The 62,890-nt window shown below is 44.3% G+C and overlaps 1 protein-coding gene across 7 annotated transcripts; it reads right to left on the bottom strand.

Moving 5' to 3' along the window:
• Window positions 1-23,642: 23,642 nt before the first annotated feature.
• On the bottom strand, window positions 23,643-59,619 carry Steep1 (STING1 ER exit protein 1). 7 transcript variants are annotated; one of them, XM_052738166.1, is made up of 8 exons: window positions 59,601-59,619; window positions 59,367-59,511; window positions 55,004-55,121; window positions 46,109-46,150; window positions 43,743-43,881; window positions 42,881-42,970; window positions 42,175-42,267; window positions 23,643-24,419 (listed from the first exon to the last, which is right to left on the bottom strand). In XM_052738166.1, the coding sequence occupies exons 3-8, from the start codon at window positions 55,096-55,098 to the stop codon at window positions 24,336-24,338; spliced, it is 543 nt and encodes a 180-aa protein (XP_052594126.1). In that variant the 5' UTR covers window positions 55,099-55,121; window positions 59,367-59,511; window positions 59,601-59,619; the 3' UTR covers window positions 23,643-24,335. The 7 variants fall into 7 exon arrangements, 6 of the variants coding, with proteins under 6 accessions (XP_052594126.1, XP_052594106.1, XP_052594115.1 ...); XR_008218203.1 differs by lacking the exons at window positions 23,643-24,419; window positions 59,367-59,511; window positions 59,601-59,619 and adding exons at window positions 30,029-30,745; window positions 32,870-33,139; window positions 55,346-55,704; XM_052738149.1 differs by lacking the exons at window positions 23,643-24,419; window positions 59,367-59,511; window positions 59,601-59,619 and adding exons at window positions 30,029-30,745; window positions 33,049-33,139; window positions 55,346-55,704.
• Between the last annotated feature and the right edge of the window lie 3,271 nt (window positions 59,620-62,890).

The raw sequence follows: 62,890 nt of genomic DNA on the forward strand, positions 1-62,890 counted from the left end.
GGTTGCTCAGATAAGTGTTCAATGAAATTCAGTGAGGGGAAGAAAGATTGTGGCCAGGGGTCAAGGGAAACTCCACCGTGGAGGCAAGATTTGAGACGGGTCCTGGTAACTGGCTTGAATTTTTGGCACAGGAGCGTGAAGACACTGAGGAACTCAAGGCATGACAGGGGATATGGTGCAGAGGCAGGATGGCACAAAGGGCTGGGAGTCGCAAGTGCCACTGGACACAGTTTCTAATTGTGCAAGAGGCTCTGCCCTGTGCCTATGACCATTCCTGGCACATAGTGGACTCTCAGTATGTGTTTCTGTAATTAAGGAAAAGGGGAGGAAGGGAGGAAGGGGAGGACAGTGGGAAGGAGGGGAAAGAATGAATTTGGCTAATTGAAATCAAAGCTTCCTACAAATGATGAGGGTTGGGACAAGCAGACCAGCAGAAACTAGAGTACAGCTGCTCGAAGTAAAAATAACCCCTCTCCCATGAGATTAGATATTCTAAAAGAGGAGACCAGAGACATGCCTGGTTGGTTCATCCCTACATCTTTAGCATAAAGAACACTAGCCAGCACCAAAGAGAGAGAGGAGAGAGAGAGAGAGAGAGAGAGAGAGAGAGAGAGAGAGAGAGAGAGAGAGGAAAGTAGAGGGGGGGCTAGTTGGTAAAAGGATTTAATGGAAGGGGGACAAGAGAGGGTAATGGGGGTGAGTATGATTGAAATACATTATGCAGATATATGAAAATGTCATAATGAAATCTATTATTATGTATAATTCATATATGCTAATAAAAACATTTAAAAAAGAACAGTAGCCATCACACAGAGAAGGTTCTAGAAAAAAAATCTGATGGAGTAAGTGAATGTGGCAATGGTGGAAAAGGCAAAGAGTGTAGAGTCTGAGGGCCCCAAGTTTAAGTCCTGGTTGTTATGTATTGCCTGGGTCTTCTCAGGCAAGCTGCTTAATGTCTCTAAGCCTCATTTTCCTTTCCAAAATAATACTATCCATCTCAAAATCATCCCGAAGATGCATGGACATAACACGTAACTCTTGAAGACAGTGGACGGCAGTTTTAGTTGGTTTTCTATTCCTGTGTTAAAGACCACGATCAAAAGCAACCTGGAGAAGAAAGGGTTTATTTGGCTTACACATGCTTATCACAGTCCATCACTGTGGGAAGCCAAGGCAGGAACTCAAGCAGGGCAGGAAACTGGAGCCAGAAACCGAAACAGAAATGAAGGCAGAAACTATGGAGACATGTTGCTTACTGACTTGCTTTTCATGGCTCTCTCAGCTTTCTTTTTCATACAGCCCAGGACCAGGACCTGCCCAGGAGTGGGACTGCCCACAGTGGGCTGAGCCCTCCCACATCAATCAAGAAAATGCCCCCATGAACTTGCCCACAGGCCAGTTTGGTGAGGGCATTTTCTCAACGGAGATTCCATTTTTTCCAGATGACTCTATCTTGTGTAAGTTGACAAAACAAACAAAAAACAAAAACAAACAAACAAAAAACCCATCAAGCACAACAGCCATTGTGATCAAACCTTTTTGACCAGACCAGATTCCGGTGGGGTACTTTTTATACAGCAGGCAGCCAGATGACATTTGTTGTCTGACAGGTAGGTGGGGACCTTGAACCTTTACCCCCTGTAGGCAGTGAGAGCTTGGCATTCGAAGGAGAGAGTTGGGTGTTAAGACATGGGTTGAAGTAGAGGGGCAGGGGTGCCAGGGATGAGGCTGATGCAACACTCAGGGGATTTGCTCCAGGCTGGGATGGTGGCCGTAAGGTTAGCAAGAAAGGGATGGCTGGAAAGAGGGAATCAATAGCACAGGGTTTTATGTTTGTTTGTTTGTTTGTTTTGTTTTGTTTTGTTTTGTTTTTAAAGACAGGACTGAAAATTAGGAAAAGGAGCTAGGATGCTGCCAACACCTGCTAAGTGTGATTTCCCGCCAGAGTCAGGTGTGGAGTGCCAGCACCAACACCCCTGTTACAGACTAAAAGAAACCTAGAACATTCGAGGGGGGCCCTGGTCAGTAAAGTCAGAGTGGCCAATCCTCAGACTTTGCAAGATTGTCAGCAATGATACTGGTTGAACAATTTCAGAATTTGCATTCATTTCCTCTCCCTTTCTTCAAAGTGTCAGGAAAGCACTGTCCACAAGGGGGCAGATGATGTCTAGCCAAGTCCAGTTTCAGCAGCAATTGTTTAGAAGGCAATCTTCCTTCAGATACTCTAGCTATCCGAACAAGCACAAAAATGGACATTGAGAACATTCCTTCTCTCTGCCCTATTAAAAGGAACGTCAGTCACAGAGGCATTTGAATTGAGACGTGGCGATGACCTGAGCCCTGGGAAAACCCTGGCTGGAGTATGAGACAGAGGATTATTGATGTCCCTAGCACATGGTTGCCCTGTTGCCTGCATCTCTCTAGCAAGGCTAGAAGGGGTAAAGTGATGTCCAGTGAATCTGAGGGCGGTGCAAGCCAAGCTCCTACAAACAGATCCATCAGGCTGGTGCCCCTCGCAACTGGAACCCAGGTTAGGGTGTTGTGGAAATCCAGAAGAAATGGAAGCTTTCTTAATGGGCTGAATGGACAGTAAAGAAAAGGCAAGCCTATGAGAGTTAAGAGCACAGCTCTGGGATCAGAGAGACCTGGGTTCTGATCCCGGTTCACCATCTGAGTTCCGTTGCCTGGGGCAAGCTGCTTAACCTCCTGAGCCACCGTTTCTCATTGGCAAAATGGGGAGGGAAACACCAGTAGCCATCCCAGAGGGTGGCTGTAAATTTTTAATGAGACCATGCCTGCCACACAGTCAGCACTTAGGAAATGCTGATAGGGAATTTTTGTTCTTATTGGCAGTTATAATAAGCAAGGTGGTTCTGTTGAATAGACTGGATGTAAAACACTTGGAAGGTACAAATGGCAGATGAGTAGAGGCTACCCAGAGCTGGGGAAAGTGGGGGAACAGAGGTTGGGAAAGCAGAGAAGGAAGTGCATTCTAGGCAGAGGGAAAGTGGGGATGCTGAAGGGCTGGTAAGTGACGACTGGGCTGGCGCTGGTGAATATACACTGCCAAGGACAGAATCTAGTTAGTATCGTGGGGCTGAGCGGATGTCTGGCCAGCCAAGCCCAGCACAGGACCAGCCAGGTTTTGCCAGGAGATTGCTTTGTTCCTGGCAAAACACTAAGAAGCCAATGAAGTGACTGGAAAGAAAGAGTGGCTTGGGTGACTAGTGGAGCGGTCTCCTCTCTAGCCTCAGTATTTTTTTAGTCATTCACTCGTTGGTTGTTTGGTTGATGTTGTGTGTGTGGGTGTTTTGTCTGCATGTGTTTGTGCGCCACATGCATGCAGTGCCCATGAAGGCCAGAAGAGGGCGTCAAATCCCCTGGAACTGAAGTTCACTTACTAGTGACCATGTGGGTACTGGAACTTGAACCTGGATCCTCCCATACAGTGGTCAGTGCTCTTAACCACTGAGCCGTCTCTCTAGCCCCAGCATCAGCATTTTAGAAGAGCAGAGCAAATCCATGAGAGCAAGCTAAGAAAGGGATGTCCTATCTAACACTTCCTATTGAAGGTATAGTCACTGGAGGAAAAAGAAATATGAAATAAGGCAGTCTGGAAGTGTCTTTGGTCTGCACCTTAAGCATATACAGTTATCCCATAGTTTCCATGTGATTTTGATTCCAGGACCTCTTCCTGACCCAGGATGCTAAAAACTGATAGATGCTCAAGTCCCCCGTGTTAGGCTAAGTGGTAGAACACTTGTGTATCGTGTATGGTGCCAGGCACACAAGAATAGGCACAGTATTTGCATGTAATATACACACATTCTCCAGATATACTATAAATAATCTCTGGGTTTCTTACTACATTTCAAATTTTATTTTGTGTATGAAAGTCTAAGACACCTTGGGGGAGTCAGTTCTCTGCTACTATGTGGGTCCATGGGATTAGATTCAGGTCAACAGACTTGGCAGTAAGCAGCTCAGAGCCATCTTCCAGGCCCTTATTTCTGTACTCTTATAGTGACTATGTGATTGCTGGTCTACATGGGGTGGGGGCAGCCAGAAGACATTTTAGCTGAAGCTCAGGCCAGATTCTTAGCCAAGACCCCAAAGGGCCCTCCCAGGAATCATGATCTGAGCTAGATTTCTTATGGCATCTAATACAATGTATATGCTATGTAGATGATGATTAAACTATATCATTTAAAGAAAACGACAAGAAAAAAATCTGCTGGTTTAGTAAAGATGTAATTAGGGGGTGGGCATTGAGACAGGGTCTCATACCTTAGGCTGATCTCAAACTCACTACCAGCTCACATTGACCTTGAACTACAAGCAATCCTTCTGCCCAACACCCCAAGTGTTGGGGTCATAGATGTGAGCCACCATGCCCAGTTCACATGAAACTTAAAAAAAAAAAACAACTATTTTCAGTCTACTGTGGCTGAATTTAGAAGCCCCAGCTATAGAGGGCTGATTTGCATCTAGAATTCCAAGAATATGGTCCAGTGGGACCCAGAGGCCTGCCCACGAACATCGCAGCTACAAAATTGCTCATCCCCCAGGCCTGTGAATATGTCCCTATAACTTCCTCTTCCCCAGGAATAACAGACTGGAAGGAAATTCTTTTTGTGTAGCTCACTGACTGATGAGTGAGTGATCGAGTGATATTTTTGTGTGTATGTGGTATGTGTGTGTGCGTGCGTGTGTGTGTGTGTGTGTGTGTGTGTGTGTGTGTGTGTGTGTGTGTCCCCACATGTGTATGCAGGTGTACTCACTTGTGCATGCACCTGTGGAGGCCAGAAGTCAACATCAGGACTCATCCTTTACCACCCTCCACCATTGTTTTTGAGACAGGCTCTCCCACTGAACCTGGAGCCCCCACCATTTGGCTGGCCAGCAAGCCCCTGGGATCTGCCCATGTCGATCTCACTCAAGACTCGGATTCCAGACACATGCCACTGTGTCCCGGCTGTTCTGTGGGTGCTGGGGATCCAAACTCAGGCCCACATGCTTGTACAGCAAACACTTTACCCACTGAGACCATCTCCTCATCCCTGGAATTTTTTGTTGTTGTTGTTGGTGGTGGTTTGGTTTTCAATTTTTATTTATTTATTTATTTTATGTGTAGGGGTGGTTTGCGTATGTGTATGTATATATACCATGGGCATGCCTGGTGCCCATGGAGGTCAGAAGAGGGCATCTGATCCTCTGATCCTCGGAATCTGGAGTTCCAGATGTTTGTGAGTCATCATATGGGTGCTCAGAACTGAACCCTGGTCCTCTGAGAGAGTAACAAGTGATCTTAACCACTGAGTCATTTCTCCAACCTCTTGTTTTGTTTTTTGAGACAGGGTCTCACTCTATGGCAGGCTAGCCTAGAACTCACTATATCAACTAGGCCGGCCTTGAACTTGGGCAATCCTCCGGTCACTGTCTCTTGAGTGCTTGGACCGTCGTGCCCAACTGGAAGGTGATTGTCTCCATTACCTGGGTCGAGGGCCTGCTCTAAGGTGTTCATTTCCATTTGTAAGTTTACCTTTCCCTGTTGGAAGATCCTGTTAGAGCCCTGACTTGGATCTCACAAAGCTGGGCCCTTCCCTCTCTGCCCAAATGGGTTCTCCTGGGTAACTCTTGGTTACAGGCCTTAGTGGGAAGCCTTAGCCTAACAGCACCAACCAAGAGATAATAGTAAAAAGCACTTTCATATTTAGCTTTGGGACATCATAAGTGATTTTTTTGGCACTGCATTTCCTTTCCTAAGTAAGGTTGGCTTAGGATAATATTAAAATTCGTTTTATGGGAGGCAATGGAAGAGAGTGAGTAAATAAATGCCTTTCCAGCCCGGTGGTTATGGGCTTGTAACCACAGCTGATTTCCATTCCAGTCACCACCTCTTACTGTTTGTCTTTCTGGGGCTCAGTTTCTTCTGTGCAAAACACAGGCAGCACACTCCACCTCGTGTTTTCATAGCCCACATGAAATCTAAGGCCTTTGATGTTCTTAGTCCAGTGCTGTGTCCAGGAGCACCGCAGAGAGTAGACTTCAGCCACGAATCGAAAATCTTCAGCATGTAATCAAGAAGAAAGCAGACAGCACACAAGTGCAAGTCACGCCGTTTGGTACCCTGCAGCCCACGAGAGGCTGGCTGACCTCTCGACTGTCTTCTCAGGGCTGTGCTAACTCCCCAGCAGGTTTAGGCAAGAGCAAGCAGGTGGGGTTGGCCTGAGACCAGCTGCCCAGAGCCTGTTGGGAAACACTTCTCTATGCCAAGGGCAGGGCCAGGGACAATATGTATTTACAAGGTGAATGGTATTACCTGTGATGAAGCAAAGACGGCTCTTACCTCAAAGCAAATAAGAGGCCAGGAACGCAGGTTCTGCTTATTGCAAATACAAGTGAGGTGACAGCTTTACGAAGGTTTTATGGTAGCAGAAGAAAAGTCACAATTTTCCAGGGCATTGGTGGAAACCCCAGGTTGGTGGCTACAGTAATACAAAGTAATCTCTGCTGTAGGCCTCATGTTATCTGAAGGTATTCTTAGCCTTTGGTTGACGAAAGCCGGCCTGTCAGTACATTCCCAAAGTTTTCACGTGATAGTCACGTGTATTTTAAGTCAGCCAGGCAAGCAGGCAGAGAATGGCTCTGAAGGAAGCTACGATAGCCCATGATAATTTGGCTCTGGATCTGCAACAACCCAACTCCACAATCAGCAAGTTCTAATGAATCAATCAGGCTTGTAGAATCTTTAACCGGAGGGTGGTTTTCTTCTGGGAAATCCATTTCACACCTTTGAGCAGGGCAGGGTGGGGTTAGTGAGGGGCAGGGCAAGAAATCCAAGCCTGGAGCCTCTAGCCCGACAGAGGACTCACCGGAGAAGGGTGCTTGCTATTAAACTTAACAACCTGGTGGATACCCAGGACCCACATGGTGGAAGAGGAGAGCCGGTTCCTCAAAGTTGTCCTCCAGCTTATACATACATGCTGTGGTACATGTGCACTCACACATACACATTCACACTCGCATACACACATACAAAATAAAAATAAAAAAATGTAAAAGAGGAAAGAAGCCCGAGCTTTGCTTTCTGCAGTTCTCACGTGCCTGGGCATTCTTGGCTAGAGGACAAAGCCTTTCCGTCGTTTCCTTCCTAAGGCTTTGGGAAAACAAAACCACTTGGAAATAGCTGTCTTGACTAAAACCTGCGCTCTGGCCCAAGCCAGGAAGAGAAATTGTCCATCAGTCTGTCTTGTTTCCTCTATTGTCAACAACTCCAGCACCTTAACCATGCCTTCGGGGAAGCTGAGGCACAACTCCCACAAGTTCAAGGTCAGCTTGGACCACACAGTGAGTTCCAAACAAGCCTGGGATAGAGTGAAAGAAAGAAGAGAGGGAGGGAGGGAGGAAAGGAAAGGGAAAAAAGAAACAACAACAATAAAACACCCAAATTCCTACATATTTACGTAAGCATCTCCCCCTCATTTTCATTTATCCTTTTGTGTGTGAAGCGGGGGATCATTTGTCCGTGCATGGGTAATATGCGTGTGCCCACAGCGCCAAAGTCCCAAAGCATAAACGGCTTGCAGCACAAGGTAGTCCCTGTTCCTCCCAAGCTGGTACCCTACCTCCCCACAGGCCATCTGTGTTATCACCACCTTCTGGCAGCCCCCTTCAGAGGTCATCCATGCATATACAAACAGGTAGCATTTTAGTCCTGATGAAAGCACTCTTACTCATGTTTATATTCCAGGCACCTAGCAGAGTGTCAAACATAAGTGTGCCTTTGAAACAGTGGGCTGATTGAATGTCTGTTCCCCGGTTTGCCTCCCTCATCCTAGTCAGAAAAATGACTGAACAGTCTCAGAGAAACCTCCACAAACTTATGAAAATGTTACATGTTTGGGCTCATGGCTCTGGTCAGGATTTCCCAAGACTGAAATTCCCAAAACAAAATAAAGCCACTAGGCCCTTGCTTAATAAAAACAAGTCATTCCCTTTCAGGATAGTACTCAGGGTACCCAGATGCACGTGTTTTCTTCCCTACACTGTACAAAGTGTAAAGGCAAAGCTCAGCTCTGGCTCAGCCGTGGTTGGGTGATGGTTCCCAAAGGGGAGGGATGGAGAGATTTTGGTGTTGCTCTTACCCACAGGAACTCCCAAAACACATTTGGAAAATAAAGCACAGGAGTTTAACCAGTGTCGTATTCCAGGACTCCTCAGTCCCTCCCAGGGCTAGCTTTCCTAGACAGTAGTGCCTCATGTTCTCTCTGTCCTGCCTCACTCCTCCAGCCCTCTCCCTTTCTCATCCCTCCCACTACCTTCGAGAAAGAAAGGGCTGGATTCCTGCATGTGATCCTTAGTAAAGAGTCCCAGGAAGAAAGGAGACCAGGAGGGAGCTGCCCCTCTGCTTGCCCTATTGTTATGACCAGGCTTGTCAACTCAAGGAGGCAGCAGAGCAGAATGGTAAAGAAAACAGAGTCCAGAGCCTCGCTGAGCTGGAATTCTGATTCTACCACGTACAAAATGTGTGAGGTTGAGCGTGCTGCTTTGGTTCTTTCTGCTTCCATTTCTTCCATGGTAAGGTGTGCATGACAGCTGCACCCACTTTAAAGAAACATATCAGAATGCAGTGAGTCAATAGATTGTGAAGCATTTGAAACAGTGCCTGGCATGTAGGGAACACAATGGAAGTGCTATTTTTAAAAATATAGGAGTTTTATTAATTCTTTGAGACTCCTCCCCTAACTCCTATGCTTTCCAACAGCCTCCCAGATCCATCTCCCATCTCCCTATTCCCTTTTATTTTCTTTCTTTCTTTCTTTCTTTTTTTCTTTCTTTCTTTCTTTCTTTCTTTCTTTCTTTCTTTCTTTCTTTCTTTCTTTCTTTCTTTCCTTCCTTCCTTCCTTCCTTCCTTCCTTCTTTCTTTCTCTCTCTCCCTTTCTTTCTTTCTTTTTTGAAATGATTTCTCTTTGTAACAGCCCCGGCTGTCCTGGAACTAGTTTTGTAGGCCAGGCTGGCCTCGAACTCACAGAAATCTGCCTTCCTCTGCCCCCGAGTGCTGAGATCAAAAGTGTGAGCCACCATGCCTAGCCCCCCTCCCCACTTAACAACCCAATAAGTCCAATTTGTACTGCCCATATACTCATGATGCCAGGAAATACTATTTATTTATTTATTGAGGCAGATTCTCTCTATGTAGCCCTGGTTGGCCTGGAACTAGCTCCGTAGACCAGGCTGACTGCAAACTCACAGAGATCTGCCTGTCTCTGCCTCCCAAGTGCAGAGTTTAAGGGCATGTGCCACCATGCCCTGCTATTAATTTTTAGTACAATATTTGTATTAATTATTTGAGAAGTTCATGTATGTATATAACGAATTTTGGTCATAGTCAGCTACTAACTCCTGGATCCACCCCTACTGCCCCACCCCTCCTCCCACATTTTTTTTTATAGCATGCTGAGTTCAATTTGTATTGCCCATATATGAATGGGTGTGGATTTTTTTGTTGTTGTTGCTTCTTTTTAGATGCAGTCTCATATAATCCAGCTTCAAACTTACTATATATATATAGCTGAGGATGACCCTGAACTTCTGCTCCTTCGGGTTCCACCACCTGAGTGCTGGAACAACAGGGCACCGCTCCTGGTTTATATGGTGCTAGATATCAAATACAAGGCTTTGTGCGCAGTAGACAAGCACTCCACCTGCTGAAGTACATTCCCAGCCCCTCATATGGCACATGTCTCATACAGAGAGGAAAGCACTAAAGCCCAGCCTATACAGAGGCTAAAATTCCTGTCTAAAGGCAGGTGTAGCTCAAGGACACAGCATTTGCTTTGAATGTGTGAGGCCCTGGGTCCCACGCCGAGCACGAGAAAAACACAAACATCGCAGGTGTTTCCTACCTCACTTCTCCCCACCAGTGCTGGTATTGAGATGAGGCATAGGGGGAGCCCCCAAACTTATTGGTAATTAATATGAATAAAAAAATAAAATCTCATGATACAAATTTCTGCAAATCAAAAACGTTTAAGTTAAATAAAAAAAGAACCATGCATAAACTCAGGAGCCTGAGGCAAGAGAATTATGTGTTGGAAGCTATCCTGGGCTATGTACTGAGTTCAAGACCAGTCTGGACTACACAGTGAGACTCTGTCTCAAACGAAAGTATTGCTGAGGCTATGAGTGGTGGTGTACCCCCTTAAAAGCACTTGAGAGGGAGGGTAGGTAGATCTCTGAGTTTGAGACCAGCTTGGTCTATATAGCAAGTTTCAGGGTAGCCAGAGCTAAATAGTGAGAATTAATTTTTTTTTAAATCCACTTTTTTTTAAAAAAAGGGCTCAGTGGTAAAACACTTGTGTAAGCATGCCTGTGTCCCCAGGTTCCATTTTTAGCACCATAGAACAAAACAAAATGATGAAGTTCATACATTTTCCTGGGGCTTCTCTTACAGCCTGATTATGCCTCTAGGGGGCTGAGAAGAATCCTTGGAGAGCTTCTCTAGCATTGCCTTCTGGGAAGAGTTGCTCTGGCTGCTGAGCTGAGCTAAGAAGCCCTCAGCTTCCCCAAAGATGTATGTGCTGCTATGGCAGCAGGCCTAAGGAGACATGAGGCGGGAGAAGCCACAGGGCTGCCCAGCAAGACATCAATCTGGTATCCATCAGAAGAACTCTTTCTGCCAGAATGGGACTCTGCAACCAGGATCCCAGAGGTGCCCTGTGCTCTTCGAATTTGGGGCTGCATTGCCACCCTGACCCCTCCTAGGCCTCTTTTTCTGCATTAGCCTGACACAAACAGTATGCCTTCCAAGTGACACACACAGTCCCAGGACTTCCACAATCAGCTCACCTAGGTTAGATGGTAAAGGTGAGTCTGTGGGAGAAACCAGAGACTCTCAACTAGAAAGACTCCAGAGCCTCAAGAGGGGGTCTTGACAGTCCTCCATGTCCCTTAGAGGTTCACCCAAGCATCCTGACGACCCTGATCACACTCAACTGCATCCCCTTGAATGCACTGCTCAATCAGAGCTGGATCCAGGTGTACAAAATAGCAGGAGTTCAGAGGTCATGTCATCCTGGGGCTCAGATCTTGCTTACACATGCTTTACAGTGGTTCTGAAGAAATCGGGGGGTGGGGGCATCCCTAACAACCAGGATACACATGTAGACTCAGCAAACGTTTGTTGAGTGCCTGCTATGAACAAAGTCCTTTGCCATGTACTGAGGCAGTGGGGAGAGAACTCAGGATGAATCAAGTGTATCTGGTGCCCTTCTGAACTTCGTCTTCTGACAGCAAAGCACTCTATCTATTCCTCCACCCTCTCGATATATGTATAAGATGGCCCATTTAGTCAAAATATGACAACTTGAGTTCAGTTCCCAGATCCCACAGTGTAAGAAGAGAATTGACTCCTGAAAGTTGTCCTCTGTCCTCCACATACCCACAGTGGCACTAGTGAGCCTGCACTCATGCTATGCACACATCATATGTGTGTGTGTGCGCGTGTGATTATATATATATATATATATATATATATATATATATATATATATATATACACACACACACACACACACAAAGGCATTGGGATTAAACATTAATAATTACTTTGGGAAAGGTTATGAGACGTCCCTTATACTATTTCAAGTCTTGCAATGTTGTATCAATCTGAACATATATCTGTATGTATGTACACACACACGTGAGACACCAGATTCATTTCTTTGACATTCACTGAGTGTATACTATGAACTGGGTAGTGCTGGGGATTCATACAAGAGAAGAGAGAGAAACCTTTACCCTTATGGATCTTATAGCCCAATGAGAGAGGTATAGAAATTGGAAGGCAATTACGGTCTAATCCACGGGGATGACAACAGGAGTCTGCAGACAAAGCCTGGGGAACAAGGAAGGGAGAATGATTGATTAATCAGCATATGGGAGAGTTCTTAGGAGCCTAGACCCCCTGCTGCTGCAGCACATGGCTGCTGTGTGAGTGAAAGGCGCCCCCTAGAGTTGTACGCGACAATTTATGCCTTGCTCCCAGGCTGGAGGATGAGCGAAACTTGGCAGGCACGGGAGAACCAAAGGTGGTCCAAACTGGCTGGACTACAAAGGCCAAGTGGTAACTCCACACGGAGTGTGGAAGTTGGAAACACATTATTTTGCAGAGATAAAAGACAAGACTGGACAAGAACTGCATCAGTGAAACTAAATATAGGGAGAAATCATAATGAGAAGCAAGATATCTGCCTGATTTTAAAGTAACTCCCACAAATTGCTTATTATGAGGAAAATGTAGATAAACAGTAGAGAAATTGTGCACCAATTTTTAAAAAAAATCCTATTTTTATTTTAAGTTATGTATATATTTGTGTATCATCTGTATATGAGTTTGTGCATGTGAGTGTTGGTGCCCACAGAGGCTAAAGGTGTCAGATCCCCTGGAGCTGCAGTGACATATAGTTGTGAGCCACCCAAGGTGAGTGCTGAGAACTGAACCGGCCCTTCTACAAGAGTAGCACACTTCTTAAACTGCTGGGCTTTCTCTAAAGCCCCTATTACTCTTAACTGGTGGTCAAAACTGACATCATTAGCTAGGCACGGTGGGTCATACCTTCAGTTGAACACTTTGGCGTCTGAGTAGAGGTTTGCCTTGAGTTCAAGGCCAGCCTCAGCTATGTAGTGAGTTCCAGGTCAGCCTGAGCTACAGAGTGTGATCTGGTCTCAGAAACAAGCAAAAAAGAAAGGAAGGAAGGAAGGGAGGGAGAGAGGGAGGGAGGGAGGGAGGGAGGGAGGGAGGGAGGGAGGGAGGAAGGGAGGGGAAAACAAGAAAAGAAACATTGACATCACTGATGAAACAGAAGAACACATAAATGGGAGCAGAGATACATTGCTGCAATGTAGTCAGAGAGAGCCACAAGCTCAAAATGTTAATGGGAAAGACAACTATAGTCTTCAAGAGGAAGTCTCCTTTTGTTATAAAAGACCAAAAGTATGCATGCTATCAATATGTTCCACATTCAAGAAACTTAACTAAATTCAGTGTGATCCCAGCATGGCACCTGTAACTGGAGGAAAAGTGTCCTAAAGGACACTTGTGTCAACTCAAGAAACTGCGATAAGTACAGTAGATTAAAATATTGTAAGAGTTACACTTATGAAACTGATATTTACATAAGATTGGCTATGTAAAATGAAGTCTCTTTGCTGTTGTTTGTTTGTTTGCTTGCTTGCTTGCTTGCTTTGGGTTTTCGAGACAGGGTTTCCCTTTGTAACAGCCCTGGCTGTCCTGGAACTCACTCTGTAGACCAGGCTGGTCTCGAACTCAGAGATCCACCTGCCTCTGCCTCCCCAGTGCTGGAATGGGTGTGTGTGTGCCACCATCTCCTGGCATTGGATATCTCTATTCTTAAGAAACACACATAGAGCTGGGTGGTGGTGGCGGCGGCGGCGCACGTCTTTAATCCCAGCACTCGGGAGGCAGAGCCAGGAAGATCTCTGTGAGTTCGAGGCCAGCCTGGTCTACAGAGTGACATCCAGGACAGGCACCAAAACAACACAGAGAAACCCTATCTTGGGAAAAAAGGAAGAAAGAAAGAAAGAAAGAAAGAAAGAAAGAAAGAAAGAAAGAAAGAAAGAAAGAAAGAAAGGAAGGAAGGAAGGAAGGAAGGAAGGAAGGAAGGAAGGAAGGAAGGAAGGAAGGAAGGAAGGAAGGAAGGAAGGAAGGAAGAGAAAAAGAAACACATAGGAGAAGCGGCTCGGTGGTTAAGAGCATGTACTACTTTTCCAGAGGATCCAAGTTTGATTCCCTCTAATTCCAGCTCCAAGGCATCTGACACTCCCCTGCTGGCTTCTGTGAGCACCTGCATTCACATTCACAGACACACACACACACACACACACACACACACACACACACACACAATCTTTAAAATAATAAAAATAAATACTTTTAAAAAGAAACAAATATGGAAGAATAGGGGTAAAAGGACCATAGTGTATACCACTTACTCTCAAATGGCTCCAAAAATTGTATGTGTGTAGGATACATATAAAATGCATATACAGTGTGTATGTATTGCATATATGTGCCCATACACATACCATAAATGTAACACACACTCGTCAAATGTATAGACATGCTTATGTAAGTGTATATATGTGTGAGTTTATTTATATTTCTATTACCATGTCTGCAAAGTGTGAACAGAATGTGTAAACTCAAATGACAAACACAATGGGATTAAATGTTAATAGAAAGTGACTATGGAAAAGACCATGAGGGTTACCTTAGACTATTTTAAGTCTTGCAATGTTTTAGAAATTTGAATTTGTTCCTAAATAAAGGATTTTCAAAACATGGCCAGACATAGGCTCTAAAGGGTTTGGGCATGGAGGGAATGGACGGGGTGAAAAGGAAAATAAGTGGGGCCTGATGGCAGAGTGGGCAGATCTCTATGAGTTTGAGGCCAGCTTGGTCTACAGAGTGAGCTCCAGGCTGGCCAGGGCTGCACAGGGAGACCTTGTCTTAAAAGGGGGAAAAATGAAACAGAGAAGAGAAATGAAAACAGTGAGGAGATCCTGGAGATTCACACACCACGGTCAGAGCCTGAACTTTTGTCCATTCTGTGGTTGAAGGGAAGAGCTGCCCCGGAGGATGAGCAAAGTACCACTGCCTGAGCAAAGGCTGCAGAGTGATAATTTTCTGAATACCTGCTGTGTTTCAGGACAATCACACTGGAGAGGTAAAGATAAAGAAGGCACAATGGCCTGGGAGGTCTTGGAGCATGCAAGCAGTGGTGGCGCACGCCTTTAGTCCTAGCACTCAGGAGGCAGAGGCAGGTGGATCTCTGTGAGTTCGAGGCCAGCCTGGTCTACAGGTAGAATTCCAGGACAGCCAAGGCTACACAGAGAAACCCTGTCTCCAAAAACAAAAACAAAACAAAAAATTATTTAGAAACACGATCTTGCCAAGTTGCCCAGGCAGGCCTCAAACTCATGATCCTCATGCCTTAGCCTCCTGAATGCTGAGATTGCAAATGTGTGCCACCACAACCAGCTCTCTATACAGTGACTTTACAGCATCACTTTAACCACTGTTATCCATAATCATAAAGACAATGAGAATCAAGGTTCCAGACACTAACATGCAGAGACATGACTTCTGTAGACCCTCCATCTCAGGCCTCCACTCTTCCAAACGTCCTGAAAGCACTGGCAAAGGCATGTGCTAGAAGATTGGGTGAATGCTTGAATGTGTGTGCTGGGCAGGTCTTGGCAGGCAGCGAAGGAAGGGCTTCTAATTTCTGTTGAGGTTTGAGCCTTCCATTTCTGAGCGTTATTGACCCCTTAACATCTGTATCCTCACCCTGGTCACTTCCCATCCTGTGTATTACATAGAGGGCAGCGCCACCCCCTCAGCTGCACAGGATGTTCTCAGACTAATGCCAAGGGCAAATCACACCCAGTCAGCACTTCCGCCAGCCTCCGGAGACACCGGGTGCAGTGGTGTGCCTGGGAGGGGAAAGGCTGGGAGAAACATAATTGGCACCTGAACTTCCTGGTTATGGAACATCTGGCTCATAAAAACCTGATTATGAGTGTGTGTGTGTGTGTGTGTGTGTGTGTGTGTGTGTGTGTGTGTATACTAGTGAGTGTGTGTTTGGGGGTGGGTTTGAGGTTCCTCTTCCTCAAAGAGTTAGCAGTAAAAAAGCGCCCTCCCTGTTCAAGCTGACAAGATGAAGGCTCCCCTGCAGGACTTCACACTGTGCTTGTGTTTTGCCAAAAAGAAATCCTGACTTCCAGCCAGGCTTGGACTGGTTGATTCATTCAGCTACCGGGGGCTGATCTTTGTACTGAGTGCTGAGTAGGGTGGAGCTGGGGACTATGCCAGGGGAGAGCTTTCAGCCTAGGTGCCAACACCGAACGCTCATATGTGCAGTAATAACATGGCCCCAACTGTACTGGAGCAATCACACTCCATCAGTTGACTAGGGGTTACCTAAGGAGAACAGACAGGCACATATAGCCTTCAAGTAGACAAAGTTCATGCAAAGCCTCCGCACAGAGGATGGCCAGAATGCTGGGTGGTTTTCCACCAGAAAACATTAGGCCAATGCTGGCTCAGTCAGCAAGAGGCCCAACTACAGACCCACTCCTTCTGCTGAACATAACCACGGCTTAAAACGTAGACTCCGACAGACATGGTGGCTCATACCTGTAATCCCAGCATCTGAGAAACTGAGACGCGGGGGTGCTGTGAATTCCAGGGCAGCTTGAGATACAGTGAGACCCTGTTTCAACATAACAAAAATAAAACAGAAGAGAAAGGTACTCTCCAAGGGCAAACATGGAATCACCCTCAGAAGTAGGTGCCAGGGCTCTGGGGAAGGGGGGATCTTAGAGACAGAGAAAAAGGATTCACACACCTCCTGCCCTGTGGCCTATAGTCTTCAGTATTTCCAGCCTCTCTGGAAAGCCTTCAACAATCAATTGCAGCCCAGCCTGGAGCCTAGCCAAGTGGACAAAGGGCAAAGCTCTCTCGACTTCCTCCTCCATCTTTTTTCTTCCCTTTAGGCTTGAGTGCCTGCCAGATGTGCCTTCCAGAAGCGGAGCGAGTGTCTTGGCCCAGTCACAAAGGGGCCACCAACCTATAGGAGGGAGGACCACTGTTGCTGTTGATCCCCAGCACCCTCATACAACGTGCCAGTGATGCTTTGGTGCCAGCTAGGGTCAACTCTAGAATCTGAGCACTGTCATCCAAGGCAGTAGGCTGGAGGGCCCTGAGTGAACGGTAAAGGGAAGTTGGAGGAGGGAGGAGGGTCATTAGGGATCTAGAAATGCAGTTGGTTCTGTGGGTGTGCTTTTTCCTCCTGGCCCATGGCACCTGATGGCTACGTTTTTTCAGAAATTGTGTTGACCAGTTAAACAGAGTTATTAGTTAAATATACATGAGGGCTGGGGAGATGGCTCATCAGGTAAAGTGCTGAAATGAGAGCTGGAATCCCCAAAACCCATTTAGAAGCTTTGGGAGCTTGCCTGTAACCCCAGTGCACAGAAGTCAGAGGCAGGAAGTTTCTGGAACAAGGTGGCCAGCCTGACTAGATGAACCTGTGAGCTCTGGGTTCAGTGAGAGAGTCTGCCTCTATGTATACAATACAGAGAAACTGAGGAAGACATCAGATGTCAACCTCAGGCCTATACACACACACACACACACACACACACACACACACACACACACACACACACACACTTATAAAATCCTATTAAAAACTAAGATGATGTATGTCCCCAACTCATCATTTCCTAATCATTTTACTATAATATCTTATTATCTATATACCTGAAATTATTTATACCATGAGACCTGAGTAGTTGAAACATATAGTGATGGGCAATTGCCTCTTTTCTGAATGTCACATTGAAGAGGGCAGCTTGAAATCAGTTATGGTAGCAAGATTTAAAGCTCAGAAATCAGCAAGTGCTATAAATCAGAACCTGACTCAACACTCTGCCGACTAAATCTACGAAAGTGATAGTAGGAAAAGACATTATCCAGACTAAATGGAATGTTTGCCATATGTTTACACTATGAATAAAACAACAAAGCAGAAGAGGAAATCGGCTTCCACTGTTTGAAAACCATTAGCCTACTTAACAAAGCAATCCCCCATCGTTGACAAATGATGCTCTACCACCTTCATCTGTCCATCCAACTTCATCCCAGAACTGTACTGCTCGACTGCAATTACAGATAAACAAGTTGGCACAAACAAAAGCATGCTGTGAGAGTCCACGTTTGTTGGACAAACTGCATAATAGATAATATCACATGCTTATTATATATTTGTATATTATACATCTGGGAGAGCAACTCAGTTTGTCATTACACACACACACACACACACACACACACACACACACACACACAGAGATTTTCCCTATGAGAGCTGACTGTTAAACATTTAGCAGCACTGTATAAGCCCAAGGTTCAAAACCACTTTGGCACCAGAAATACAAAGTTCAAAGGTCCTGACCAAAACTTGAGAGGACAGACATGTGATGACAAAACACGTGTGTGTGTATGTGTGTGTGTGTGTGTGTGTGTGTGTGTGTGTGTGTGTGTGTGTGTGTGTTTAAAGCAAAGGATAAACACTATTTTTAAATGTCATTAGACTGTAAAACCCAAGAAGGCAGAGACTTTGCCCTTTTTATTCCTAGCTCTTCCTTTGGCACCACACTGGCACTTGGCAGACACTGTAAAAGGCACTCCTTCCATTTTTCTTGAAAAAGAAATGAAATGCAATGGTTCTTCTAGTCGACTGACTTTGCTCTAAGTTCATCACAGTGTCACCCAGAAAAGGCCCTGATTGGAGAGCCAGGTCTATCCATGCTAACCTAGAAACTGCAACATCCCAGGCCCCTTGCTCTGTGCCTGACCGGTGGGTCCCCTGATGTGCTTCCTGTGGCAGCTCATGGAAAATCTGATGGGCTCCTCTGAAGGCAAGGCACCTGGCTACCAGGATTCCTCTACCCCCGCCCTGAGTGGAACCAATCTCTCTGGACTAACTGCTAGCTGTGGCCTCTATGGACAGAAGAAAAGAAATCAGGAGAGGATGGGGGCAAAGGAAAGGCAATGGAGAAGTCCAGAAAACCTCCATCGAAGTGGGGGGCCAAGCATCAAGCAGGCTGCCTGACCACAAACTTCTGGCTTTTCCAGTATCGTGGAGCGACCTTGAACAAGTTGCTGCGCTTCGCTGAACTCGGGTCTGCTTGCTCGGGATGGGATAAGGGGGGCCTACTCCAGAAGGTCTCCACCCTCCAGTGTTGCCATGAGAGAGTTACTGCTACCACAGGCACCTGCAACCTGAGAAGAGAGAGAGAGACTTATGATACCCCACAGGAAGCCATCACTTGAAGCTTGGGAAAGGAGTGTCTTGAATAACAGAATTCCTCTTTAAGAGGAAGCAAAAGTGTGTGTAAGACATCCCTCTTGGTGAGGCAGGCTGGAAGGATGCTGCAGCTTCTCAAAGCCATTGATAAATTCTCTTTTGCTCACTAAGGGTCTCAAGGATGGTTGGGACTGTATGTCTCATGATCCATCCCTCAGGCAGTGAAGCTTTTTTCTTCCAGGTTTGTTTACATTTCATCGTGTGTGTGTGTGTGTGTGTGTGTGTGTGTGTGTGTGTGTGTGTGTGTGTGTGTGTGTGAGAGAGAGAGAGAGAGGGGGGGGGTGTTACATACAGTGAATGTACAGAGAACAGATGATAACTTTTGGGAGTTGGTTACCACCTTCAAACTTGTTTGGGGCAGGGTCTTTCTTGCTTCTCCATATTGCTGAGTATTCCACACTGGCTGACCCACCAGCATCTGGATAATTCTCCTGTCTCTGCCTCCAATCTCACTATAGTAATGCTGGGAATCGAGCTTTTGACATGGGTTTCAGGAATCCAAACTCAGGTCATTGGACTTGTGTGCCAAGCTCCATTGCCCACCGAGCCATCTCTCTGACCTCAAAGTGTGACACTGTTATGCTCTTATGTTCTCCTGTCATTCCAGTGTCCTGGCTCCAGTCCTCACTAATACATACTATGAACTCACTGCCTAGAGACAGGCAAAGTATTTGGTTAAAAGGGGGGGGGGGGCTCTCTGCTTGCAGAAAGCAGGCAGAAGGCTTCTTCTGGGCTCCTCCGCACTTACCACTTCCCAAGAAAAAGACAGATTATGAAACCCATGATTTTAGGAACAGTCCCTGTCCCCAGTTGAAATGTTGGCTCAAGTTGTTAGACTCAGTCCTCTTTGCACCTTCTCTCTCTCTCTCTCTCTCTCTCTCTCTCTCTCTCTCTCTCTCTCTCTCTCTCTCTCTCCCTCCCTCCCTCCCCCCTCCTCCTCTTTTTGGTGCTTAGAATTGAAACCAGGGGCATGCTAAGGACTTCTTTTATCATCGAGTCATACCCCGAGTTCACTGCATTATTTTTAACTTATGTGAATGTGTCTGTCTGTCTGTACACGTACGTGTCTGATCCTCTACAAGGGTAGCAAATAAGCCTAGCTGGTTTTCTTGTTGTTTCACTCTGTATCCCAGACTGTCCTCACACTTCCTATGGAGCTCATACTGGCTTCAGACTTTGATATTCTTGCCTTAGCCTCTTGAGTACTGATATTCCAGGTGTATGCCACCACGTCATATGGTTTATGGTGCTCAGAGAAGCACTTATGAAAGTGATAAGGCAGGCATTGTTGAACCTTGGCTCTCCAGTGGAGTCTCCTTAATGGCAGTTTCCTCCTCCTACTTGTTTGTTCAGGATGCTTCCAACTGCCTATGACTGTGACTCTAAGTTCCTGGCCTGACCTTCAAAGAGAGGTTTTCATTAAAACAGTGTTTGCTATGTGCCGGGCACTGGACTTAAATGTCACATCCACTTGAGCCTGGTAGCATCCATAGGTAGGATAGGCACCCAAATGGTTTTTTAAATGAACAAGTAAATACATCTTCAGAACAACTCAAAACTAGATATTATTCTTCATGTCAACAATTGGGAGACAGATGCTTAGAGAAATAATTAATCAACTTGCCAGAGTTAATACAACTCAGGATCCAAATCCAGATCTTTGAGGTTCTAAATCAGAGGATGTTGTTATATGGATCTTCAAGTTCTGGCCCCGCAGAGACAGCCCTGTGATATTAGTGGTTCATTATTCCCAGGGAGACACGACAGCCTTCGAGGAAGAGGCCCAGTATGCCAGCTCCTTCGTCCATTTGCACTGCCCTCCACAGGTGCTCATTCCACTCAGAGGATCACAATAGAAAGAAGGAATTTGCGCAGCCTTCCTGGCATAAGCGAATCCTTGGCCACCCCACCACTCTGGGAAGTCCTGGCAGTATTAGAAGTTCCTTTCAGGGAGCCACTGTCACAGAGAACAGCCTGCCTTCCTTCCTGCAGGCCTTTCTGTGGCCACTCTGCTCCCGTGGGACCTACTGACCTCTTGTGGGCAGAGTATAAATTTACTGAGTTGGACAGCCTTACGGGGCTGGAACTCAGCCAAGCTCACGCTAGAATCTAGCTATCCCTAGTCAGTTGGATTTGGCTCTGACAAGGCTGGAGTGCTTAGCCTCTTGGCTTCACTGTGTCTTGGTTTCCTCACCTATAAAACAGGCATGACCAGAGACTCCAGGCCTGCTTTTAAACAGAGGAAGTCTGGGAATACAGCTCAGTTGGTAGACTGGCTGCCTAGCATTCAGGAAGGCCCGAGGTGGATCCCCAGTACCACATAAAATGGATGTGGGTGTTCACATCTGTAATCCCAGCACTCTGGAAGTTGGAGTCAAGACAGTCAGGAGTTCAAGGTCAACCTTGGCTAGATAGTAAATTTGAAGCTAGCCTGGGATATATGACATCCTGTATCAGAAAAAGAAAAAGAAAGGGGAAAAACAAGAAAAAGCTTTAACATGAGGAAATTTATGGATAAATTCAAGATGTCAAGGCCCCAATTAGATACTCATGACATTCTTGGTACTTGACCATCATTATTAGAAATTCTGTAACACTGCTAATTTAATCTCTTTTTCCAGGTCACAGAACACACAGAAAATATTTATCTAGCAAAACTGAATTAAAGAGAAAAGTCTGAGGCAGGTGAGGGAGCCCGTGCCTCCTAGAGTTTAGAAGATGGAGGCATGAGGCTTGTCATGAGCTTGAGGCCAGCCTGGACTACATAGTGAATTCCAGGCCAGCCTGAGATACACAGCAAAATCCTGTCTCAATTAGTTAACCAATTAAACCAATAGAAGAGGCTGGGATAGGGGTCTTAGCTCACCATAGAATACTTTCCTAGCATGTATAAGGCTCAGGGTTCTAGTCTCAGCACAGGGATGAAGGAAGGAAGGGAGAGAGGGAGGGAAGGAGGGAGGAGAGAGAGGGAGAGAGAGAGAGAGAGAGAGAGAGAGAGAGAGAGAGAGAGAGAGAGAGAGAGATATCACACACAGTCACACTCCAGCTTGGAGCCGGACTGCCCAGAGCATTTGGGATCATCTGAGTCTATCACAGGCCTTAGACAGGATGTTTCTCGCCAGAGCTAAATTGTGCGACAGAAGGAGCTGCCGCCCTCCTCCCATCACACCCCTTTCTCCCCTCCCTCCTGCTCCTCCTCATTCATACTTCAATGACTCATCATGCAACAAGCGCTTAGGGAGCGACACAGCACATGCCAACCCCTGTGCTGGGTCCGGGGATTCTGGCATGGAACTGCTGGCCCCAAGGACCTCAACTTGAGAGGTACCAGGGAGGGTGTGGCGGGTCCAGTAGATGCTGGGGAAGAGGAAGGACAGGGGGAGGGTCTAAATCAGTTTATGAGATTCTGAAAAGTTGGTAAAGACACTTGACGCTCAGTCGAGATGGGAAAGAGGAAAGAGCCAGCAAGGAGTAATGAGGTACTTTCCCAAAGAGGGGGACGTGTACAAAGACGACCTTGGGCACGGCAGAGGAGGCATGCTCAATGACTTCAAGTAGTTATGTTAGAATGGCAGCTGTGGAAAAGCCAGGTAGGCAAGGTAGGTTTGAGAGAGGCGGCAATCGAAAGAAACCCCACTTCACGCTGAAGGCAGCAAGAAGCCACTGGAGACATTTTGAGTACAGGAACACTATGATCCACATTGCTTTAAAGCAGTGGTTCTCAGCCTTCCTAATGCTGTGACCCTTTAACACAGTTCCTCATGTTGTGGTGACCTCCAACCATAAAATTATTTTCGTGGCTACTTCATAACTGTAAATTTTCTGTTATGAATCCTAATGTAAATATCTGATATGCAGGATATCTAATATGTGAGCCTTGTGAAAGGGTCATTCAACCCCCCCAGGGGTCGTGACCCACAGATTGAGAACGACTGCTTTAAAGGACCTCTGCTCTGGATGTGGAGCTGTAGCTCAATCCGGCCTAGAAGTAGTAGAAGGGCAGAGTATTAAGGCAGAAGGAGGCTGTTGGAGTCATGCAGGGTCACGTGGCTTTAAAATCTAACTAGGACATTGAGGAGAGAAGAATCAGGAATCTGAGAACCCTTAAAGAAGCAGAGCCAACAGGACATGGTGCTTTGAGGAAGCAGGTGATAAGGGGCGGGATCATGCTAGGGAAATCCGGTTTCTGGCTTACGTAAGTGGGTACCTGGCAGTGGCCTTCACTGGAACTGAGAAAACGCTCGGGGACAAGAGATGATGAGAGCCACTGTGGGTGTGCTGGGACTGAAATACCTGCGGGACATTGGAGTGGAGATGACAAATACTCACTTGGACACCAAAGTGGCTCACTCAGCAGCAGAGGCCTGAGCTGAGATTCGGGCACCTTCACTGTGTATTAATAAGAGGGGTAGCTGAAGCCGCGGCCATGAATGAAATGAATGAGAAGGGGGATAAGAACGGGGCCTTGGTGACCACAAGCAGTTAAGGAATAAAGAGGGATAGTGCCAAGTGTCTGTAATCCCAGCACCTGGGAGGCTGAGGCAGGAGGATTTACAAATGTAATAAGGTCAGTCTGTGCTACATACTGAGACCACATTTCAATAAACAAACAAAAAAGAATAGTTAACAGGTAAAAGGGGGAAATAGCAGAGATGAGAAAGGGACTCTGTGCCAAAGGAGTTGTTTTTTTGAAAATCTATTCAAATTTGCATGCCTGGAGGACATGGAGACATTGGCATTGCCAGAAAGAGAGGAGATAAGCGACAAAGTCCAAGAGAGGTGAGGGGACCCATATCTGAATACTGTCCTTGGGCTTCAGGATGAGTTCATTAAGGAGCAGGCGCTTTTTTAAGATTTTTTTTATATGTGGCAATGTTTCGCCTGCATGTATGTCTGTGGACTAGGTGTATGCAGTACCCATCGGTGCCCTGAAGATCCTCTGGAACTGGAGTTGCAAATTGTTAGCCGCTAAGTGGGTGCTGAGAAGCCCAACCCAGGTTCTCTGCAAGAGCAGCAAGTGGTGTTAACCGCTGAGACGTCTCTCCACCCTCTAGGAACAGACGCTTGGTTAATATCAGCCACGGGAGGTTTCTCGGGGAGTTCTCAGGGGATCACCTGTGGGAAGGAAGGCATGGAGGCAGGCTTGGAAGAGACAAGAGGCTCTTGTGCAGGCTCTAGCTTATGGGAAGTTCTGAAGCCAGGACACTGGGGCGGGCCTTTGCATCCCTGCGTCAGTCAGTGCTTGCCCTGGGGAGGAAATTCGCCCTTGGGAAAGCAGTTCTCTTCAGGCAAGGCAATCTCACACAGGCAGAGAAGTCCCACGGGGTCTGAGAGCTGAAGGCAGAGCTTTGAGAACGGAGGAGCAGGGAAGCATCACCACCACAGAGAGGAAGAGGGCGCCGTTGCGCTGCGGTTGGTCAGGCAGAAGGCGTTCAGGCTGTTAGCCTCAATTCTGCTCTGAGGAAAGAGAAAACAAGCTTTCTCACGAAAGCACGGCTTGAGGGGTGTCGGCGGGAGGAGAATGAAATGTCTGCTTCAGAAGACTGAAGGGGAGCTGACCAGGGACATAGAATGTGTTTGCCAAATGGTATTGGTTTTTCTATTGACTCCAGAGAACAAATCGTTGTAGCAGAATCAAACTGTTCAAATTTTTAGACCCTCTTGCCCTTGGTTACTTAGATTTGTCGTCTTCCCTCGGATTTCATGAGTGTCTACCAGGAAATGTCTATATTATTTCAAGGACAATTTATGAGTCTGTTTTCCTAACCTCCCCCCTCCCTCCAGCCATTTCCTGAACAAGAATGAAATATAAAGCCACGACTTTGGAATTTTTTTTTTTTGAGACAGTCTCCTGTACCCCAGACTACCTCAAACTTGCTTTGCATCTGAGGAATGACCTTGAGCTTCTCTTCCTCCTGCCTCCACTTGAGTGCTGGGATAACAGGCATGGAGCAGCAAGCTTTGTTTACTTGATGCTGGGATCAAACCCAGGGTCTCGGCCCTGCGGGACAAGCCCTCTAGGAAGTGAGCCTCATATGCAGCCCCTATGATGATTATTTTTGTCACAATAATTACTGATGATAATGACAAACACCTTACTGATGGAAGAACAAAACCTGTGTGGGGATTACAATATCATAAACTGATTAAAAAAAACTACTCCGGGCTCAACAATGAAGAAGATAAACACTTGTCTACCGGGAGATGGATAAATACAGGAGTCAGGATTAAATGTAGGCAGATCCAACACGCAGGCAATGACAAAGGAACACTAATGAGAAAGCTACAAAGGAGAAAAGCACCACTACAATGACAAAATACACAGCAGGCGGCTCATCACCTACTAGAGCGACAATAGCCCAGTACTCCGCCCAGACGGGTCATTCAATGCCTCATTATTCTGAGAAAATTCCCCACACAAGGAGGACTATCTGAAATGAGAATTCACTGGGATTGAAGGGTAGGCCGAGCCCCCAGCTGTGTCTCTTAAAACTAGTTTGTTTGCTGCGTTATGGTGGCGCACACCCTTAATCCCAGCACTCAGGAGGCAGAGGCAGACGGATCTCTGAGTTCGAGGTCAGCCTGGTCTACAAAGTGAGTTCAGGACAGTCAAGACTACACAGAGAAACCCTGTCTTGAAAAAGCAAAGCAAACAAAAAACTAGCTTGTCACCCATGCGGAGCTACGAGCAAGTAGCAAAAACTTCTTTTTAAGGATGTATGGGTGTTTTGCCTGCATCTATGTCTGTGTACCACATGCATGCCTGTTATAATTCAGGCAGTCTGGCCTGCAGTGTTCATGCTCTGAGCCATCATGTTCTGCAGCTAGTATGCCAAGGGACTTGCCTAATCACTGCCAATGGTATAGTGAACAAGATAGATCTGGTCTCTGCATTCAGGGTGCTTACGAGTCAGAATGGTCAATGGACAATTCTGTCATGGCAAGATGAGTTCCATGGTAGAGGCCCAGGAGGCTGTACCTAGGGTTCCAGAGAAGCCTGAGGGCTGGGCTCGAGAGAGGAAGTCAACAGTTTGCAGGGATGTATTTCGTGGGCACTAGATAGATCAAAGAAGCCAATCAGAGCCCAGCATGGTGTTGCACATCTGCAATCTCAATACTTCGGAGGCTGGGGCCGGGAGATTATGTGTTTGAGGCCAGTCTGAGTACAGATACACCTGTCTGGACTACTTGAGGACCGCTCTTTTATCTGTCTCTCTCTTTGTCTCTGTCTCTCTCTCTATCTCTCTCTCCTAAACAGGGGTAGAACCAGTCCCACTGCAAGGTAGTGCAAGGTAGGTCTAGTGAGCTCTATTGAATCCTGGAAGGCAAAGTGCTATGACTGTCTCACAGGAACACAGGAGCACACAGGGACCATGTATGTGAGTATGACTGCTAATGGCCAAGCTATCAGAACATCAGACCTACAACCCTGTCTCCTCTTCCGGGAGAGACTGAGGGCAAGACTGAGGCCTGAAGCATTCTTCCTTTTATTCTCTTTGAATATGTTGATTGTCATATAATAGTTACACTTACTTATGAAGGATTGCTGTACTTCAATACACGTTCTCAAATATGTAATGATCAAATCAAGGGAATTAGCATTGCCATCTCTTCGGTTATTATTATACGTGCATGCTGGGAACCTTCAAACTCTACTCTCAGCTCGCATCTGTCTCTATTGCACAGATAGCTCAGCATCTGTCTGTTGTAGGCAGAGTCCTTGAGTCCGGAGAAGGGCAGAGAATCACATCACAGTGTGCCACAGGGATGAATAGGGCACTGCTGCACTGGCATTGGTCAACAAGCAGTCAATGTCTCATTCATTCATTCAGTTAATAGTCATTGATACTGCATTACCGGGAACTCTACTAGGCTCTAAACACACACACACACACACACACACACACACACACACACACACACACACACACACACACACAATCATCTCTATTCTTTTTTTTTTAAAAGACTTATTTATTGTATATACAGTGTTCTGTCTGCATGTATGCCTGCCAGCCAGAAGAGGGCGCCAGATCTCATTACAGATGGTTGTGAGCCACCATGTGGTTGCTGGGAATTGAACTCAGGACCTCTGGAAGAGTAGTCAGTGCTCTTAACCTCTGAGCCATCTCTCCAGCCCCTCATCTCTATTCTTAATGAACTCTGAGCTTTTAAGGCAGTGGGAGAGCCAGGTAATAAATGACATGAGCAAGAAAAATATGCAGGGTCCTATGGGAAGAAAAAAAGCAAGAGAGAAAGCAAAAATAGGAGGTGATGAAATTTTAGTTATAATGGTCACCAGTCCTCTGAGAAAAATGATATTTTTGCAAAGAAAATCAAGACCCGAAGGAAGTGAGGGAACAGACCGTGCCAATCAATACCTGTGGGAAAAGTGTTCCAGGCAGAGGGAACAGCAACTGCAAAGGCTTCAGGACAGGAATGTGCTTGCATGTTTGAAAACCAGCGAGACCATTGTGGTGGTAAAGACATGAGCGTAAAGTTATCCCAGAGGATCTGCTATCAGAATAAACACGTGGACCTGTGTCTGGTGTCTGGAAGCAGGGAAGCAAACCAGTTCCTCATGCGGGAAGGAACTCCTCTCCAAACTCTGGTGGATCCATAAGAAAAGGTGACAGAAGGCTATTGATAACTCATACCATTCTGCTCCACCCCACAGTCCTCAAGCCGGTGACTCCTTCCAGGAAAGGCAGGGCGTTTCCATGAGCTTCTAGGAATCCCCCTATCTACACCTCCATCTTCTCGTAAGAGTGCTGGGATTATAGATAATCATGCTATAGCTCCAGTTCTGGGGACTTGAACTCTGGGTCCTTACACTCCTGAGGCAAGCTTTTTTAACCACTGAGTCATTTCCCTAGCTCCATGATTTTTCTGACGGATGACAGTTATGAATTATTATATGCGCCCCCCCCAAGGGTATCCCGCATGTGCAGGGAACCATGCTGGCATGCATTGGCAGGCTGGTGGGCAGCAGGTGGACATTGACAACCCAGAGGCTGTATCTATGCTGGTGGGCAGCAGGTGGACATTGACAACCCAGAGGCTGTATCTATGCAGAAATGGTTTTATAGTGGAGAGATGAAGAGAAGATAGAAGAGAGAAAGAGGAAGGGAGGGGGGTCGAGGGGTGCACACCTCGTGGAAGTGGAGGGAGAAGAGAGAGAGAAAGGGGTGGAGTTTTTCCTTAAAGAGACTTTTACGTCAGGACACAGGGTGGTACCAAGGAGCGGGATCAGAATATTAACAATGAAGATTTACCATAGTTAAAAAAATTGCTCCTGCCCCTCTTATTCAGATGTCAAAGAGCATAACTGAAACAATGAGGGTTTTATGAGTTTCTTTTATGCGTTCAGACCACTCCTTTTTCCGATTTTATCAACTAAGATAGAACTTCCAGAATAGTGTTAAGCAATAGCAATGACAGCAGGTGTCCCAACCTTGTTCATGGTGTGTAAATTACTCTAGAATTCCATCTGAATTCTCTTTAGAACTTCCATCTATATCCAGGACCTTTATATTGACATTAGTGAGACTGATCCATATATCTTCTTTTCCTTCTACGACGGTCAGAGTTCTGACATCAATTATACTATTTTTAAATTTTTTTCAATTATACTATTTTAATATAAGAAATTGCTGGGCGGTGGTGGTACACGCCTTTAATCCCAGCACTCGGGAGGCAGAGGCAGGTGGATCTTTGTGAGTTCGAGGCCAGCCTGGTCTACAGAGCGAGATCAAGGAAAGGCGCAAAAAAGCTACACAGAGAAACCCTGTCTCAAAAAACCAAAAAAAAGAAATTACATAAAAGTTGTCATCCTCAGTTATTTGAAACAAGTTCAGAGAAGTTATGCTAGAACTCAATGCCACACACTGGTTACCAACAAACTACTGTGTGTGTGTGTGTGTTTGTGTGTGTGTGAAAGAGAGAGACAGAGAGAGACAGAGAGAGAACTGAGGGTCTCAAATCCTGAGCTCAAGCAACCCTCCAGCCTCAGCCTCTTGAGTTCTGGGCTAATAGATGTGCACCACCACCCTGCCTGAGACCACTGTCTTTTTCATTTTCTTTGGGCTTTGTAAGATGGGCTCTTGTTATACAGCCCTCACTGGCTTTGAACTCTTCACTTTCCGGCTTCCACCTCCTGCTGCTGGAATTACAAATGTGCACCATCACGCCTGGTTCTGAGCCCACTGCCTTTATCGTCTTTGTGTGTATCTGCATCTCTCCTTCATCTTTTCTCCTTCCTTTCCCTCTCTGTGCATACGCACATAGATATACAGGATACCAAATAACATCACTCTACACACACTGTTCTGTAAACTGCTCTTTTCTGTCAACAACCTGCCATTGTAGGGGCCAGAAATACCATTCAGTTGGTAGAGTATCTACCTAGGATGCTTGAAGCCCTGACTTCAGTCCCCAGCCCTGTATACAGCCAGGCACACTCCTGTAATCTCAGCACTCCAGAGGTGAAGGCAGGAGGAATCAGAAGTTTAAAAGACCATCCTTGGCTACATAGTGAGTTCAAAGCCAACCTCAGATAGGAGACCCTGTCTCAACAACAATAACATTTTAAAATCACCATTTCAATAAATGGCATTTTTGTTTGTTTGGTTGGTTGGTTGTTTTTTGTTTTGTTTTTTCAAGACAGGGTTTCTCTGTGTAGCTTTGTGCCTTTTCTGGAACTCACTCTGTAGCCCAGGCTGGCCTCAAGCTCACAGAAATCTGCCCCCCTCTGCCTCCCGAGTGCTGGGATTAAAGGCATGTGCCACCACCATCCGGCTGTTTCTATTTTTCTAATCGACCCTAAAAAGGTTCTGTCAACTACTTTTGACCCAAATCCAGGCCAGGTGACGGTGGCGCACACCTTTAATCCCAGCACTCAGGAGGCAGAGGCATGCGGATCTCTGTGAGTTAGAGGCCAGCCTGATCTACAGAGTGAGTTCCAGGACAGGCACAAAGCTACACAGAGAAACCCTGTCTGGAAAAATGTAGCACGAATCTTAAATGGTCTTATTATTATTTATAAAAACAAACCCAGAGCCAGGTACTGGGGTGAATGCTGGAAGATCAGAGAAGCAGAACAAGCCACAGCTTCCTCACCTTGCCAGTTCCTCAGCTGATCCTATTTCCTCAGACTGGAAACCTCTGTGTCCTCATCCAAATGGGTCTCAGCTGAACTGCTTCTTGAAAGCCTGAAAGCTTAACCAGCCTAAGTTCCTGGTCCTCACGCCTTATATACCTTTCTGCTTTCTGCCATCACTTCCTGGGATTAAAGGCGTAAGTCACCATGCCTGGCTGTTTCCAGTGTGGCTTTAAACTCACAGAGATCCAGGTGGATCTCTGCCTCTGGAATGCTAGGATTAAAGGCATGTGTGCCACCATTTTCTGGCCTCTATATCTAGTGGCTGTTCTGTTCTCTGACCCCAGATAAATTTATTAGGGTGCACAATATTTGGGGGAACACAATATCATCACAGAAAAAAACAAAAAAACAAAACAAAACAACAACAAAAAACCCGAACAAGACATCAGTTGCATCTTCCTGTTCTGAAAAGGAAAAGAAGTCCTAATTGTGTCTAGCTTATAATCAAAATGGCTGCTTTGAAAAGTATGGCATTCTTGACACTGGACTTTGAAGCAAAGCCCAGCCTGGTGTACACGAGAGACACAGGAAATGGCTGTGCGCAGTCGAGGAATATAGCAGACGATCTTTTAGGTCTTTAATCGGAGGGTTGAAGACCACCTCCCTCTTTCTTTTCGTGGTGCTGGAAATAAAACACAGGGCCCCATGCCAGTTACACAAACGCTCTGTGCTACCCCCACCCCAGCTTCCACTGAGTTTCTGGAAGTCCTATCAATGGGCCACTTTTGATCCAGATCTCAGCCTACTCAACTACATCCCTCCAATAATCCCTCTCCGGCATCATCCATTCTTACTTCTCTCTTGAACTTTCTCATCAGTATTCAAATATGCTGATATTTCTCCTGTCTTGAGAGTACGTGTCAGTCTTACTTCCCCCTCCACATGCCACCCATTCCCCTCCTTTCCTTTTTTTGCCCCCGTAATCAAAGCTTGCAACTCCTCTTTGCCCTTCTCTCTTGAACTCAGTTCTGTCAGGCGTTTGCTGACACTGCTCTCTTCCAACTGCTCTTGTCCAGGTCACCCACCTTTTCCTTGTTGCTAAATGCAACAGGCATTTCCACGCCCTCATCATATTTATCTGTGGCATTTGGCAGATGCTCATTTCCTCTTCCTTTAAGCATGGGCTGGTCACTTCCCTATTTGCTTCTTCCTGCTGTGCTGAGTGTAGCACACAATGACATTTCCCAGGCTCCTTTCTCCTCTGACTTCCTGATATGTTTGGCTGATGGGAGTTATTGGCAGGAGATTGGAGGGGAGAAGGGTAGAAGCCAGGGTATTTCCCTTCCTTTCTCTCTGTTATGGATGTTGTCTCCAGCAGTGACTGGCTCTCCTCCTTGGTTTCCACTGGATAGTTGCTCCCTCCATGGACCAACTTCCTAGTAGACTGGCATTTCTGCTGTACGGGGTAGTCTCTGATCCTGTGCTAACATCCATCCTCCAACCTTAGCCGCAGCTTCTGGCCACAATACAGTACCAAAGGACTCAATTCTCTAGAATCTATTCTCTTTGCTAGCTGCACTTTTATCTTTGGCAACCTCATGCTGTCCCGTGGCTTTAAACAGCATCTATACACGGACAACACCCAATTATTTATTTTTTATTTTATGTGTATGAGTGTTTGCCTGCATTTATGTATATATGTATGTGTCACATGTGCGTGTATGTACATGTGTACCACATGGCCTGGTACCTGTGGAGGCTTCTGGAACTAGAGTTACCGACAGTTATGAACTGCCGTATAGCTGGGTCCTCTGAAAGAGCAAGTGCTCTTAACTGCTGAGCCATCTCTTCAGTCCTAGACAGCTCCCAGACTTATATCTGTAGCAAGTCTTCCACAACTGGGCTGAAAGATTACATCTCTGTGATGCTTAATCTTGGCTGTCCACTTGATTAGACTGAGAGATGTTTGGATGATTAGTAAGACATCCCTGTGTGTGTCTGTAAGGTTATCTCCAGAGATAACTAGGCCATGGGGGTTACATCCATTGATACACTTTAAAATTGGACAGTAATAGATCTTCCAATGGGAAGGTAATGGCAGTTAAAGGAAAAAGGTCACTGGGGGCATGTTCTTGGGGCTGTGTCTTGCCCCTTCCTCATACTGCTTCCTGGCTGTCACAAGATGAGCAGCTCTGCCCCTCCACTTCCTTCCATGATGTTCTGCCTCAGTTCAGGCCCAGAAACAATGGAGGCTAATGATCAGCCTGTATGTAATCTCCTTTAAAATTGTTTCTCTTAGGCTTTTGCTCACAGTGATAAAATATCTGACTAATACAACTGACAATGACATCTCCACTTAGCCAATGAACATTTCAGAAATATGTCCAATTCACAGTCCCTGGCTTTCTTGCAAAGCTGTTCCTCTCCACCTGAGACAATGGCACTCTGGGCTAGCAAGATAGCTCAGTGGGAAAAGGCACTTGCTGTTCAAGCCTGATGACCTGAGTTCGATACCCAGGAACTGACATGGTGGAAGGAAGAACTGACTCTACAAAATTTTCCTCTGACCTCCACATGCACACAATGAATGACTCCCTCCCCAGAGAGAGGGGGGTGGAGAGAAAAGTTTTTATAAAGAAAAAGGCCTTATTCACTCAATTATTCCAGACACAATTCAAGGAGCTATTGTTGATCCTTCCCCTCACTTCTCACATCTCATCCAGAAGCTAGCCTTGGTAGCCACCCCCATCAAGCCGCATCTCAAATGCACTCACTTTCCTTTTTCCAATCTTCCCCTTCCTCTTACCTCACATTGGACTGCCAACATGGTCTCCTGACTGGCCTCCCTGCTTCCATTCATTCCTGCTTTCCCACAAGCCATTCTCCACATGGCAGCTATTATTTTAAAGCACGAGTCTGGACTCCAGAGACGGCTCGGCAGTTCCCTATCACTCTCAGAAGACAGTTTGGACTCCAGGCACTCACAACTAGCAGCTCACGACTGCCTGTGACTTCAGGGTATCCAACACCTTTGACCTCCACGAGCACTTGCACACGTGGGCATACCCACACACACCTAATTAAAAATAAATAAAGATAAAAGAAAACATGAATCAGCGGACCTAGAAACATAGTTTGGTGGTAGAGTGTGTTGTGGGAATTCGCTCCCAAGTGTGCTTGTGTAGAATATGCGAGGCCCTCGTACCAATCCCCAGCAGTGCAATTTTTGAAAGTTTATTATTTCTTTTATTTTTGTGATTACTGTATACCATGGGCTAGGTATACTGGACAAGGACAAACAGTAGGCACACTAAAGTGGACAAGGGAAAGCCCATGAGGCTTCAACCCTACACAACGAACTAGAGGCAACTCAGGAAAGCTGAGAGCAGGAGATACAGTCTTCTCCAGGGAAGAGCATACCAGTTGGTTATCCAGTACCAAACGGTCAGTTCTGAACACATGCAAATGTTTTAAACAAAACGAAAGCCATAAATCGTATGGTGTTACAGCTTGGCTTTAAAGTTTCTACTTTAAAGTTGCCTACTTCTTCTGCGATCCCAAACCCTTCTTCTCTTCTGCGAGGCCTCCTGTGGCCTGGCTTCCGTTCGTGCCTTAACCTCACTGCTGCTCTCTGCACTCAGTGACCCTTGCTGTCCTTTTGGTTTTCCCCAAAGCTTGCCCCTCTGTACTTTCCAATGCCATAAGCTGGGACACTTCCCCTTGGCCTTTATGTGTTGGCCCATTCACTTTTTGCAGATACCACATGGCTTAGAAATGGGCCCTCTCCAGAGCCCACCTCTGATGACCCATAATTCTCTATGACATCACACTCTTTTTTAAAACATTGCTGTGCATATGTGAGTGTAGGTAAGTGCACATGGAGATCAGGGGACAACTTTGGTTATGGGTCCTTGTCTTCCACCGTAACATGGGGTCTCTTGTTCACTATGCCAGGCTAGCTAGGCTCAACCTTCTGGGGATTCTCTTGTCTCTGCCTCCCATCTCACCACAGACACACTGGGGTCACCCACATACACTACTACATCAGGGCTTTTACATGCATTCTGGGGGTATGAGCTCAGATCTCCACACTTGTGTGGGAAGCACTTGACTCACTACGCCATTTTCCCAGCTTCATATCACATTATTTTTACTAAAATTTTAATTTAAAAAATTATTATTCATGTGTATATATGCACAACCATGTGGAGGGCAGAGGACAACTTTGAGCTCTCTCCTCTCACCATGGGTTCTGGGAATTGAACTCAGATTGGTGGGCTTGCAGAGCCATCTTACTGGCCTTGAACTCACATTTCATTCAGTAGTTCCTGTCACTTTGCTTTCACAATGTGAACTGCTTTGTTCGCCACTAACGTGCCTGCTTCAAGAGCACACATAGACTGCTGAGTAGCTAAACGGTAGTGGATTAGCCTTGAACAGGAAGACAGACATCTTTACCCCGAGACTGCAAAGCCAAAAGGACAGAAGGACCGAAATACATTCCTCTGCTCTTGATGCTTTGGAGAGAGCAGTCATCTGCTGGGGGGAGGGGGGCCTTGCAGGGAAAGAAAGATTGGAAGAAAGTGGTCCTAAGCTGATATGATGGGAACAGCAGAGTTGCTGGTCCAAAACACCGAGTTGAGCAATTGACTATCTGTGGTGAAATCCCATCTGACACAAGAACCATACATTCATGGCATCAAACTCCACTCATTTACAAGATGTGGTCACTCAACTGTCTGAGTATGAGATCACAGCAAGCAGACTGGCTTGACTCTAAATTGAGTTTGCAGGATGGATGCTGTCATATAATCCAGACTCAGAAAGACAGAAAGACAAATGCCACATATTCTCTCTCATATGTGGATCCTACATACACACATACATATGTATATAATATGTGTGTGGGGGTGGTCATCACAAAAGTAGAAAGGGGACCATGAGAGGGGAAAGGGGTTTTGAGGAAGCGCATAGAGTAACAGAGCACATGAGACATAAAAGCAAGAAAGTGATGGCTGGGAGCTGGATGGTGCAGGAGGAGCAGGGGAATGGAAAAGAAAAGGGACAAGGAAGATCAACAAAAACAATTATGTAGAAATGTCATAATGAAATATTACATCTCACTTGATGTTTTAAAAACAGACAAAAAGCCAGATATGGTGGTGCAAGCCTATAATCTTAACATTTGGGAGGTGGAGACTGGCAGAACAGGGGTTTCCAGGTCGTCCCTGGCTATACAGTAAGCTTGAGGTCAGCCAGGGTTCCATGAGACCCTGTCTCAAAACAAAACAGAAACAGAATTTTGGAATTTGCAGAGGACCTGGGTTCCATTTCCAACACCCATATGATAGCTCACAACTATCTGTAATTCCAGTTCCTGGGGATCCTACACCCTCTTCTGGCCTCCTTGGGCACCAGGCATGCATATGGTACATGTACATACATGCAAGAAAAATACTCACACACATTAAAAATAGAAAATTGATTTATAAAAGAGAAAAAAAGTAACTTTTATAACTACAAGAAAGCAGTGAAGTACCCAAGTATAAATTTTAACCAATTATCTACGGGATCTGTACATGAAAAAGTACAAAACACCAATGAAAAGGACCAAACACCTATACAGATGTCAATTCTCCTTAAACGATCTTCAGATTTTACAAAATCCCCCAAACCCTAGAAAGAATAGTGAACACATCAACAAGCCAATTTTAAAATACTGCAAAGACAAAAATTCATAATAACCAAAAATAATTCCAAAACAGAACAAAGTTAGAAGAATCATGACCCAATCTTAAAACTGACCATAAAGCTGCAATACTTGGAAAGCTGCAGCAGGAGGATCACGTTTACAGCCAACCTGGGAACACACAGCAAAACTAAAATAAATAAATAAATAAAAATTAAAAAATGTAAAGGAACTTGAGGGTGGTACTCAGTGATAGAGTGTAACATAGGTGAAGTCTAGGGTTTGAACCTCAGAATTAAAAAGGAAAAAAAGTACTATGTGGGTAAAATGACAATGGATGAAATATAGTGGTTTTGTTGTTGTTGTTGAGACAGAGTCTCAATTATGCAGTCCTGGTTGGCCTGGAACTTGCTATGTAGATCAGGCTGGCCTTGAACTCACAGAGATACAAAGTGCCTTTGCTTCCCGAGTGCTGAAATTCAAGGTATGTGCCACCATACTCAGCCATTAACTGACTTTTGACAAAACTATAAAATATATGAAAGAAAAATAGTCTTGTCAATAATTAGGTGTCAAAACAACTAGATATGTAAAAATAAACTGACACACAACTTGTGCATTATACAAAACTACTTCAAAATAGACTACAGATGTAAATGTCAAAAATAAAGAAATACAGAAGATATTTATGTATTTATGATTGAGTCAAGAAAGGCACTATAGGTAGGGCTAGAGAGATGGCTCAGGGGTTAAGAGCACTGACTGCTCTTCCAGAGGTCCTGAGTTCAATTCCCAGCAACTGCATGATGGCTCACAACCATCTGTAATGAGATCTTGTGCCCTCTTCTGGCATGCAGACATGCAGACAGAATACTGTATACATAATAAATAAATCTTTTTTAAAAAAAAAAAAAGAATAAAGAAAGAAAGAAAGGCACTACATGTGCCCAAGTCTGTAGTCCCAGCACTTGGGAGGTGCACGAAGGAGAGTTCAAGGTCACTGCTGGGGGATATAGCTCAGTGGTAGAGCACTGGACCAGCAGCCATTAGATACTAGATTCAATTCTTGCTAGTAGCAAAAGAATAAAAACCCCACAGCCATCAGGTGTTCCTGTTTCTAAAGATAGGAGCTGGAGAGACTGCTTAGTGTTAAGAGCACTTTTTACTCTTGTAGAGGATCCGGTTTCCATTCCCAGCACCCACCCATGACTCCAGTTTCAAGGGATCTCATGCCCTCTTCTGACCTCTGTAGGCATCAGGCACACATGTGATATAATAGATATATGCAGGCAAAACACTCATACACAGAAAATAAAATTTAAAAGATCTTAAAAAAAAAATCACAAAACTAAAACCCACTAAGCATGTAATCCCAACACTCAGAAGGTAGAGACAAAAGAAGGATCTGGAATTCAAGGTCAGCCTCGGGTACACAGAGAACTTGATGTCAGCTTGGGTTATATGAGGTCCTGTTTCAAAAATCTAAAACTAAAAATAAGAGCCAGCCGCTACATGAGACTCCATCTCAAAACAAAAAATATGGTTAAGATAACAAACTGTTTTAAAACTGTATTAAAGGCAGTATGTTCAACATCATCTATCACTAGGAAAATTAAATGAAAATCAGTAGATACCCCTGAGAAACACACAAATTGGAGGAGACTGAGGACATATGGTCCATGGCAATATGAATCTTAAGATGATCAAAGCAAGCTAGTTTAGTTTATTCTATTCTATTATTTGTGTTATTTTATTGTATACTTTATTTTTTGAGAGAGTCTTACTTGCTATGGTGCCCATATTGGTCTTGAACTCCTGAACAAAAGTGATCCTAAGTGTTAGAACTGTACACACATGCCAGTACTCCCAACAAGACAGGTTAGTCTTTAAAAAAGGTTTCCAATTTCTCTTAATGACAAGTTACACTTACAAATGTCACCAACTATTAGAGTGAGAACATTTCACAACATTTTCATATTTTAGCCACAGTTGATCATTTGCAAAAAGAAGAGAGTATGACTACAAAATTTCAATATGGCTCTTTTTATTAACATTAAAACACTGTTGCTATAAAAACACTAGAAACTAATAAGAGAAAGTACATCAGATTGTTTTAATAATTTTCAATATAAAGAATAAAATATAATGAAATGCAGAGCTCACTTGATACTAATGACATATTGCAAAACATATATCTTCCTCTATAAGAAAGCAAAATGTGTAACTTGAGCCAGATGTTGAAATGCTTGGGATTTATCTAAGAGCAAATATTTCAGAAAATATGTAGAAGTATAACCACAGAATTGCTTTAGGGGGTTCTCTAGCTGAATATTTTTACATTGCACTTCACTTGGTTTTGCAAAATGAATTATGTTCTGATCTAACTATACATATACATATAAATAAGGATTCCACAGGAGAAGCAGTTCAGCATAGTAAAGAGTTTGAGTTTTAAAGTCAGATTTTTGGCTTTACCAATTACTGGCTGGTGGCTCTTGGGGAACTTGAAGTCTGAGCTTCAGGAGCTCATTTGAAAAAGGTGATGACAAGAGTTAAGTTATCTCATAGGAGGTATTGGTAGAATGAGCTAATACCTCTAAAGTGCTTTCCATAGCATCTGACACACACCAAGGACTCAGTGGAGAGTACGGAGTATTAATGTTGCTATTACTACTATTATGTTGCATTACTAACAAAATAACCACCCCTCAAATCCATACACACACCTCAAAAGGTCTACAAGGAAGGAAGTACAGGAGACTAGCAATAATCAGAGGCTGTGGCCTGAGACTAGAAGCCTGAATTTCTGAGGTGGTGTAGGTATATCCAAGCTTTGCATATAGGAATTTGGGGATAAAGTGGAGTAAAGGCAGAGGCCATTGTCTGGTGGACACAGTTGGTCATTCATACAATAGTAATTCTGTGTCCCAACTAGGACAGGAACTGAGGTGAAGAAGAATTAGTCACAGAAAGACCCTACTTACTGGCTGCGGAGTAACTGGGAAGACAGTGACGCAGTACCACTCTGCGCACTGCCACAATCCCCAATCCTCTTTGGCCGAGCTTTTGCTAGCTCAACTGTACCTCTACTCTAACCTACTTTTCCCTGCAAGTAATGAAATCAGAAAAAAGGCAAAGAAAATTCCTTCCCGGCAGCACCTCACAAACAAGCCCTGGGTGCTTAAAAAGTGCAATTGGTCAGGGATTACAGGAGGAGGGCAACACACTCCATGTCTCCTCACACCTCGTATTACAGGCAAACAGATAAGACTATGGGAAGAACCACGTGGATACTGACCTCACTGAAGTAGTGACACACTTCAAACAGTCCTCTGCAAACAGCAAATGTAAAACAAGACACCCAATAGATAAGCTACTCTCGCTATGCCCCCTCCTGTGTACTCACACAGTAATTCTCCCAGATGACTGACTAGCTCCTTTGGGTTTCTTAGCAAGGCCATATTTTAATTCAGACCTGAGCTATCCTACCCCTGCATCTGCAATCTGGCTTTCCTTTTTTTTTCTTTTTTTTTTTTTTTTGGTGCTGGGGATGTCCTCACACATGCCTAGCATGCACTCCATTACTGAGCTACACCCCCAGCCACATGGCTTTTCCTTTTTAATTCTGAAGTTTGATATGGCATGGCTCACCTATAACTCTAACATTTTAAGTACAGAAATATTTCTGCAGATTCAGGTTTCTAACTGATTTCTACTGACAGGAGAAAGATTCAAAGCATAGTCAATTCTAAGAACAGTTCGAAGATCAGAGACAGAGTCTCTTAAAAGATCCACCTTTTAAAAATGAAAAGGAATTAATTTTAAATTTAATTCCTGCAACTTTCCTCTTATACCATACTTTTTCAAAAATCTTTAAACACTGTATTAGCTTTGAAGAAGAAATAAAAAACACCTACCTTAGAAACTAGAGACTTAGCTAGCCCTAAATATATCACAGAAGAAGGGTACTTCAAATGAAGAGGACTGGTACAGAAGCCAGGCACGGTGGTGCGTTCCTGTAATTACAGCACTGGAGAGGCTAAGACAGGAGGATCACAAGTTTAAGACCATCCTCCAGTATGTAACAAGGAAGACAGAAAACTCAAAAGTTTTTTTTTTTTTTTTTTTGGTTTTTCGAGACAGGGTTTCTCTGTGTAGCTTTGCGCCTTTCCTAGAACTCACTTTGTAGACCAGGCTGGCCTTGAACTCACAGAGATCTGCCTGACTCTGCCTCCCGAGTGCTGGGATTAAAGGCGTGCGCCACCACCACCCGGCCTATACAAAGATTTTGAAAACAATCTGCCATCCAGAAAGCAAGTGAAATGGAGTCAAGGACTTCAATGAAAGAAAAGAAGAACAATGTAGGAAAATCAATGGGATGGTCAGACAATCTTTTCCTGGGACACAGAAACTAGACCATGAAATCAAGAAGCTATTTCGTCTTGATCTAAGTGCTGGCCTCCAGTCTGAACACAAAAAGATCCAGATTATTTGAACTGGTTGTCGATCAGGGTCCCCTTCATTTTTGCTTTCTTGGCTTCCAATTCAGCCTGGGAAGAAAAAAAGTATGCCCTGATACATCACAATCACATGAAATACTCAACATTTCTTCTTTATTCTAACTGTCCCACTCACCCTTAACTGCTCAGTGTACAAGCCAACAGTGGTTTTAGAATCCTTATCCATCAATTTCAAACTCTGGCTCATGAAAGCTACATAAAAAAGTGCATGTGTATGGGGGTTATGAACCTAGAAAGAGGCTCACGAAAGGGAAGGAGGGATAATGGACTACATGTGCTAAGAAAGCAGAAGGGGAAGCACAGTGTAGATCTGTAATCGAAGAACTGGGGAGCTAGAGGGAAGAGGATCAGGAGTTCAAAGCCAGCTTTGCATACATAGCAAGTTTGAGGTCAGCCTGGACTAATCCTTTCTTTAAAAAAAATAGAAAGAGAGAGAAAGAAGAAAATAAAAAAGCAGAGGAAGAGAGACTATGTGGAAGAAGTAAGGAGAGGAACCAGAGTGGGCAGGGAGCATGGGAAGGCAGTGAGGTAGGGAGTATGGGAAGGCTGTGAGGTAGGGAGTATGGGAAGGCTGTGAGGTAGGGAGTATGGGAAGACTGTGAAGTAGGGAGCATGGGAAGACTGTGAAGTAGGGAGCATGGGAAGGCTGTAAGGTAGGGAGTATGGGAAGGCTGTGAGGTAGGGAGTATGGGAAGACTGTGAGGTAGGGAGCATGGGAAGGCTGTAAGGTAGGGAGTATGGGAAGGCTGTGGGGTAGGGAGCATGGGAAGACTGTGAGGTAGGGAGCATGGGAAGGCTGTAAGGTAGGGAGTATGGGAAGGCTGTGGGGTAGGGAGTATGGGAAGGCTGTGAGGTAGGGAGTATGGGAAGACTGTGAAGTAGGGAGCATGGGAAGGCTGTAAGGTAGGGAGCATGGGAAGGCGGTGGGGTAGGGAGTATGGGAAGGCGGTGGGGTAGGGAGTATGGGAAGGCTGTGGGGAAGGGAGTATGGGAAGGCTGTGAGGTAGGGAGTATGGGAAGACTGTGAGGTAGGGAGCATGGGAAGACTGTGAGGTAGGGAGCATGGGAAGGCTGTGGGGTAGGGAGCATGGGAAGGCGGTGGGGTAGGGAGTATGGGAAGGCTGTGGGGTAGGGAGCATGGGAAGGCGGTGGGGTAGGGAGCATGGGAAGGCTGTGAGGTTGGGAGTATGGGAAGGCTGTGGGGTAGGGAGCATGGGAAGGCTGTGGGGTAGGGAGCATGGGAAGGCTGTGGGGTAGGGAGCATGGGAAGGCGGTGGGGTAGGGAAAGAATGAAAACAAAGATATGAGACATATTTATGATATGCCATAAAAAAAACTTACTACTTCGTATGCTAACCTAAAAAATGTTCTAGACGTTTTGATGAAGCATCAATGCAGTAATGTCTGAGAGTAATGAAATAAGCCAATACTGTTATCTTAATAACAAACACAAATTAAGAAAGTAGTAGTGAACAAGAGTGGGAGGGAGATAAAAGAGTGGGGTAAGAACAATCAGAATGAATAAGTACATAACACAATATTCATGAAATTATCAAACCACAGCTCCAGTTCGGGTATACTGAGGTAGCACAACTGTATGCCATTCCACCCTGGAGAGCACTCGAAAATCCGGCCCTTAACCCCTGACCACAGAGTACAAGCAGCAGATCCAAACATCCCCCAGTCAGGCCTGTCAAACAAGAGTTCTAATTTAGCAGTCAGAAGCCAGTCAGTATTGCAGAGTTGGGCTTACCCACAGTCGGGGCCTGGGTGAGAAAGCTGGCGGCCACTATACTAGTAACTCCCAAGAGCTTCTTAAAGGCTCCCCTGCCTCTGAAAATCTTATTCAAAGCAAGAAATTCAAGCCAGGGGGCCTGCACCCTTCCTCCCCAGGCCACTCACCAGCTCTTGCAGTCGCCTCTTGCTCATGCCTTTGCGCTCCAGCTGTTTTTCAATCACTTTGGCATTCTGTGCATAGGAGTCAGCAACTTCCCTCTACAGAACAGTGAAGGACCTTTACATCAACACACTTGGCAGGAATTACAACCAAGACCGCAGTAGTTACACTACTCAAGGCCAGAAACTGGACTCCACACAGCGGACTTCCCTACACTTTCAACTCTTTATATTCTCAATAACCCAGGAGAGTTCAGGTTTCCATGGTGATCATGTGAGAACACCCCTCCATAAAAACCACTTGGCTTGAAATACCAGAAAAGTAACTGCCGTTACTGCTAAGGACAGACTGAAAGCATCAGAGCCAGCCTGGAAGGGACTGAAAATCATTCAGTCGAGTATCTTATTTATTACTTGTTTGTTGTGGAGATAGAATCTTGCTATGCAGTACATGCAGATGCTGAATTGTCAGGTCTGAATCCACTTCAGTAGTTTTAAACTAAAAAGTGATGAGAGGATCCAAATTCCTTGTTCTCATTTGCTAGGTGTCCCTCCCATTCAGGGAAACAGGTACTCCCAATAGCAGAGTTTCTTACTAGCAGAGCGGGCTGTGAAAGCAGGCTTGCCAACTGTTCTGCTCTACAGAGGCTCTGGCCTGGAGCCCCTTACTCCTCCCTCCCGATCCCAATTCCCTGAAAGCAGAAGCACTTACAGCCTCTATCTCTTCTTCTTCTTCATCAATGGTAGACACAGTAACAGAGCTGAACTTGCCCATGTCTTTAGTCCGTTTGGTCATCATAACCTAGAATAGAGGAAGAGGCATCAAGCTAAGTTCACCCCACAAGGATCCATGAGCTGTGTATGCAAGCAGATTTGTGTGCATGTCAGTGTTTTCAAGCATTTGCTACTGAGCTTTTGGGTTGTCTGTTTCTGTTTTTTTCGGGACAGTTTCTCTGTGCAGCCCTGGCTGTCCTGGAACTCACTTTATAGACCAGGCTAGCCATGAACTCAGAGATTTGCCTGCCTCTGCCTTCCTCCCAAGTGCTGGGATTAAAGATGGGTGCCACCATCACCTGCCAAAAGATGGCTGGAGAGACAGCTGTGGGTTCAGGGAACCGAACTCTTACATTTTTGGTTGTGAGCCTATCCTTTAATGGCTGAACCATCTCTCCAGCCCACTATTGAGGGTTTTTTTTTAAGTATATTTAAAAATCAATCTAATTTATTGAGGATTTAATTGTTCCCACTCTAAAAAGAAAAAACTGAATAAAAGGAAAATAAAAATTATACCATTTCTAACCTTACAAGACTACTGTATATAAAGCAAATAATAAATGTCACAGTTCTATAATACCTGCATGTACACAACAATGGCATTTTCTTAATAAACATTTCATCTATAAGGAAAGTTTCTCAGGTATTATATCTTTATTTTAAAAATTAGGGGGTAATGCTATAGCTCAGTGGTGCTTGCCTAACATGTACAAGTCCTGGGTTTGATCCCCAGCACTAATCAAATTTGGGACTAAATGTGTAGCTATATTAAGTAGTCTGTGCCCTTTGATGATAATTACCTTCTTAGGAGGCTCCTGCTTCTGAGTATATATATTGGTTTTCCCAAAGCCTTGGCCAAATTTCACTACGGCTCCATCCACGATGAAGGTCACAGGAGCATTCTTGGGCTGGGACTGGTAGAAGAGCGGCAGTCCACACCTGCAAATGGCAGAGAGAATCTCTGGAAGGCCTCTAACTCTACACCCCCAAAGCATGGCTTGCAAAGTAGACTTGGTTTCTGGGAACAGTCTTGCTTGTGGCAGGAAATGTTTATCTTTTCCCTAATGAACTTGATAAGAATCAATTAGGGTACATGTTGAAATTTCTGATCAGGTTCCTAGGCCTCTCCCAGAAGATCCTAGTTTGGCAAATGTAGGGGTAAGTGAGGCCTGAGATTCTGCTATTTTAATTGGCATCCCACATGATTACTGACATTAGACAAAATTTGGGAAATGCTAGCCAACACTACTGTTGGCTTTGTAGTCAAAAACTGCTACCATTATTCCCAGGTGCCTGAGCACTGGTTCTGTCCACTTTGCTGTTTCATTTTACAGCATCAGAGAAAGTGGACAGAAGCCACTGCAGTGTTTGGCAAAATAAATCCTGTACAACTGCCACTTTCTCTGGCTGACCATTACGCTTTCTGAGCTAAGAAGTAGACCTACAAGATATGATAAAAAAAAAAAAAACAGCTTCATGAATCCAGTATGGCTAGGAACTCTAATATCTTCCTATCTTCTACTTACTTTCCTCTGCTTCAATGCTCCTACTCTGAGTCTCTTGAGAGCCAAAACACAATCGTCCTCACATAAAGATTGAACTTAACTGCCAAGTATAGTGGCTGGTCTTTCATCCCAGCACTCTGGAGGCAGAGGCAGGTGGATCTCCGTGAGTTCCAGGCCAGCCTGGTCTACATACTAAGTTCAAGGACAGCCAGGACTACATAGACAGATCCTGTCTTAAAACAACAATAACAAAAATTGAACTTTCTAATATTCTTACTATTAATAGTCTAAAGCTGGAAGTTTTGCTTTAAACAACATCCTTTAAGATTCCTAGCTTTATAGTCTACATAATACATTTCATACATAAGCCTGGAACTAAATTATATTGTGTCACATTTTCCATTATGACTCAGCCAATTCTACTCCAAAAGAAAATATATGTTCGCAATAAACTCTATCTAGAATACTCAGAGCAACGTTCCTGGTAATAGCCTACACTGGAAGCAACTGAAACTCATTGTGAATGGGTGTACAAACTGATACAATGGGATGCTCAAAAATAAAGAGCACTGTGAATGAGGAAATGAACTAACAGGATGGGATACTCAGCAAAAAAGAGAAACAAATGATTGATACACATAACAACTTGGATGAATCCCTAAAACATCAAATTGAGAAAAACTAGGGATGGGGCCAGTGAGATGGCTGAGTGGGTAAAGGAGCCTGTTCCCAAGGCTGAAAACCTGAGTTTGATCCCCCCAAGACCCACATGGAAGGTGAGAATCTTCTCCAAGTTGTCCTTTGATTCCTATATGTATGCCATGTACATGTGTAGGAGAGAGAGAGACCGAGAGAGAGAGCGAGAGAGAGAGAGAGACAGAGACAGAGACAGACAGAGACAGAGAGACAGAGAGAGAAACAGAGAGAGACAGACAGAGAGACAGAGAGAGAAGAGAGGGAGAGAATGAAGGAGGGAGGGAGAGAGGGAGGGCGGGAGGGCAGGTGGGCAGAGAAGGGGAGAGGGAAGCGGGGAAGAGAGAGAAAGCTAGACCAGCTATAGAAGACATGTACTTGTATGTAGTGGAAAACACTACAGAATTTCCCCGAACTGTTAGGAAAGGTGAAAGCACAGTGACCCAGAGTAGCCACTACCAGGGAGGAGGATGAAGAAAGAAAGGAGCCTGGCCGCAAAGGACATGGGGACTGCTGCAAATGCTTTCTATCTTGATGCTGGTGGCATTACTTCACTGTATTTTTCTCTCAAAATTCATTGACTTGAATATTTAAATGGTAAATTTTATTGCAGACATATTACATCTCGATCTTTCAAATTATATTATGTTAAAAACTCACGTTTTTGCTTGGTGCATGGTGCATGCCTATAATCCCGGGACTCGGGAGGCTAGGGCAAAGGATCAAAAGCTCAAGGCTGGCCTGAACTACACACCAAGACCCTGCCTCAAAAGAAAAAAAATGGCCCCATTTTCCTTACTTTTGTAATCAGCTGGTCAGGGATGGAATTTAACTAGAGTCTTTGGAAAGCATATTAGCATTTGGTTTGAAGGCCTTTGAGATTACTGAGTCCAAAGAGAGACTATTTTCCTAACACATTATGCTTTTACTTACCTATGCTCAGAAAAACCCATACTGTTGGTACTTACTTTGCACACTTCTTTCTGTACTGACGTTCAATGCCCTCAGGCCTTCACAGAAAATGGAAGTAAAAATTGAAAAGTTAAGAGCAAATCTCATAACCGATTAACCTCCTAGCTCATTTTTCCCATTGTTCATCACTTATCATAATTGATGCTAAAAGTTCAGAAGTTCTTCATTTCATAGCTCTACTGGCTAGTTAAGCATGTATTAAGTTTATAACTCCAGCATGCATTCCTTCTTTCACAAGCATGTACTGAGCAACTAACAGGGTTGTGAGCAATTAGTAATAATGCTAGCTAAGCAGAGAAAAGGGCAGTAATATTAATAGTCAAAACAGTGATTGGACTTGTAGTATCAACAATAATAACCACAATAATATAGCAGCAGCTAATTATATAGTCAGCCCTTTGTATCCATGGTTTCTGAATCTGTGGAGTTCACCAACCATGGATAGAACATGTTAGACAAAAGTTGTGTCAGGGGCTGGGGAGCTAACTCAATGAGTAAGACTGCTTGATCAGCCAGAACAAGGACCCAAGTTAGAACCCCCAGCATCCACATAAAAAGCCAGGCATGGCTATGTATGACTGTAACTTCAGGATTAGGAAGTCAGGATACTCAAATCCTGAGAGGTCACTAGCCAGCCAGCCTAGTTGAATAGCAAAGCTCTGGTTCAGTGAGAGACCCCGTCTCAAGGGAATAAAAATGGAGAGTGACAGAGGAAGACACCCTAGCATGCAGCTCTAGACTCTGCATCGGCACATACACCCATACACCCATGCACCCATGTACATGTGAAACACACACACACCACAAAGTTGTATTAGTACTGAAAATGCACATATTTTCTTGTCATTATCCCCTAAGCAATGCACTATTAATTATCTCATAGTGTTTCAGTGGCTTGGGTATTATAAATAATCTGGGCCTGGTGTTAGTCAAACCCCACTCCCAGTGACACACCTCCTCCAGCCTCCTAATCCTTCCCAACAGTCCACCAACTGGGAACCAAGCATTCAAATATATAAGCCTATGGGAGGTGAATCTCATTCAAACCACCACACTGCCAAATTCTTCTCTGTAGAACTTGCACCAGTTTATACTAGCAGCAATGTATTGAGAGTTCTGTTTCTCTACCGCCTCACTGTTAGTGCATGCTAGTTAACTGCATCCCAGCCAATTTCACATGTGAAAAATTAGATCTTCAAGGGTGCCACAGCATGTACCTATAATCATGGCTACTCAGGAGGCTGGGAAAGGAGGATCACAGTTTGAGAACCAACTGGGTAACATAGCAAGACTCAACTCCAAAACAAAGGGAAAAGAAAATAAGATCTGCCAATTTGTATTTCCTTTTTTTAAAATGGAAGCTATATATCTCAGCACCAATATGACAGCCATTTGTGTCGCAAATTTCTTTTTTGCTGCCTTGTGAACTGTTAGCTCCTATCTTTTGAGTCACCAATTTCTTTTACATTAAGGAGACTTGCACTATTAATGGGCCTTGCAAATGTTTCTTGCTCAGTTTGTCATTTGTCTTTGATATGCTTTTGTTTTACAACACGTGCAAATTTTAGACTTTTCTGTAGTCACTACATTTCTCTAGTCATAACTTCTCTCTCTCTTGCTCTCTGCCCATGCATGTCATAACATAGACAGGACTTCCTCAACATGAACTTCTATCTGAAATAAAAAAATTCCAACCACTTATTCTAGAATCTGCCCCCACTAGTTTCTTCCTCCAAATCACTCTCTAAACAGAGGCAGAAGTGGCTTCCCTGGTACCACCTAAGAACATAACTACTGGTTTCTGCAGCATCTTATATAGTCTCCCTCTTCCATACACACATTCCACTTCCACGGCCAAATCAGTCCTCCTTCTGTTTCAGCTCTTTAAAATGAACATGTGCTTTCCAACAGCTGACCGTTTACACACACATGCTTCTCCCTCTACAAACCATGCTCTGCTCATCACATTGCTAAGGCAGTCCTTTGTCTACGCTGATGCCACTTCATAAGTAACCTAGTCAGAGGTTATTCCCGGAACACATTCACTAAGAAGTTCTCGTGTGATTTTCTCTACCAACCCTTTGTTTCATTCATATGGCTTTTAATAATCATAATTACTTGATTTTTCTACTTATTAATTTTCCATGATTTCCATCATCCATTCCCTGAGATCAGACAGACTCTGAGCAAAGCACTACATAAAGGGGTTGGAGAGAGGGCTCAGCAGTTAAGAGCACTGGTTGCTCTTCCAAAGGGCCTCAATTTAATTCCCAGCACCCATATGGTGGTCCACAACTGTCTGTAACTCCAGCTTCAGATATCCAATGCCTTCTTCTCACCTCTGCAGGCTCCATGTACACATGTGGTAAACAAACATACATTCAAGCAAAATACTATACACATAAAATTAAAAGGACTGGACACTGAGAAGATGTACAATATACAGTGAATAAATTCATCTTCGTAAGGAAACTAAACTGATAATCAAGGAAGGTTTTTCTGAGATAAGATCTTACTGAAGACCCCCAGGATGATCTAGAGTTTAGCTATGTAGGCCAGGCTGGCCTTAAACTCAAAGCAATCTTCCTGCTTCAGACTCTCACATGCTAGGATAACAGTTGTAAGCTACCACATCTGGCTAACGAAGTGTTTTTTTTTTTTTTTTTGAGACAGGGTCTCTCTGTCCTGGATCTCCCTCTGTAGACCAGGCTGGCCTCGAACTCACAGAGATCCGCCTGGCTCTGCCTCCCGAGTGCTGGGATTAAAGGTGTGCGCCACCACTGTCTGGCTGAAGTTAAGTTCTTTTTTTTTCTTTTTTTTTTTTAAGATTTATTTATTTATTATGTACACAGAAGAGGGCACCAGATCTCATTACAGATGGTTGTGAGCCACCATGTGGGTGCTGGGAATTGAACTCAGGAACTCTGGAAGAGCAGTCAGTGCTCTTAACCTCTGAGCCATCTCTCCAGCCCCTCTTTTTTTTTTCTAAAGAATATTTTTTAAACTTTTTATATGCATTGGTGTGAAGGTGTCAGATCCCCTGGAACTGGAATTACAGACAGTTGTGAGCTGCCACGTGGGTTCTGGGAATTGAACTCAGGCCCTCTGGAAGAGCAGCCAGTGTTCTTGACCACTGGGCCATCTCTCCAGCCCCTGAAGTTAAGTTCTTAAGTGGAGGAAGTTGTAATGGCAGCACAAGTGGTGGCACCACACTCTGTCTAGAGAGAGTCACAGAAACTTCATGACAAGGTGACAGAAAATAGGATTTCATGTAAATGAAATACTCCATGTATACATAGTATATTCATGGAACTGCTATATACAAAGAATTATTGCCTAATACCATTAGGACTTAAAACTCAAGGATTCCCTACCAATATTATACACATAAAAACACTCAGCTGGGCGGTGGTGGTGCACGCCTTTAATCCCAGCACTTGGGAGGCAGAGCCAGGCGGATCTCTGTGAGTTCGAGGCCAGCCTGGACTACCAAGTGAGTTCCAGGAAAGGCGCAAAGCTACACAGAGAAACCCTGTCTCGAAAAAAACAAACAAACAAACAAACAAAAAAAACACTGCCAGAGCGGGGAGGTGGTGGTGCACACCTTTAATCCTAGCACTCGGGAGGCAGAGCCAGGTGAATCTTGGTGAGTTCAAAGCTAGCCTGGTCTACAAAGCGAGTTCCAAGACAGCCAGGACTGTTACACAGAGAAACTCCATCTCAATCAATCAATCAATCACTGCCAGGCTATTCTGTGAACAACTGTATACCAATAAGTCAGATAACCTAGAAGTCCTAGAATGAAAAAGAATAACATAGATGGGTATGGCGGCACTTGCCTGGAAACCCAGCACTGGGGAGGCTGAAGCAGGAGGATTGAGTTGAAGGCTGGCTTAGGCTGCATAGTGAGAATCTGTGTCAGAAAACAAAAGAGAAAAAAATACCACAAATTGCCCAAACTCACTCAAGAAGTAGACGGGAAAGATGGGCCATGGGCTGTGTGCTCAGCAGTAACTGGTGAAAAAGAGGAACACTAAGAAAAGACTAGAATTCTGCCTTGGCCAGCAGCAAAGCACAGAGTAAGCCCTTGGAAATGCTGCACATGACTAGAACATGAACTATGTCAAGGGGGAGTGTACTTGCTTGTTGGTAAGCTCTAGGAATTCCGAACCCTAACAATGATGTGGCTACAAGTCCCTGGCCTAGGCCCTGCCATTAAAGAAGGCACTATTTGCCACTAAATAAGGCTAGTCCTAAGGCTGATTCATCCTAAAGGTAAGGCTGATTGGATTTCAGAGTTTCTACTTCAGTATAGGGTCACCCAGTAATTTTCTTGACTAGCTTTATGATGTCATAGATGACTGCAGCCTAGTATTAAATTGCTGTGGTGGTTTGAAAAAAAATGGCCCCTATAGGGAATAGCACTATTAGGAGGTGTGGCTTTGTTGGAGTAGGTGTGGCCTTGTTGGAGGAAGTGTGTCACTGAGGGGGTGGGCTTTGAGGTATCCTATGCTCAAGCTACTCCTAGTGAGACAGTCTACTTCCTATTGCCTGCAAATCAGCATGTAGCAGTCCTTCTCCAGCACCATGTCTGCCTGCATGCTGCCATGCTCCCCACCATGATGACAATGTACTGAACCTCTGAAACTGTAAGCTGCCACCTCAATTAAATGTTTTCCTTTATAAGAGTTGCCGCGGTCATGGTGTCTCTTCACAGTAAGAGAAACCCTAACTAAGGCAACTGTTTTCTGTACTAACCGAATAATACATATTAATATATAATACTATTATATACATAACTTTCTACAAATATTATATGTAATTATTACAGTGATCCTAAAGATAGTCGATAATTTTCAAAACCAGTAATCTAAATAATAGGGGAAGATATAACAAAGGACAAAGTGACCCATGTAATCTGAGCACTTTGGAGGTACAAGCAGGAGGATCAGGAATTAAGGTCATTTTCCACTAAGTACCCCATTCAAAGCTTGTGGTACAAGAGAGACTGTCAAAACAAAGAAAAATAAACAAAAGGTTAAAATAAGAGAAGAGAGGTTAGAGCACTGGTTGCTCCTCCAGAGGTTAGGGTTCTATTCCCAGCACCCACATGGCAGCTCACAACCATCTGTAACTCCAGTTCCAAGGGATTCCTGTTCTGGCCTCTATGTACACCAGGCACACAAATGATACACAAACAGGCAAAACACTCACATACAGAAAATAAAACTTCTAAAAATGAGAAGACACAGAAAAAACACACATGATACAGGCAGATAATGGAGTGATGCATTGATAAGCCAAGGAACACTAAGGATTCTTGGGGGAAAAAATCCAGAAGAGAGTGAGAGATGGCTCAGAGAGTAAGGCATTTGCCACCAAACTTGATGACCCAAGTTCTATCCCTGGGACCCATGTGGTAGAAGAAGAAAACTATCAGAAGCTATGCTCGAACCTCCACAGGCAGGCCATGGCAGCTCCACCCATGCCCCACCCTCTACCCCACAAAAATAATGTAAAAAATAAAAAAATTAAAAGAAACAAACAAAAAATGCCAGGCCTGGTAGCACATAGTTTTAATCCCAGAACTTGGGAACCAAGAGCAGACAGATCTCTATGAGTGCCAGGCCAGCCTGTTTTACATAGTGAGCTCCAGGCCAGCCTAGTCTACAGAGTAAGACCCCCATCTCTCTCTCTGTTACACACACACACACACACACACACACACACACACACACACACACACACACACACACACAGATGATAGGTGGGAAGGGATAAGTCAGCAAGAGCATAGCTCTGCTGACAACTTTCAAACTTCAGCCTCCAAATCTGAACCGTGCTGTTGTTTGTTTTCACTCTTTGGGCTCTTTTGGGGCCCGCCACCCAGCTCCCAAATAAACACACACACAGAGACGTATTACTTATAAATGCCCGGCCTTAGCTTGGGTTGTTTCTAACCAGCTTTTCTTAAATTATCCCATCTACCTTTTGCCTCTGGGCTTTTTCCTTTCTCTATTTCTGTATATCTTACTTTCAATCTTACTCCATGGCTGGCTGGGTGGCTAGCTGGGTGGCTGGCTGGGTGGCTGGCTGGGTGGCTGGCTGGGTGGCTGGCTGGGTGGCTGGCTGGGTGGCTGGCTGGGTGGCTGGCTCCTGATGTCCTCCTCCCTGATCCCTCTTGCTCTTCCTTCTTTCTCCTCCCAGATTTCTCCTCCTATTTATTTATTCTCTGCCTGCCACCCCTGCCTATCCTTTCTCCTGCCTCACTATTGGCCGCTCACCTCTTTATTAGACCATCAGATGTTTTAGACAGGCATGTAACACAGCTTCACAGTTAAACAAATGCAACATAAAAGAATGCATCACATCTGTGCATCATTAAACAAATGTTCACAGCATAAACAAATGTAACACATCTTAAAATAATACTGTACAATGTTACCTATTAATTTTTGTTGCTTAAAGCTACCCAGGTTGTGGTATATTTCTATAGCAGCTTTAGCACGCTAATATACCAGTGGATTCCAAGTGTCAAGTGCCCAACATACATCAGGAGCTCAGAAAATGAAATATTTGCTGAATAAATGAGTGGACTTTAGAATAAATGAGTGGATCTCCTGTGGTATTGGGTGCGTGGAGGTGACCACTCTTACCTTTTATACACACCTTGGAATTCTTTCCTTTTTAAAAATGTGTATGCATATTAGTGCTTTACCTGCATGCATATCTGAAGAAGAGGGCATCAGATCCTCTGGAACTGGAGTTACAGATGGTTGTGGAAATTGAACCTGGGTCCTCTGGAAGAGCAGCCAGTGCTCTTATTGCAGAGACATCACTCCAGACCCTCTTTCCTTTCTTAAAACTCTGCATTATTAGGTTCTCCTGGTTCTGTCCAATTCTTTGTAAATCTCAGTCTTCTTTCTTTCTCTCCCATCTGCTTTCTCTTGTATGTATGTATGTATGTATGTATGTATGTATGTATGTATGTATGTATGTAAAGGGTCTCGTGTAAGCCTAGGCTGTACATAGCTGAGGATGACCTTGAACTTCTAATCCTCCTGCCCCTGCCTCCTAGAGCTGAGATTACAAGTGAGCACTACTATCACTGTTATGTGCAGTACCAAGGACTGCAAGCACTCTACCAACTGAGTTATAAGCCTTATGCCTTGCTCCACACATTCAATGTAATTTTATCCTCCCCCATTTTTATTTATTTATTTATTTGTTTGTTTGTTTTTCAAGACAGGGTTTCTCTGTGTAGCTTTGCACCTTTCCTGGAACTCACTCTGTAATCCTGGCTGGCCTCGAACTCACGGAGATCCGACTGCCTCTGCCTCCCGAATGCTGGGATTAAAGGCGTGCACCACCACCGCCCAGCTGTGACCTCCCCCATTTTTAAGTACCCATATACACCAAGGATTCCTCAATTTAAAAACACACATATCTAACTATGTAACTCCCTCCTTACAAAATGGAACTAAGGGGGCTAGAGAGATGGCTCAGTGATTAAGAGTATGATGCTCTTGCAGAAGACTCAAGTTTGGTTCCCAAGGCCAACATTAGGTGGCTGACAACCACCTGCAACTCCAGCTCCAGGGGATCAAACGTCTTCTCCCCAACCTCTACCGGCACCTGCACTCACATGCACATACCAACTCACTCTCACTCTCTCTCTCTCTCTCTCTCTCTCTCTCTCTCTCTCTCTCTCTCTCTCTCTCTCTCAAAAATAAAAATAAACCTTTAAAAATGGAAATAAGGCTGAGGAGACAGATCACAGTCTGTAAAGCACCTGCCTTGCAAGCAAACAGGAGGATCTGAGTTTGATTCCCTGGAACCTAACTAAATGCTAGGAATGGTGGTGCCCTTGTAATGTTTCTTACTTCAGAAGTAAGAGTCAGGCAGTTGTATGGGGCTCACTGGCAAGCCAACCTAGACTACTTAGCAAGTTCTAGGCTGGTAAGAGAGAGACTTTCTTTAAAAAAAAAAAAGTGGAAGGCACTCAAGGTTATCCTCTGGCCTCCACAAGTGCACGCGTGTACACACACACACACACACACACACACACACACACACACGTGCAACACCCAACACATACACAAACACAAATACAAAGAAATAGCTTTTTACTGTCTTCAAATAAAGCATTTCACTGTCCTCACCACAGTATGCACGAAGCTTTTTCTGCAAAACAGTAACCCATGCTCTGGCTACAAAAGGCTATTGCAATTTCCCAAGCACATCATGTTTGATGCTCTTAATGCTCCCAGAGTCCTTCTACCTGGACTGTTCCTCATCGTCCTCCAAGAACTGGCAAATTCCTAGTTCAAGCCAAGCAAAGATTCCACTTCTTTCAGAGCCTTTCCTGACCACAACACAGGCACCTGTTTTCCTATAGCCTTTGTTCACAGCACCAGCATTTCTTTCCATCACAATTAAGTCAGTTTCCTCACTGACTTCTTTAATAAAAACTGTGCCTTATTCATTCACAGATTTGGTACCTAGCTCAGTACCTGGCACATGGCATGCATAAGATTACAGACTGGGGATGTAACTCTGGGAGAGTGCTCACCCAGCAAGACCAAGGCCCTTGGTTCTTTCCCCAGCCCTGCAAATAATACCAATAACAACATCAAAAGTTGCAGGTTGTACGAACTTATTCCAACCTGTAACTGAACCATCACAGCTATCAAATGCCAAGAGAAACCATTTCTCAAAGTACCATTTCAAAAAAGTACAATAAAGAATTTGCTGCATTAACGTAAGTTAGAATACTAGCAAAGTATCAGGCCTAACTATGTGAGCTGCTCAACCACTACACAGAATAATTTACATTCTTCAGAAACAGACCTCAACACAGCAGGGAACTAAACAGAGCATCAAGCCCTTACCTCCGAAGATAGGTAGTCTCCTCATCTTCTGTGTTACAAAACTTATGAGCATGTTTGGCAGCATCAATCACGCGAGACCGGTCCCGAGGCCTCATAGGCAATTTCTCTAACTGACAATCTGAAGGAATGAAGAAAGATTTCGTCGCTTAGAATCACTGAAAAATATCCTGAGCCTAGAGTGATGGTGCACGCTTGTGATGCAGGAGGATCACCGGCAAGTTCGAGGCTAGTCTAAGCTACATCATGAATTCAAGTTCACCCTGAGCAACTTAATGAGATCTTGTCTCAAAAAAAAAAAAAAAGCCCGGCATCTGGCTGCAGCCGCCGTTTTCGGCCACTCACCCAGCACCAGGACCATCTGGCCGCACAAACAGTAGTAGACATGGAGGGGCTTCTCGCCGTCATCATATTCCTCGCGGTCCCGGGTGTCGGAGCAAACCACCGACCGGGACACGACTTTCGGCATAGCTAAGGCAGAGCAGTCAGAAAAGTCCAAGGAAATGAAGAGTCGCGCCGAGATGGCGTCACAGACGCACGTGCAGGACCGGCTCTCCACCCTGGTCACGTGTTGGTACCGGCCTGATTAACTTCCGGAACGTCCCATCTCGCTACGACGCGGGGGGAGGCGGGGTAGAGTGCTGCGTTGACAGACGCTCCTCTGGCTAGGCAGTTAGCTGGGACAGCTTTACTTGTTGACACCCTCAGTATTATTTAAATTTTTTATTTCTATACAGTCATCAATATTTATTTTTTTTATTTATTAGTGCGCTAGTGTGTGTGTGTGTGTGTGTGTGTGTGTGTGTGTGTGTGTGTGTGTGTGTGTGTGTGTGTGTGTGTTGAGGTCAGAGGACAACTTTCTGGATTCTATTCTTCTTTCCACTTTGTGGATCTCAAAAGATGCAACTCAGGTCCTCAGGTTTAGCGGCAAACACTTTTAACTACTGAGCCATCTCTCTGGTTCATAAATATTCATGAATTTATGTAAAACCCAACATAATAAAGGACTATACATTATACATACATATATACATATATATATATATATATATCGCCTAGATTTTAGATGTACTTGTAAATATTTTATTGGCAGTATTCAGTACCTAATAAATGAGTAATAATAAAGTAGAAACTTGGGGCTAGAGAGATGGCTCAGAGGTTAAGAGCACTGGCTGCTCTTCCAGAGGTCCTGAGTTCAATTCTCAGCAATCACATGATGGCTGACAACCATCTGCAATGAGATCTGGTCCCCTCTTCTGGCATTCAGGCAAACATGCAGGCAGAACACTGTATACATAATAAATAAATAAATCTTTAAAAAATAAAGTAGACACTTTTTGTTTTTGCTGTAGTGGGGATTAAATATAGGATGTCGTACATACTACACAAGCATTCTATCACTGAGCTATCCTTCAGCTATCCTATTTCTTCAATTTAGTCTTTTTTTTAATTTATATATTTTTATTTTATGTGTACCAGTGTTTTGCCTGCATATATGTCTATGCACCCTGTTCGTGCCTGGTATCCACAGAGGCTTTGGATCTTCTGGAGCTGGCATTACAGAAGGTTGTGAGTTGCCATGTGGGTCCAACAGAACCAGAGTCCTCTGGAAGAGCAGCTAGCGCTCTTAAACTGCTCAGCTATCTCTCCACCTCTTTCTTTCTTTCTTTCTTTCTTTCTTTCTTTCTTTCTTTCTTTCTTTCTTTCTTTCTTTCTTTCTTTCTTCCTCCCTTCCTTCCTTCTTCCCTCCCTCCTCCCTTCCCTCCATCTCTCTCTTCCTCCCTCCATCCTTCCCTCCGTCCCTTCCTTTCTTTCTCTTTCCTTCCTTCCTTCCTTCCTTTCTTTTTCTTTCTAATGCAGGGTTTCATTATATAGTACAGGGTGGCCTTGAATTCATAATCCCCTTCTCTCTGTCTCCTGTGTACTGAGACTGCAAGCCTGTATCACTGTGACCAGATGAAACTTCTTTATTAAAAAAGATGCAATTTAAATTCATTTTAAATAAAGATACAATTCAACTTGGGCACTGAGGAAGCCCAGTGGATAAAAGTGCTTGCCACCAAGCCTGATGGCCTAATTTTCACCTCCAACACCCACATGATGGAAGGCAAGAACAATCTCTCTCAAGTTGTCATTTGACTTGTGGTGTGTGCGCATGTGAGAGAGAATAAATAAATAGTTTAAAAGACAAAATTCAAATAATATATAATTCATTTTTTGAAAGTGTATTAACAGGCAGGCATGGTTGCAGGTCTTCAACCCCAATACTCAAAAGGTAAAGGCAGGTGGACCTTGCCGAGTTTCAGGCCAACCAAGTCTCCACAGTGAAGCCCTGTCTCAGAAAAAAAAAATCAATTTGGTAAGTTTAGTCAAAGTTGTGGAACCTATACCATTGTCTAATTCCAGAACATATTTATCATTTTTTTTTTTTTTAGGTTTTCCGAGAGAGGGTTTCTCTGTGTAGCTTTGCGCCTTTCCTGGACCTCGCTCTGTAGGCCAGGCTAGCCTCGAACTCACAAAGATCCGCCTGCCTCTGCCTCCCGAGTGCTAGGATTAAAGGCGTGCGCCACCACCGCCCGGTTTTATTTATCATTTCAAAAGGAAATCTCATACTTATTATTAGACATTGCCTGCCTCCTTTCCATATTGTAGAAGGTGATTCCTTTTCATGGTTGAATAGTATTTGATTGTACAGATATACTATTTGTTGTTTATCTGAGCATTACTGGTTGTCATTTGCCTTGTTTTCACTTTTGGGCTATTATAGATAATGCTGCAATAGACATTTACATACAAGTTACAATGGTCATGTGTATACAGGTCATAATCAGGATGGCCATTTTCAATTCTTTTGGTTATATATCTAGTAGCAAAATGGCTAGATCAGGTGCAAGTCTGTATTTAATCTTTTGAGAACCTACCAGAGTTTTTCAAGGCAGTACACAATTTTACATTCCTATCAGTAGTGTTCAAGGATTCTTATTTCTCTCCAATCTTGCCAATAATTATTATTTTCTGTCATTTAGTTTGATTATTTATTTATGTGTATGTGTGTATGTGCACATGCGTGTGGATGCCTGTGGAAGCCAGAAGGGTGCCTCAGATGCCCTGCTCTGCAGCTGGAGTTACCAGCAGTTGTGCACTGCCTGATTCGGATGTTGGGGATCAAACTGGGGCCCTTGGCAAGAGCAATAAGTGCTCTTTACAGCTTAGCTGTCTGTCTAGCCCCCATTGTCAGACTTCTATATTATAGCCATCCTGGTGGGTATGAAATGGTGTTTCATTGTGGTTTTGATTTGTATTTTCCTGATAACTAATGATGTTGAGCATTTTTTTCATATGCCTATCGGTCACTTATATATCTTCTTTGGATGAATGTCAGCTCACATACTTTGCCCACTTTTAATTAGTCAATTTATTATTGACTTGTAAGAGTTCTGGCAGTGCTGGAGATCGAACCCAGGTCCTCATGAATTTGGTGCAAGGATTCTATCATTGAGCCCAGAGTTCTTAATATGTTTTGGATACTAAGCCTTAATCATGTAAATGATTTGTGATTAGAGGAATCTTGCTGGTCTTGTTTGTCCTATGTGTGAGGGGCCAATTTTCATCCTCCCTTCTCCAACCCAGAAAGTCTCCCAACATTCTCTTTCTGGAGGATAGACGCCTGGGGAAACTTAGAATAAACACATCAAGTCAATTCACATTGAGTAACTTCACTAATCCAAGTATCAGCACTGAAATGTTTTGTTTTAAGGAGAGACTTCACTGAAGACTGCAGGAGTTTGTGACTAGAGGAACACATGATATATACCAACTGGAATTTAAAAAACAGTTTACCAGCCCTTCAGTGAAGATGTATTATAAAATATAAGACTCTTCTTTTTACAAGCTTATTGCTGTGTGTGTGTGTGTGTGTGTGTGTGTGTGTGTGTGTGTGTGTGTGTGTGTGTGTAAAGAGATGGGTAAGTGGTTAAGAGCACAGGCTGCTCTTCCAGATAACCTGGGTTTGATTCCTAGAACCCACATGGTAGCTCATAACCATCAGTAACTCCAGTCCTAGGAGATTCAAAACCCTCTCTGGCTTCCAAGGGCACTAGGCACACTCATGGTGCACAGGTATAAATGCAGGCAAAACACCAATGCACATTACAAAATTATTTTAACTTTATTAACATACATTAATTATGCCTAATTATAGATTTCATTGTGACATTTTCATACACGTACTTAATGTGTTTTGGTTGTATTCACCCTCATTACTCTATTTTGTCCCTCTCCCACTTCCACTGGTCCGCTCCCTATTCCCAGAGTTACTTACAGGAGTGTACATGAGAGGTTATTTACAAGAGTATGAGCAACTCACCAGTGGCTACACCACTGAAGAAAAGGTCTCTCTTTCAGCAACCACGAACTGCTGACGTCTCCTCAAGAAAGGGTGAGGTCTCATGAGTCCCTTCTCCCTCCAGGACAGGATGGTGAGGTGTCCAATCTTGTGCAAGTAATCACAGCTGCCAGGAGTTCAAAAGAATGCTAAATCATGCCCAGAAAATAGCATGCCAATCACCCCCAACCCTTCCTTCAACTCTTATATTCTTACCCTCTCTTTTAAGATGTTTCCTTGGCTCTGAAGTGGGTGTTTTAGATGTTCCATTTGGGACTGAGCTGCCAACATTAAGACTCTTACCTTCAGCATTTTGATCATGTATGAGTCTCTGCAGTAATCACTTCCCACTGCAAAAAGAAGCTTCTCCGAACAAAGTTGACAGAAGCTTTACTCTATGGGCAGAAATATAAATATGCAGAATGCAATTAGACAGGTGCCTTGGATCTATGACCGCTCCACTCTCCAATTTTAAAATTTAAAAAAAATATTTATTTTAGTGTATGGTATGTACGGTGTGTGTGTGTGCATACGTGTGTGTTTTTCCAGGTAGGTCCCAGGAATATAACTCAGGCTGCAGGCTCCCTGTCTAGCTCCTCTGGTTCAGCCTCCCCAGTGCTGGAAATACAGGCAAGCACCACAGACAAATCAAGACAATTCTTCCTGTTTTGTTGGGTTGCTAGGAATTGAATCTGGGGCTTTGTGCATGTTAGGAAAGTACTCTCCTACTACGTTACATACCTAGCCCCAAGTATAAGAGAAATATTAATGAAAGTCTTAGAGAATCGTAATCCTTTACATTTTTGTTTGTGAGCCCAGCCTTTAACGGCTGAGCCATCTCTCCAGCCCGAGAATCACAGTATTTGATCCTTAGATCTTAGACCAATATTATTCCTTTCATTCCATACTATTCAATACTTGTTGAGCATCTGTTCAGTGTTAGGAACTGTGCTATAGTAATCAATTACAAGTGCTCTCACTCCTCATGTGGCTTAGTCTAGTGCTGGAGCTAGCAAACGTATTCTATAAAAAAAATTAGGGAATGAATCCCTTAGGGTTGGGGGGGCAAGAAGCAAAATCAAGAACATAGCCTAGGAATTTATCTAAGAGAAAATTGATTTATGTAAGCACTTTATTGAAAAATTTCAAAATATAACACTATTCCTTTAATATACAGATTTAATAATACAAGTCTACTAACTAGAAAGATGGCATACTTTTATAAAAAGAATAATATTTCTCATAATTAGGTTTCAAAGTGAGTATTTCTGATCAGTAAATTCAGCTGCAGATATTCATAGATTAACATTTATCTGTAATAAGATTTGTTCATTTGATCTTTGAAATTTTCTCACAGAGATAAATACTACCATATATCTGTATCAGTCCACAGGATATTATTTTAATTGAGCATATTAATCCCCAAGAAGGCATTTAAGCAATTCTTTTAGTTTATACAATTTAAAAAATTGTATGTGTAAGTGTTTTGCCTGCATGTATGTCTGTGCACCACATGTGTGCAGTGCCCATGGAGGCCAGAAGAGGGCATCAGACGACCTCTGAAGGTTGTAAATTGCCTTGTGGGTGTTGGGAATTGAACCCTGGGGCCTCTGCAAGAGCTTCTAGGGCTCTTACCCACTAAGCTATCTCCCCAGCTCTCCTTCACAATCTTGTGTTCATTCTTTTTCTTCAGTGCAGGGAATCAAAGACATTTACCTTGCAGCATGTCCCTGCATTGCAGATTAGTAACTTTCAGTACAAGTTTGAATAGAAAATGCTGTTGGAACTGAAATCTGAGCTTGGGAAATATATTCGCTGCAAATTTATATAAGAATGCAAACCTTTTAAAAACAGTTAAATAATATTTTTATTTATTCTTTGAGAATTTCACACACATATCCAAATTTCCCTCACTTCCAACACATCTCAGCCATGCTCCTGCACACACACACACACACACACACACACACACACACACACACACACACACCCTGAGTAAATGTTAAAAAAAAATTGAAGACACAAACATCATAAAAAGAATCATTTATCAAGTCTATAGCAAAAGATAATTTAAAAAAAACCATTGGGTGTTCTTTAACAGATGTGGAGGGTGCTGCTTCTCATTCAGAAAACTTTCAGTCTCAGCTCTGAGCTCTAAGAAAGTTCAGCTGCTAAGCTGTAGAACTGCGGTAGGCAGGGCAAATGAGAAACATTCAATTCCCATCTCTGATCAAAGGCAATGGTTCCATCCAGGAGAGTGAGTGAATGACCCTCTGCTCTCAGACAGCATGGAGCCCTTGACTGTGAAGAGGGCATTTCTTCAAGATGCCAAAGTGAGATGGGGGTGAGAGAATGCTTGGCTAACTGTGCTGCAGGTAATATGTTCTAGCCTGATAATCATCTGTGGAGAACAACTGTGCTGCTGCTTGGTATGACAACCTTGCTTTGATGAGGAGTGTTGGGGACACAGTGTCCCCAGCATGCAATTCCATTCCTCAGTCATAGGACACTATTCTCAGACAGGTGTCTTGGTCTTGCAAACTACTTTGCTTCGAACCCTTGAGTTATCTTGATTATATAGTCCAAGAAAGGAAGAGAAGGAACTTAAAAACAATAGACAAGCCCACAGAAAATTTAAACATGTTTACTGTATCTTGTAATTACTTTCAGACAGATATCCAGTCAATAAATTAACCATTTCATGGACACCCCCAGGAGATCTCCCTTGCTCTTTCCTGGTCTCCTTCCCCTTGCCCCTGGCCCCTTTCACTCTCTTCTTCCACATCCCACTATGTAACCCAGACTGGCTTTGAACTTGCACTCCTCCTGCTTCAGCCTCCCCGGTGCTGCATTCACAGTCATTTTTCACCATGCCCAGCTTGCATGGTGCTTCTCAATAGTCTATTCTGTACCTCTTCCTCTCTTGTGCTCAAACTCTCACAAAAGCTGCCTATGGAGCCTAAATCCCCCATCCCTGCATTTAAGGGCATTTAATCAACTTTGTTAAAAAAACCAAAAACCTCTCGATTTTCCAAGCTGAGGTTTCATTACTTCTCTGTGAAGAACCTCTCCCACGCTGGGTTTGATGGTTCACACCTGCAATCTCAGCACCCAAGAGGTTAAAACACCAAGATTACCATGAGTCTGACAGCAGCCAGGGCTATGTAACATAGTGATTTCAAGGACAACCCAGGCTATCGAAAGACCTTGTCTCACTTCCTGCTGCAAACAACACCTGGAACACATGAACCTCCTCTTCTGACTGAGCCAGCCTGCCCACTTCTCCAGAATACAGTTTCGCTCCATGCACTTGTTCATGTTGGCGTCCTCATATAAACTGCTTGGATTTTGTCTCTTTTCCAACAAAGCTGAAATGGGCTTGTTTTAGGAAGCTTGTCTTGACCCCACTAGACTAATGGGCCTTCATTGGTGCATTTCTCAACATGGAGGGATTCCCACGTGCCTACTAGAGATCCCACTCTTGCTGTGGAAGGTAGGGTTATATA

The sequence above is a fragment of the Peromyscus californicus genome, unplaced genomic scaffold (assembly GCF_007827085.1).
Source record: "Peromyscus californicus insignis strain IS unplaced genomic scaffold, ASM782708v3 Scaffold_10__1_contigs__length_136768540, whole genome shotgun sequence".
NCBI lineage: Eukaryota > Metazoa > Chordata > Mammalia > Rodentia > Cricetidae > Peromyscus > Peromyscus californicus.

Excerpts from the sequence above, each read along its gene's own strand:
- Steep1 (XM_052738146.1), bottom strand. The coding sequence starts at position 55,469 with ATGCCGAAAGTCGTGTCCCGGTCGGTGGTTTGCTCCGACACCCGGGAC. Across the intron at positions 46,151-55,003 it reads GAGACTACCTATCTTCGGAG|GCCTGAGGGCATTGAACGTC; the intron begins GTAAGGGCTTGA and ends TTTTCTGTGAAG. Across the intron at positions 42,268-42,880 it reads AAGAAGAAGAGATAGAGGCT|AGGGAAGTTGCTGACTCCTA; the intron begins GTAAGTGCTTCT and ends ACTGTTCTGTAG.